Source organism: Equus caballus, chromosome 4 (assembly GCF_041296265.1).
Source record: "Equus caballus isolate H_3958 breed thoroughbred chromosome 4, TB-T2T, whole genome shotgun sequence".
Classification (NCBI taxonomy): Eukaryota; Metazoa; Chordata; class Mammalia; order Perissodactyla; family Equidae; genus Equus; species Equus caballus.
In genome coordinates this window covers 76,845,823-76,917,911 of record NC_091687.1, presented here as the reverse complement: position 1 = coordinate 76,917,911, position 72,089 = coordinate 76,845,823, and positions in this window count along the sequence as shown.

Sequence of the window (72,089 nt, the reverse complement as noted above, 5' to 3'; positions counted from 1 at the left end):
TGAATAAAGAATGGGGTGCAAGAGTGGAAGCAGGGAGCACTGTGAAGAGGCTATTGCAAATGAAGAGAAGAGATGGCATCTTAGACCAGGAATTAGTGCTGAGAGAGCCGAAGTGAACATTCGTGCCGGGATTATTTGTGTCCAAAGGTCACTTGTCATCATGGAAAGTCTAGGAAATTCCACTATGCAGCTGGGGATGCTTTATACCGTCTCCCTACTCTGTAATTCCGAAATAGTGGCAGCTTACTATGCAATTTGCTTACTTTCTTTAGCAACAAACATGTTTGTGTCAGATATCATTTAGTGGTAGTAGGTGAGCTCAGTCTGTTAGTTATCACCAAATGAGAAAGCCACAAATGACTGACGCTAGGACTCACAGCTGTGAAGTGGCAAAATCTGACATGAGCAAATAAAACGTTTCCAAATTTTACTGCTTATTTCAAAGATGCATGTGATTTGATCACAGCAAAAACTGTATTAAATGTAATGGATAATATATTAAAGGAGGTTTTTTTAAGGAGTTCTCATTTATTCCAAAGTTGAGTGTAACTGTTTCTTCCTTCTGATAGACAGGGTGGGAGTGAAGAGTCACAGTAAAATCTGAAATTTTGGAAAAACACATCTCTATACTGTTCTCTTCTTGTTGATAGATAGATAAGAGTTGGAGAAATGGTAAGAGTCAGAGAGGAAAGCCTATTGTTTAGAAAGGTTTATGAAATCAACTTTGAATGTTCAAAGGAAGAAATAGAGCTGCGTGTATCAGGCATGACTAAGTTACTTTGCCTAAGAAAGTATGAGGAATAGGTTTTGAAATTACTGAAAGCAAAGGAGTAAAGAGGAGCAGGGAGAGACTGGGAAGGCTAAAGTCAGTTGGAGAAAAGCTATTTAAAGAATATATATATATATTTTTTTTTTTGGTGAAGAAGGTTGGCCCTGAGCTAACATCTGTGCCAATCTTCCTCTATTTTATGTGGGATGCCACCACTGTGTGGCTTGACAGCAGTGCTAGGTACCCACCCGGGATCTGGGCCTGTGAACCCTGGGCCACCAAAGTGGAACACGTGAACCTAACCACTACACCACTGGGCCGCCCCATAAAGAAATTTTTAAAAGAGATATGACATAATTTGTTCAATTCCAAATTATTTTCCTTGTCTGATGCGAATCTCCCTCCACTTTGCTTAATTTCTTGTGAAGTCCACATTGCAAGTTTAATGCCTTCTCCAAGTGGTGATGGTGTCGATGTGTGTAAATAAACAAAAAGCTCTGGGATCCACACATGAGACAGTGAAGAGGTGAATAAGTGGAAAGATTATACAGAATCGGGAATTTAGAGCCATTGGTGACCAGGTAAATGTTAGACATCTGGCTCCTGCCGTCTCCAAAGAGATTTGGGGACACGTGGATCTCACTGCACACGTACTGGATTTTGAGCTCCTCTGATTCAGATCTCAAGAAACATTTTGAGTTAATGCCTCTGCTGGGCCTTGATGATTGTATATTGGGGATAGTTAATCAAGGGATAAGTGAATCACTCTTATAGTATTTAGACAGGTCAGCTGTCAGCCTCAGGGGCTTTTCAGAGCCTCCAATTCTGTGGTTCTCCAACTTGACTGAACATTAAAATCACCTTGGTGGCTTTGAAGAAATGCCTATGTTTGAACTCCATCCAAAATCAATTAAATAAGAATTTTATATTCAGTCAAGTTTAAGAACCACAGTGGGTATCAAATAGCAGTAGAACAATTCACCCTAGAACATCCTAGCCTGTGATGCCTGTTTTTTACGAACCAATCAATCATTAATCAGTGTGTGTGTGTGTTGGGGGGGTGGGGTGGCGGGAGCCATATAAGGATCTTCAGCTATGTAGAGCTCAATTTATTAAAAATAGTAAAGGTGGAATACTGATGTATGAGGCACGGTTCTACCACTAAAAAATTTACAATGAAATCAAAGGAATTAGGTTTATACATGATAAATAACTTTCAACATTGCTCTGTGATTTCAGATATGAGAATAGCAATATAGGGCTGGGTTATCAGGAATTACTTTAGGGAGGAAAGTATACCTGGGTTACTCAGTAACTACTATTTCTTGCTTTAGGAGGACTGCAGTAGACAGCTATGATAGATGCATAGGGTTGATTACTTTTCAAACCTCTGGAAATACCGTTATTATTGAAACAATGCCCCAGATTCTAGAAATTGTGTTGTAACTAGGTGGACATGATGAAAGAGTTGCAAACTATAAAGACTGAATTTTCATGAATAGAGTTTTATGTTGTTAATCAAATAAATCTCATGGCAAAATTAATTAGTATCCGTAATTGTCATTATTTATAGTAATTAAGGAGAAATAATCATTGGTTTACATAAATGATAACAATTACTATTGTTTTATGCAATTAAAAACATTTCGCCTTTCTCTTCATTGTCCAATTTGTATAACCCACAGCATAGTGATTCAGAACCACAGCCCATGAGCTAAAGCTCCTGGGTTAGGATCCTGGATCCTGGATCCTCTGCCTCCTTTGTGACCTTGAACAGCATAAGTAACCTCCATCTCCTGTTTCCTCATGTATAAAAATGGGGTAATAATACTATTTTTTAAAAGAAATTGCCATGGGGATTGAATTAGATAATAAATGAAAAGCACCTAAAATAAATGAAAAGCGTCTGTCATATAGTCTGTCCTCAATAAACGTTAGCTGTTAGTATTATCTCTAAGTTTCTTTGAAATCATACATTAATTAGTGATCATCACTATCATCCATAAACACAAGAGAAACTGAAAAATACAGAGTTGCTTTATTTAAGTTTTTTTTTTAATTAAAATATTTTTTAAATTTAAATTAATAACCAGGGTCTTCGGTCTATACTGAAATAGTCAAGTCATACAAGCTGTAACCTTTGGCAAGTTAATTCATCTCTTCTGTGCCTCAGTTTCTCACCTGTACAATGGGGATAATCATACTACATACCTCAAAGGATTGTTGCAAAGATTAAATAACGTATGCAAAGCACTAAAAACAATGCCTGGCACAAATTAAGCACTATGCGTTGGCTATCATTCTTATGATTATCATTATTTTTATGACTGTGCTCCATTCATGATCTTCCACGCTGCTATTCCCACTGTTCTCCAGCCCCCTGAGGGGTCCTTCGGTGGATCCCCTCTACCCATGTTAATTTCCCTGGTTGCTTGTGAGCTTAAGGCAGCTGAAAATGACTACCAGCTAGTTAATAGCATTTTGACTGAAACTCATTTTTATAGAACGTCCTGGGAATTTACATTTTAAGCCTTTCATCACTAATAGTCTCCTGTTGAAGGATGTTCTCTAAGTGTGGGTAACAAAGAGCCAAATCTCATCCTCCCTGCCTTCGAGTGCTGTGAACATTGAAGGTGTAGGAATAGAGTGGGGATGGAGGGGAGACCCTTTTCTTGAACTTGGCTCCATTCTGTATCTAAGGTCAGTCCAAAGGAAGTGTTTCTCTTTCCTTTAGAAGAAGGGAGAATGGCTTTCAGCTCTTTGACACGTAAAATCTGGTGTGGGAAAAACTGAAGATGACAAAGGTGAACTTGACTGACTCAATTTTTCCAGAGGTTGGCGCTATTTCTATTTCTCTTTCTTAGGCAAATAGAAGCCGTGGCAATGGCACTGTATATCTTGTGGCCATGCACAGAGGTATTTTAGGAAAATTATGATGATGACAGCAATTCTTGGAAAATATACCATCAGAACAGGTTTTCCAGCACAAGAAGAACTCATCTTCTGAGCATTTTAGTACTAAGAATATTCTGATAGGACTAAATGGGTAAATCATAGCATTCCATTCTCAAAAGAAGGAACTCAGGCAGCATTTCTGCAGTAAATTTAAATCTAATCTGCATTATTAAATAAAAAATGATAGTGTTCTATTTTGTTTTCCCTGCATTTGAGAATAGATCGCTTTCCTCTAATGGAAGAGATGAAAAGAACAGGCATAGTATTTCAAAAACAGCACCCTAAGGATTTTTAAAAACCAGAAAATTAAAATAACTTTATAAAGATGGCATTATATCCTTTTTAGAATTTTTAAAAAGCTTCTTTCCTTAAAAACCTCCCCCAAACTGCATTCTTTATAAAAGAAATTACTCTACTCATTTTTATTAGTTTAGCGTTAATGTCAGTACTCAGGTTTATAAGTGCAGTATTAGAAAAACAATGGATTAATAATAGATGTCATATGATGCTTTTATATCTCATATTATGTTTGATTCCTCATTGCTTTTCTCTGTTGCTTTAATTCCTAATCACTCTCCCCCAAACAGAGAGCATCTGCCAATTTCATTATATGGGAACTTAATAATACTTAATTAAAATACAAAGCTCTCATTGCTGTCGACGGTTTAATTGAATGTGATTTAAGTAAAACAATAATAGAAAGTATCAGAGAGTTCATGTATATTTCCGTTTGAAAAAGGATAATATCTTGACTTTTCAAAGTAACCATAGGTTTTGTAATTTTATCTATATTATAAAAAGAAACTGCAAAATATTATTGGGTTTTTTCTCCTTCTAGCACTTAAAACTACATCTCACTGTAGCTTTTTAAATATTAACTTTCTTTGGACATTCAAAGCAATGGCATTACATTTTTATGTATCTTAAAAATTTATTCTAGATATAAGTTTGTAATGATTTCAAAATGTTCATCTACAAGGCCTAAGATTAAAATGCCTTTACTAATTATTTTCTGCTTGCAAATTTTGATGAAAATTGTAACTATGTGACAATCTGTTAAAAAATATCTTTAGGCAGAAGTGATAATTATCAATTAGTTACTAGTTATCCTACAAAAGTAAAGAAAGAGTAGTAATAATCTTGGCAGAAGAATCCAGATGCCACAAACTGTTGTGTACTTCCTTTTTTTCCCTTTATATCCAATAGTAATTTTTGTAAAACAAATGGACAAGTATAGAAATATGAATCACAGGAGAAAAAGGTTGAAACAGGCATTGTGTTTAGAAAGACATATTTTATTAAAAAATTGGAAAGTGATATTCAGTATATGTCCTTTCATTTATCATATTTGTTTCAGAAGATTTTTTAAAATAATACATTTCAAACTCGGTTGAAGTCTCTTTTGCGCCCTTTCCCTGTCTAATTCTCCACCATCATTGTCTATTAACATGAAGTTGCTATCTAGTTTAGCTGTCCACAGTTTTATACTTTGATAACATAATTATAAAACAAATACCTAGGAATAGTTCACTGTGATTTCTTGGTATTTTAAAAATGGATGTACGTATTCTAGTTCATTTTAATTCCTGTCTGGTATTACATTGTATCAGCGGCAAACCACAGTGGGGGTGGAGGGGGAAGCAGGTGGTGGGTAGGAACTGTGTGCAGGTAGGTAGTCGTATTTTATCACTGACTTTATTTAGAATTGACAACTTATTGTTGGTTTCATTGCTGTTTTTAAATTTTTTGCAATGTTGCCCCTGAGTGCTTGCACTCAGGAAGAACACCTCAACTATCCTTCCCCACAAATATGCCACTGCAGAGTATGAATATGCTATAATTTCAAAATTCCTTCTTTTGTTAAGATCGTGTGAGTCAGTGCTACTCAAAGTACATGGTCTGCAAACTGCTTACACCCGGTTGGGATGAGATAAGGAGCTTGCCTCACAAACTGATCTAATGTACATTGATCTAATGTTTTCTTCATCCAGAAAATCATGTCAAAAAACAAAACTCGCTGTGTAAATGAGGCAGTCTAGCTGAACCAGGGTATGTGTAATGATTTGCCTTCTTCTCTAGAAAGCTCTCTAGGCAGGATGGTGACAAACTTCACAGAGCAGTACTAGGCAATACTAAGCACTTTGAATAGCGCTGATTTGGGATGGTTGCAATTTTTCTTACATATTACTCATAATTCAGAGAATATGCTTATGTGTGCTTCCTGGTGTACGAATGCAAGAGTTTCTCTGAGCTTGTTCCTAGACAAGACTTGCTGAGAACTGGACGAGATTCATAGTCAGTTTTACAACCTATCAGTAAATTGCTCTCCAAAGCGGTTGTTCCAGCTTACCCTCTGACCAGCATGCTGCAAATTTAAATTTTCCCCCAAACCTTACTGATAGTTAGGAATGTCAGTTATCTTTTCCAGTTGAATGGGTATAGAATGGCTTCTTTTTGTTGTTTTTCCTTGTGTTTCCATAACTGCTAGAATAGTTGTTCATCTTCTCGTGTTAGTCTTTCAACTTTACTCTTGAATTACATGTTTTTTTCCTTATTGATTTGGAGGATTAATAAACATTATATTTCAAATAAATATCTTTTGTTAACTGTAAAGATCTTCTCTCAAACTCTTGTTGTATACTTATTCTATTTATATATATGTAGTTTTTATGTCTTACTAAAAGTTTTGTTTTATTTTGATGTAATCAAACTCATCCGTCTTTTCCTTTATGATTTAAAAGCGTTTTCCGTCTTTTTCAACATCTCCTTCTCTATTCCAAGGTTATAGATTCTCCATACGGCCACCTATGTTTAAAAGTTTTAAAATTTTCATATTTAAGATTTTAATCTACCTTCTTTCTGTTTGGAGTGAGGTCATGATCTAATTTTATTTTATCTTTCCATATGGATAGAAATATGTGTTGTGATGCTATTTAAAACATTAACACATACTCAACTCATGAATTTATAATACTGACTCCTGCGTATACATTAAATTTGAATATCTGTGCATTATGTCCTGTTATTTTCACAATATTCTGGCCATTGTGAATTTTTCTGATCTTGCACCTATAACATGCTGTTTTATTTACCTCCTATCTGATAAGGTAGGACCCTCAGTCCTCTGGATTTTCTGCAAAATTATCTTGTTTTTTCTTATATCTTTTCATTTTCATATGTATTTTAGAATTAGTTTACATAATTCAACAAATTCTATTGGGATATTTCTTGCATTTACTTTATAAATTAATTGGAGTAAAATTGACATATTTACAATTTTTAGTTTTTCTATCCATGCCATATCTCTCTATGAAATCAAATCTTCTTCCGTGCCCTTAATAGCTTTAAAATTTTTTACACTTAAATGTTTTACATCTCTTTCCTTAGAATTATTACTCAGTGTTTTTGGTTTCCTGTTGCTATTGTGAAATTCTTGTTTTACTACTACATTTTACATTTGGATGTGCTTCTATATAGGATTAGCTTATGTTTATTTTATACCCAGTTAACACACTGAATTATCTTATTAGCTTTAAGAATTTAAAATACATTGACTTGGATTTTATAGATAGACAACTGTGTTGTCTATAAATTGCAACAATTGTGTCTTTCATTTCCAATTTTTTTCCCTCTTACTTTACCTGTCATATTGCATTGACCAAGATCATCAGTATATTGTTATCTTTTTCTTAGGTTTAAAGGGAATATTTCTAATTTTTTCACTATTAAATATGATATTTATTGCAGAGTTTTGGCATATATCCTTTGTGGCAGCCATGAGAATGCACCCTACAGACTTATTATTATATGGAATGGTGGATAATTGACCAAGGGACCCAGCTGCTGTGCTCTGAAATGCATTACTGTGTTTTCTCTGAGGCCATGCTTACTGTGGGCTGCTTCTAGCCAATGACTCAGTGTGGAAGGATACTAAATTAGGTCCATTCCTAGGAGACGTGAGGCTCTACTGATGGCCAACTTTGGCTTCAGGGTGCCCTGAAAATCTTGCTGAATATTCCTTAAACTGTCCAACAATCGAGGATGTTCCTAATGAACCTCTCAATCTCAGGTCCATGTCTGATGCACAGTAAGCCAATCACTGAGACACCAGTGCTTGGAGATAGAGAAATGTTTATTTGAATTGGCCAAAATGAGAAAGCATGAGAAAAGCTTCTCTCAGATTCACCTTAACAAAGAAGGAAGCAGGAGATCTTTATGGGGCTGAAGGGCTTGTGAGGAGGAGCTTCAGGGAAACAAAGGGGAAGTCTATGTTTCTTTCACTTCAGATAAGTCCTTGAGCAACCAGACTTCCTGGCATCAGTGGCAGCTAGGGGCTGGTTACCTGATGGTCATAACTTCTTTAAAGGCATTCTTTTTCCTCTGCAAAACAAGTTTATAAACCTTTGTTATCCTTGAGTCACCTCTTTGGTTAGACAAGAAAACAGCAAGTTAGCAAGCTATAATTATGCGCAGGACGTGAAGCAAGGATTTGGGTTTAACAAATACAACTAACGAGAACTAAGGTTATTTGTTAACTTCTTTTCATCTGTGTCTGTGTTGGGAACAAGCTCAGAGGGTAACCATGTCCTTATGGATATTTACAGTAGTCCTCAGTTAGCCAGCCTCAATACTACCACACAATCTTTCCTCATTCTCTCCTTTACTCGTCAGATTTGCCTCATGATCTGACAGCTCTCCCAGCCTCCTGGCTCCCTTCCCATCTTCTCTCATGCAGGCATTTAATAAAATCCTTGCACATTTAATCCTATCCTAGTGTCTCCTTCTCAGAAAACCCCAAGTAACATAATATTTGTTTTCCTTTCATTCCTACCACTGTAGGAGTTTTTAACTCTCATTTCCTTCTAGTAGGTGAATTCAATAATTTGGCTCATGTAATCAGTTCTTCTTTTTAGAGGAGTGCATCAACTAGAACTTTGATTCTCCCTACACTTCATCTGCCCTCTCTCAAGGACTCATTTTTTTTTTTCTATTTGTATAATTGCTCGTTTAAAGTTGCAGAGACTAATAAGTGCTGATTTATTATCCATAATTTTCTCTCTATCTTTTTTCCATCCAGTAAGAATGGTGAGACCTGACAACTTTTCTGTTTTTTTCAAGTTAATGGCAAGTGTTTTCTCCTGGACTCCCTACCCATGCCTCTCACTCTGATTCCCTTCAAGTTGTTTGTAGGGTATCAATATATATTTTCAAGGTAGTGTTAACTCATTGTCCTCCCACATAGCTTCTAGAGTGGAAGAGTAGCTGTGTGGATTTTTGATATCTCCCTCTCTATAACTGCATTGCTCATCTCACAATTTCTGATATGCACTTGCATCCTATCTTATTATGAATGCTGCTGTATGCTTTTTCACTTGTTTACCTAAATTTTTGTTACTCTTCTTAAATATAGAGAAAGAATCTTTTGTAGTCTTCCTTCTAGACTTCTGTTGTCCTTCAAAGTTACTTCAGTACCATTTCAACAGGCAATAAAAATGAAAACAATGAAATTATGTTAATTCCAAATGAAGAATCAACTTTGAAGTAAATGATTTTTTTCTGATTGGACATTCTCATTGGTTACATCAGAAATACCATCCAAGCCAGCACCTTCAAGTACAAAGTTTGTGAATGACATTAATTGCTTGTAGACGTAGAATTCTAAGGTACATGCTTACCAACTGTTAGTAAATTTACTCAGTACAAATGTGTTTTCAAAATATTACATTGAAATATGTTTAGGAAAGGAGAGGGAATCCCCAAAAGACCTTCATACAGATATACACTTCAATAACCTCATACTATGAGTGAGTCAAAATCAAGAGAGAATGAATATATGCATTAAATGGATGTCTATGTGAAGAATTATTAGATCAGGATGTCAAGGGCTGGGAGTACTAATTTAGAACATCTGGGCTGACTGGCCATCATGGTGAGCAGAAGGCAGAGGATAAATTCCCAGCCTAGGATACACATAGTCCACGAGATGGAGAAATAAAATAACACTTTAGTCAAATTAGTAAAGTGAACTGACATGATAAACTCCTCTATATCAAACCCATATTAGCAATCCATAAAATATAATAAGTTAATATTTTCTTAACACATTTTCACAGTATGAAAGAACAATTCTTGAGTGCTATAAATAAAGAAGAACTGAAAATTCAGATTGATAGAGGAGTTTAGGGGCCAGCTCTGTGACTGAGTGGTTAAGTTCATGTACTCCACTTCAGTGGCCTGGGATTTGTCAGTTTGGATCCTGGGCACAGACCTACGCACCACTCATCAAATCATGCTGTGGTGGCATCCCACATAGAAGAACTAGAATTACCTACAACTAGGATATACAACTATGTACTGGGGCTTTGGGGGGAAAAAAAGAGGAAGATTGGCAACAGATGTTAGCTCAGGGCCAATCTTCCTCAGCAAAAAAAGAAGAATTTAATTGAATGTTCTATGAAGCCATAGGAACTAGGTACACACCTTGTACCAGGAGAGAGTTTTAATGCCTTTGCTGGAGACAGTATTTCATGATATATTTCTCTTGAAATAACTCAATTCCATATTTAATATGATTGAATTTTTGGACCCTTTTTCTTATATTGTAGTAGGATTTTATTATAACAGCAAGTCTGAGAATGAATTAATATACTCATTGAAATTAAAAATTCAAGAAATGGTTTACATTCATTATTTATGTCTCTGTTCTACACTTTGTACACAAAATGTCAAATGTGAGATAGTCCATTTTCTGATGACCTCTTATTTCCTTAGACTAAGCCGATTCTATCCCTTTCCTCTTCCCCTCCTAAGTTGTTTTTGTCACATCTTATTCCATTTTGTGTTGTGAATTTATGGTTAAAATGGTAAGATTATCTTTGTTTTTGGTCTTTTCCTTCCCTTTATCTTTAACGTTTTACTTGAGTATTCGTTAACCTGTTCTTATGGATAGCTACAATTTTCTGATTTTGTCTACTTGTTTATCTCCTTACTCAGGGCTTTGTAACCCTTTCTTCTTTTTTTCTTCAGGTATGAGGGCCTTCTTGAGGATTTCTTGTAGGGGGTGTCTTGTGGCAATGAACTCTCTTAGCTTTTGCTTATCTTGGAAAGTTTTTATTTCTCCATCATATCTGAAGGATATTTTTGCCAGATAGTGTATTCTTGACTTAAAGTTTTTTCTTTCAAAGATTTGAATATATCATTCCACTCTCTCCTAGCCTGTAAAGTTTCTGCTGAGAAATCTGCTGAAAGCCTGATAGGGGTTGCTTTGTAAGTTATTTTCTTCTGCCTTGCTGCCCTTACTACTTTTTCTTTGTCATTGACTATTGCCAGCTTCACTACTATGTGCCTTGCAGTAGGTCTTTTTACATTGATATAGCTAGGAGATCTGTTGACTTCTTTCACTTGCATTTCAAGCTCTGTCCCCAGGTTTGGGGAGTTCTCCATTATTATTTCTTTGAACAAGCTTTCTGCTCCATTCTCCTTCTCTTCTCCTTCTGGAATACCTATAATCCTTATGTTGCATTTCCTGATTGACTCGGAGATTTTCTTCATTTCTTTTTAGTATTAATTCTCTCTCCTCCTCCATCTGAAACATTCCTCTGTTTCTATCCTCAATGTTGCTGACTCATTCCTCCATGATATCAACTCTATTGTTCAGGGAATCCATATTCTGCTTTGTGTCATCCATTATGTTTTTCATCTCCAATATTTCTGATTGGTTCTTCTTTATAGTTTCAATCTCTTTTGTGAAGTAGCTCATGAAATTGTTTAATCGTCTATCTGCATTCTCCTTTAACTTGAGTTTTTCAATGATAGCTATTTTGAATTCTCTGTCATTTAGGTTATAGATTTCTGTGTCTTCAGGATTGACTTTTGGGTATGTGTTGTTTTCCTTCTGGTCTGGAGATTTAACATATTTTTTCACACAGCTAGATGGTGTGGATTTGTGTTTCCACATTGCGGTAGTATTTGATCACTGCTTCCGCCTGACAACACTGGGTGGGGGTCAAGAGCTGCATATTCTGAGCCTGCTACAATCTGCAGGACAACTCCCAGGTGCTGGTGTGGGGTGCCAGGTTGGGGGGAGTGGCACTTTCTTTCTCCTGCACAATCTCAAGGGCTCACTATCTGCTCTCCTGGGAGGTTGGCTTGATGAAGACACCCCTGTGATAGCTGGTCACCTCTGTGAGGGGCTTTCCCCAGGGCTGTGAGGGACCCTGGAGATCTGTGGTGTTCCTATGGAGGGCTGCCACTCCCTCCCCCCTTTGCTCTCGGAAGCTGCACACAATCCCTGAGTTGCTGCCCTTTGGGGAAGAAGAGAAGCTTTCTCTTACTTTGTTCCATTTCCTAGGGGAGCAGCCCCCAGCACCTCCACTTTCTGATGTATGGCTATGAGGGTTTCTCAGACATCTTTTGTGTTGTATGGATGTCCTCTGTTGGAATATGAATGTCCTTTTCATTGTATTTTAGACAGGGAGAGAGTACAGGCAGAGCTCACTCCACCATGATGCTGACATCATTCAGAACACATATTTTTAAGATATGCTATTTCAAATAATGCAAAATTTCATTTTCTGCCTTGTTGTCACTTGCCATCTGTACTGTTACTGCAGTCTATGGTCACTTCACTGCAAATGTAAAGATATCATCTTAGCTACAACTTTCTCTTCCTTCTTCAACAAATGGTTTATAAAAAGAGAATAAGCTAATTGGAAGATGAGTTTGGTGTATGGAGGAGACCAAAAATATTGGTGAACAAAAGATAAAGAAATAGAAAATAAACATGAGTTTTAAAGACTCAGAGAATAAATGATTAAAAAGTTCAATACACATTGAATAGGAGTTCCAGAGGAATGAACAAGGAGACTAGGAAAGAGACAATAGCTGATAGAGTAGTAGTTGAGAGTTTCTCAGAATTGAATAAAAGCAGTAGTCATCTGATTGAAAAAGCATAGCTTTATATGACTGAGTTTATAATAGAAAAATTAAAGGAGTGATTAGTTATGCACTGAAGCAACTATAAAACATAGTACTTATTTGCATTTATTCCTAAATATGTAATTACTAAGCATTTTCAACCATGCCATTATGCTCTTAAGAAACATACACAAGAAACAGGATCACAAGCAGTAGAGGGGAAGTAATCCTCTGAAAGATGGAGGCCAAACAAGCAAGCATATAGGTAAGTAGGTAAAGAATATTATGACTATGAGCCTAGAGAGGAAGAAGATGCATCTCTACCTCAAAAAGTCAGGAAGTTCATAAAATGAGATGGTGCTTGAGCTCAGTTTTGCGGACAGACCAGTAAAAAACATAAGGGAGATTACTGCTTTAGCAAAGTGAGATAAATAATTCTAGACAATATATCTTATGTGTAATCACGTGGGGGCCCATAACATTTTCTGGGACCTGCAAATAGTCTGATACAGCAGAGAGTGGGATGAGCCTCAGGCAGTGTGTAGTGATGGAAGCTAAAGCAAAGAAGAAGACACAGCTTGGGTTTCCACTGAAAGGAACTGATCCTTTGTCTAAGAGAACAGTCATGCTCAAAGTGTGGTTTCTGAACTGAGACAAGCCTGCAGACTCTCTTACTGGTCCACAATGAGATAAGTAGAAAAAGTGAGAGTGGGAATTTAGAAACTTTTATAGCAATTTGGCATTACCAGGAAATCCAGGTGCATGACTTTGCACTTCATGAAAATATCTGTCTGAGAGAGATTATAAATTAAAAACAAACAAAGAACAATGAGAACAGTAAAAAGTGGACCTGCTCCGTAGACAGTTTGACAGGGCTAAAAACTAGTCGTTCTCCATAGACAGCTTGAGAGGATTTCCAAAGGATTCTAAGTTGGGGAGGAGCTGTTACAATAGGCAAACCATCACAATTTTGTATATGAGAAAAATGGGCTCAAAGTAGTAAGGCAAGTTGCTTAAGTTCAGATATCAAGTAGGTGAGGCACACTTCTCTTTGAGTTCAATGATATTGAATGTTTATACCTTATATGAATTTAAATTATTCTATGTTCTTCCAGGAAATTTTTAAAATAAATCATTCCCTATAAAGTAACATATTTGGAGCACACTCTATAGCCTCCCCTACCTTCCTTAAATCCATAAAAATGAGAGAAAATGTATATTTCCAAAATTCATAGTTTTTTGAAAACAAAGAGACTCCATGGTAGACTAGAAATTGTGAAGAATTTTGACAGATTGAAAGCAGACAGTATCTAATTAAAAAAGGAAATCATAGCTCAAGATTTATGAAGGATGACACTATAGCAAAAGTTGTAGTGATAGCAAACATGCTTCTTGCCCAGAGATGGTGGATACCTGGAGGAAGAAAAGAAGGCACAGAGGAAAACAGCAGAGAGATTAGTTGAGTTGTCACAGCCTGAGCAGCCAGAAATCTCTTGGACATCTTGAGACAAACAGCCACAATGGAATGGCTGGGTTTCCTCCAAGTAGGGCAGTGGAAATGGGACTTCGAATCAAAGAATGAGACCCAGGTAGAGTGCAACACTTGGAAGAAGTGAAGAGCTTATGCAAGTCCCAAGGCTGGTCGCAGCTAGTGGACATGCTCCAGAACTACTCTTACTAAAACATACCAAAACAAAAGCCTTGATATGTCCTGCCTCTCCCCTAAGCAGACTATGCGAGCAGAGTCTAGAAAAGCATCTGAACTCCAAAAAAAGTGCTCAAAAAAGCTAAAAGAAAAATCAAGGAAAGACAACATCATGAATGAATGATGATCAACTAAAAAAATAACACATCTGAGTAAGCGGAGTTAATAAATGTAAGCTGTAGAGGGCTTTAAAATAAATTGTAATAATATTCTGAGAAAAGTGAAAGAAGTAGAAGGAGTTATTGAAATGGACATTTTAATTATTGGCACAAAATAAACCTTCAATTGTTGGAATGAATAACAGAATAGATTTGTCACCATACATATCCCTGGCGCACTGACATGCACTTCTAACAGAAGAACTTACCTTTGGCCCACATGTAACATCTCCCTTTGAGATGTTTTTCAGCTGAGCTGGGCTTCTGCCTCAGAGAAATCACAACTGCAAACCTCTCTAAATCAGGTCTAAGCCAATTGCTAGAGCAGTGCCTGTGCACGGGGACTTGGAGGTGACCTGAAGCTACCTCTGCTTCATTACCATACAAAAATCTGCCTCCTCCCCCCCCCCCAGCCCCACCCCTGCCCACTGCATACGTTGCTAGGCACATTTGGTGCCATGTGTAAAGGAGTTCAGAGGACTGCACACACCAACTGTTCCTGGAAATCTCCACCCCTTTCCTGGAACCTTGATGATGCCATGACCCCTTGGCCTTTAAAAGTCCCCTATTTCTCTGTCTTTGGGGAGAAGGTGTTTTGAGCAGGAGCTCTCCCTCCTCCATTCCTTGATCAATGAATAAAGGTTCTGCTCTGCTGTTCTGAACCCAGTCTCATTCTACTGGCACTAGTGACTCTAGGCAAAAGGACTCAATTGTGGGTCACTGGTCCCTAAGGGCTCAGTAACAGATTTATGTGAGGGAAAATTAGTTTATTGGTTGAATGAGATAAGAAGTATTCTCAGAATGCAGGATAAAATGTCAAGATAATACAACATTCGAAGAAAAGCCTCATGCAGGAAGGGTTGAGAATTCGCCAAATCAATTCAGTAGCAGTTTGAGAAAGAAAAAATAGGTACAATGGAGAGAAAGCAAGTAGAACATCATAAAACTGAAGAGAGATGCAAGTTCTCAGATTGAAGGAAACCGTTAGGTACTCAACAGAAATAAATTTCAAAAAAACTCACAAAAATGAATACTGTGAGTTTAGAATAACAGCAAGTAAGAGAAGATCTAAAAAGGGAACAGTAGAACTTATCCAGTACGAGAGAGAAGGAAAGACATCTACACTATCCACAAACGTAGGAGAGCCAAATTGCCATCAGAGTCCCATCAGCTACACTGAATATAAGAAGAATGGGCAGGATGGGTTGGGAGGAAATTTTAACTAGTGTTTTAAACCCAGCCAAATGACTACTCAGTGAGATTGAAATAAAGACATTTTCAGACACACAGAGACTCAGCTGACCACCACAGATTTCTCAGGGAAGACTCCAACAAGTGAAATATATTTGTAGTGGATAAAATAGGGATGTAAATAACATTAATGAACAAAGTAATAAATGAAACTTAGGTTTACATAAGTTATGATTAAAAACTAATTAGATAATATTTCTACGGGAATGTATAAAGAAACTAGTCTGTGTACATAGGAAAATTTAGTATTTTATAACAATGGCCTGTCAATCAGTGGGTAAAGGAATAGATTATATAACAAATGATATTGGGAAAATTGTTTACCCACATGGAATTATGTACAAATTTAAATCTAATAAAGCATATATAGAATGGACAAAGATCTTTTTGAAAACCTGTAAATTCTTAGAAAATAATATAGGAAGCTATGTTTTGAACTTGGAGTGGTAAGTCTTCCTGTATAAACAAAAGCCATGAAGAAAAATGTGTGCATATATGACCTTACTCTAAATAAAAATATCATACAAGTAGTAGACTAGGCAAAATATTTGGAACATAAGGAACAAATAAAGCAATCAACATTCAAATGATATAAAAAACTCCTACTAATGACAAGAAAAAAGACAAAAAATATAGTTAAGAAGAGAAAGGATGTGAACAGAGTATTTTCAGAAGAGAGAACATACTTGATTGATAAATATTAAAAAAGTATTCAACCTCACTAGTAATCAAAAAAATACAAATTAGAGCACCATAGATATTTTTTGAATGTCAGGTTGGTGAAAAAGTCTAATAATACTAAGTGTTAGCCAAGGGTAGAGGAAATAAGAACTTTGAAACAATATGGTGGAAATATAAAGTGGAATATTTTGGATGATGATTTGTGGGTATTGTTGATATTTGGTTCCAATTCTGGGCATATTCTCTAGAGGAACACACAATGTCTCTATAAGAAAACACAAACAGGATGTTCACAGTAGCACTTTTGATGACATGGTAAATATTTTAAATTTCAAATTGTTTACTTTGATTGACTCACAATATTCAATAGCTCCAAGGAGCATGAAGCAGAGCCCAGACTTCAGGTAAGGAAAAAAACCTCTACGTCTCCAGACGGCAGTTTCATCTTTTATTTACTGGAACAGTTTTATAAACAAACTTAAAGAAGATTAGTAGCTACACTAAGAAATTAAGAAAACAAGAGTATATTTTATTCCAAGCTATATTATCATGGACAAGTAATTCAAATTTCCCATCATTTACTTCTTCAGCTCAGAGATTTTACCTGACTTCTAATCCTAATTACTTGGAAACTCAAAGCATTATCTGATTTGATTTCTGGCTTTTTGATATCCATCTGTGTTGTTGAAAGTATTATGGTATTTCTCTAAAGTATATTTCTTCTTTGTTGATTTCTTTTTGTTATTCCTTTCCATTAGTTCTTATTTTAACTTGGTTGGTATATTCCATCTGCACAGGGCTGCCAAACATGATAGGAAAAAAATGTGTGAGGAAAACAAATATCAGTTACAATACTGTAGAAACCTGAAATAGCCATGAGACTTAAGACAAAACATTGAAACCCAGAAAATAAGAGAACTCGTGTCTAAGGCAATATATTTTTATATCATTGGAATGATTCAAAATGATAAAATCTTGTGAAGATGAAGATAAAAATACTTTCTGGGCCAGCCTCAGTGGCCTAGTGTTTCAGTTCACTGCCTTCCACTTCAGCAGCCCAGGTGTGCCAGGTGTGGTTCTGGGTGCAGACCTACACCATTTTGTTAGCAGCCATGCTGTACTGGCAGCCCACATACTAAAAAATAAAGGAAGATTGGCACCAATGTTAGCTCAGGGCAAATCTTTCTCAGCAAAAAAAAGACCAAAAAAACTTTAATCCATAAGTTTTATCAATCACTGTAATACTTCCAAATTGGTAATAAAACCTTCAACTAGTCATGATTTGTATATTTCCTTATGTAGTTAACAACTCTTGACTAAACTCATGTCATGAACAAAAGGCCATGCCAGGCATGGTAGATTTCTCTCTTTATGGTGGGTAAGGGGAATAGGGAAAAGAGTAGTAACTTTCGTCAACAGTTAATTTATTCCATAAAATATTTTGGAGGATCTCTTATGTGCCAGATTCTACTCTGGGAGTTGTGAGCACAGCAGTGAATAAAACAGACAAACAATTTTGCCTCATAGTGGTTATATTCTAGTGCATCAAGATATTTTAGTGCATCAAGAAATTATATCAACCATTAAAATGTTTGAATTTATATTTCTCATATGACTAGCATTGGGATCACATTATTTTACATATCACCAAATTTTATAATAATGGTTATTTTTTTGTTTATTTTTTTCCTCAATATTTTATCTTCTCGAAGACAGTAACTTTCCCCCCAGCCAAGTAAAGTACCTGTCACATAGTAGGAATTAAATAAAGTTTGGTAAAAAAGCAAAGTATTCAACCTCTATGCCCCTCAATATCTTCAACTACGGTAGTCCTCCCTTATCTGCAATTTCACTTTCTACAGTTTCAGTTACCTGTGGTCAACCGCAGTCTGAAAATATTAAATGGAAAATTCCAGAAATGAACAATTCATAAGTTTTAAATTCCATGCTGCTCTGAGCAGTGTGATGAAGTCTCATGCCACCCCACTCCATCCCTCCCGTGAATCATCCCTTTGTCCGGCACATCCATGCTATATAGCTACCTGCCTATTAGTCACTTAGTAGCCTTCTCAGTTATCACATCAACTGTTGTGGTATGGCAGTGCTTGTGTTTAGGTAACCCTTATTTTACTTAATAATGGCCCCAAAGCACAAGAGTAGTGAGGCTGGCAATTCGGATACGCCAAAGAGAAGCTGTAAAGTGCTTCCCTTAAGTGAAAATGTGAAAGTTCTTGATTTCATAAAGAAAGAAAAATAATTGTACGCTGGGGTTGCCAAGATTTACAGTAGCTCTTATTACAGTATATTGTTATAATTGCTCTATTTTATTTTTAGTTTTGTTGTTAATTTCTTACTGTGCCTGATTTATGAATTAAGCTTTATCATAGCTATGTATGTATAGGAAAAAACAATATATCCAGGATTCGGTATTATCTGTGGTTTCAGATGTCTACTGGGGATGTTGGAACATATCCCCCTCAGATAAGGGGGGGGCTACTGTATATAAACAGGGATAATAATGATAATAATAATAAAATATTACCAATATTTATATGGTTGTGAAGAATAATGTATACTGTCTTTGGAAATCTTCATAAGATGCTAGGCATAGGAAACTCAATTTGTCAATCTCATTTAAACATATACTTTAAAAGATTATTATAAATGAAAACTTTGTGATGATGAACTGTAAGAAAAGGAAAATGTACTTTTGGCATATCTTTTCAACTATCTCTTACACATACTCCAGAGAGGGAAAAATACTGTGCCCACACACCCCCATTATTTTATTTTATTTTTTTAAAGATTTTATTTTTTCCTTTTCCTCCCCAAAGCCCCCTGGTACATAGTTGTATATTCTTCGTTGTGGGTCCTTCTAGTTGTGGCATGTGGGACGCCGCCTCAGCGTGGTTTGATGAGCAGTGTCATGTCCGCGCCCAGGATTGGAATCAACGAAACACTGGGCCGCCTACAGCTGAGCGCGCAGACTTAACCACTCGGCCACGGGGCCAGCCCCACACCCCCATCATTTTTAAAAATAAAATGTTGCTTTATTCCTGATGGTCATGTTTCAGTGTTCATACTTCCTTCCTTCTATGAATAAATATGTCTATATAATTTGTCCTAAATACTTTTCTGTATAATGGTTAATTGTTTTAAATGCTAATAACCATGCCAGGTATAATTTTTCCTTAATTAAAAATTTTTCTACTATACAGTGGTGAAATTCTTTAGCTATTCTCTTCTTTTTAAAAACAAACCACATTTCGGGGGGAAAAAATGTTACACTCAGAATTCATACACGATAAGAAATTCATTCCACAAGTGGAGTCAGACCTTTAAAAGACCTTTATCTACCTCACAGAATAAATTTGATATGCCTTACAGACCATTATGTGAACTCTCCCTCACTGTGCATGCAGATGGAACCATCTCCTGAAAGCGCTAACACTATAATTTCCATTCAGATGATGAAATTGTAATAAAAACAGTTTATTATGCTACATTTGCGTATGATTACATATTAGATTGTACAAAGTTAACGTTTATTTTTCTTCTACTAATAATCATTTTTTCAAGATCTAATAAATCCAAGAAGCTTAAAAACATGTTTAAACCAAAAGATCTTTTCCACAGGCCAGGATGCACTGCTGGTGGCGCAGCTGAAGCTGTTTAGGAGCTAAGCTAAATCCTTGTTTCTCAACCTGCCATTTTTACAAATTTCCTAGATATTTTCCATAGTAGAAGAATTGTTTATTTATCACTAACGATATTTGCATACAGATCTTAATTTACTTAAAATTCTATGTGAGTCTAATTTACCCATTTTCTTATTCAATTTGGTCTTTATAACAAAAATATTTTCAAGGCTTTAATAAATAAGAAAGAAATATAAGATTAACCCAAGTAGAATTCATATCTATTAATGCCTATTAATATAAGCAATTTGACAAAAGCTATGAGATACTTGAATTTGGCAAAATCAGACCTCTGATTAAGTAATATGGCTCTTTCTATGATGGTATTTACAACAACAACTTGTTAAATCATTATATTTTAGAGCTAAAAAGGGAACCTAACATCTTGTTTAATATATTGATTTTTAGAGATGAGGAAACCAACACATTTAAGTAACACATCTGAAATATTTGACATAGTTAGGGGCTGACTGAAAATTTGGAACCCAGATGACCTTCCTCTATTTGAAATGGTCTTTATGCTGTTCTTCACCTGATCAAATTTTCCTATCTTTAATTGAGTAACATATAACTTGTTAGAAAATATTTATGTGCCAAACATCTGACAGAATCGGGCATCCAAAAAGCTGTTAAATTGAGAAAAATTACATAAGCTCACAGTCAGAGGAACATGTTACATTGCATTGTGTGTGCATTAATATCAATGAGAATTGAATACCGAGATCAAATGTTCAATACACTGTCTGTCACATTTTTAATAATTCTTCAGTGTCTAATTAAGCCTAAAAAAGCTGCACTTATGAGTGCGTCATTGTAATTTCATATTAAGTACACTATAATGAACTGGTATAAATAGGATGACAGTGAAGAGCCAATGACTTAAGCTGATTGTCTGAAAGCAGGTTTCATGCTACCACAACCTTTTAATATCAACTTAAGCTTCCATGTAAAGCAGAAAGAAAAGAGAAATGCTACACTTGGTGCCACACCAAGTGGAGCTGGATATTTATGGGCCTTAAGTGATCAATATCTTTATCAGATTTGTGTAAGTGTTGTGGGCAAGTACAATTAAAGAGCAGATCCCTGGATCAGCTCGCTGAGCTAAATTTCAGCTCCAGAAGCAGATGCTTTCACTGGAGGACACTTGTTAAGAAACATGGGAAATGACTAGATGACAGATGTTTTAAAGACGGCATTTAGATTAATAATGGAGATGCTGGAGTCGGAGCAACCGGGTTCAAAACTCTGTCCCGACGTTGTCTGGTTGTATGATCTCGTACAAGTCACTCAGCCTCTCTGGACACCAGTTTTCCCATCTGTTAAAGAGAATATTTCCTTCATAGGGCTATTATGAGTACTAAAATAAAACCTACATGTAAGAAACCTAGACGAGTATCTGGCTTGTAGTAAGCATTGGATAAACATTAATAATGTTTATTCATGGATGTTTCCAAGTAGCATTTAGGCAAGGAAATTCTTCTTCAAAACCACAAAGATTTTGTGGAAAAGATGTGCATTCACATTAGAAGGAAGTTCCATAGAAATCACATCAACTGATATTTCTAATTTGCACAGATCCATGGAATATCAACTATAAACAGAAGTAGAAAAAACAAGAACAGTTGAAACACAAATGTAAAATTCTCTTTGAGGGGAAAAAGTCTCAACTTATACTCTCTGAATGGAGCCATGACCAGCTGAAGACGGAGTGGATGTGTGTACTTTGTAACTTATCAGCAATGATTTTAGAAAACAACCAGATGATTGTGAAACAGAGAGGAGATCAGTAAAGGTGGACAGCATAAAACAAGCAGATTGAAAGGAGATCCAGACCAGGACCAGAGAAGCAGCACTGGCCATTTCTGGTGAAAGGATCACCACTGCTCAGTGAGGAGAGGCTTGAAGCCCCAGAACCATACGCATATACTTATCGTTTTCCATACAGCATCTACGGAGACATTAACTGTTAGTAACCACATGTAATTTATTTTACAGTACAAAAATAATTCTTCTCGGTTGACTGTCTTTCTAAAAGACCAATTGAAAGAACCTCTTCAGATATCGAAAACAGAAGCTTTCTTAATATTTCCTTCCCAAGGAATGCAGTCACTCTATCGGTATCCCAACTGGAGAGGTTCTCGGAGGCATCGTCGCAGAATACTTCCTGGAAAAGATCAGTCCTGCTTGGATTAATCAGTCCTTGCAATCATTTCTGACTAACTCCTACAGGAATTTGTTGTAGAAAAAACTTTGTGACCTGAAACCACAGAAATACCCAAACTGCAAAGCTATAGTTGAAAACCTATACATTATGGGGCATTTCTTAAAATGTTTCCCATGCTTTAAAATGTAGTTAGGCTCATAGTTACCAAGTGTAAATATATCTCCTAGAAGAAACCAGATTACGATGAAAGGTGAAAGCTTATAGGAGGATAGTAAGTTTTTATAAAACTTCTGATACTATACCTGTTTTGACAATACATTGTTCCAATATGCGGTAATTCTCGGTTTAAAGCAGAGTGAAAATATCTACTCATGAGAGAGCTTCTGCTTTGTTTTTTGTTTTTTCACCAGATGGAAGAGACTCCCAGGCCCTCTCTAGGCACAGCTTCTGTCACAATGACAGCAGACAACACTTTTCTGTCTTGTGACTGAGTGATCGTGATAACTGAGATACCAGTAAATCAATGAAAATTCCGCAATAATGCTTACATCATATTCCAGTTATCGTCCCTTATATTCGCAAAATGTTTCACATTTCCCAAAGTTAAATATAAGCACATTCTTACTGAAATATCAATTTTACTGAGTGCCAAATCCATGTGTTTGAGCTGACTAACTCCAACTGATGAGTAAATGAAACTTGATTTCCCTTCCATGGGCATCTTTTTCAGAGCTGTTGCTCAAAGATATTCCCAGACTTAGGAAGACCGTTCTTTGGTCAAGGATATTTCAGTAGCTGAGACACAGTTTGGAATAGCTAACCCTTCACACAAGCTTCTAGATTTGCTAAGAGTTTTTATCATGAGGAGCATCTCCAAACAGAAATAGTCAGAGTTGACTAAATTACGTCATTTACTGACATTTATGCAACTGGGCTTCCAATATCCTAACTGAAATTCTACGGTAGAGTCTTTTCCTTCCAGTTACATATTGTAACAACAGCCACAGATTCTTTAGGTAACTCAGAAATTTGGGCAATAGACAACACAGTAAATGAGATTGACTGGACCCTGGAATGAAATCTGTATAGCTTCACAGTAAATTATATACAACTTATATATATTGTGTGTCTGTGTTTGGGTCTATATATAAAATACACATATACACATACATAAAAACTAGGGAAATACATTTTATTTCTGATATAGTGTGGATTCCTTATCTTTCAAATTCACCTAATTCTCCCTATATCATGTTCGTATTCCATCAATACATCAAGGGCTATTTTCTTTATTCACAGTCCTTAATATTTGTAAATTATCTCAGTCCCTTTTGTGGTCATTGTCCAGTTTACGTCCAGCACCCCTTCTTTTATAAGCTGATTTCTAGGGAGTTTACTGCTTCCCATTTATACTGGATTATGTCTTCTGTATTAATTTAATGCTTCAGGAGTGGTGTTTCTTTTTTTCTCCAGTCAGGAGAAAAGGTATTCTGTTATATGTCTGTATTCCATCTCTCAAACACAGTGTTCTCTCTGCCACACTGAGGCATGGGGAGGATTATTTTGTACTCTCTTGGGCTGAAAAGTAACTTTCTTTTGAGGTTGAAGTTGAAAACTGATTCCTCCTTTATGCAGCACTATGACAGTCCTGTGTGATGCTGTTAAACACTCTCGCCGGTTGTGGTAGCTCAGAGGACAGCCTTTTGACCATTCCATGCCTACTATTGGGTAGAATAGACATTCACAGACATTACCCCATTTTATCCCCACAAGAGGTGTGCACAGCAAGAAACACATTCAGCTAGATTAAATCAATTGCCTGAGGTCACATATCTAGTAAATTGCAGAGCCAGGACTCAAACAAAGGTCTTTTGACTTGAAATCTCTTGGTCCTTCCATTAAACCACATTGCTCTCTATTGAGTTAGTAATTGATCATGATACATGCATTGTAGTAGAAATAAAATGCAGCTGAATAATTGTTTACATGTTTTGTTTTTGGAAGGCAAGATGTCCTACTTTGATGCTTATTAAAAACTGACAAAATCTTACAAATTATAGACACTCGGCTGCTTAGCTCCTTCTGATCAATGCCTTCATATAGTAGAGTAGAATAATTTGTATAATTTAAATATTCCTTTCTTGAACAAACAGAATTAATTAAACTATATAGCAAGGTAATAGTATTGGGAGTGGGGTGGGATTGAAAGTGTTCATGTTTTAAAAAATTCTTTAACTATGGATTTAAAAAATTACTTTCAAAATAAAAATAGAATTACAAATTTATAATTTATAGTTCAGTAAATTTTGAAAATTTATTTTATTGAATTTAAATACCCTTCTATACTTTCCTTGTATATAATAAAGTCCTCTGAATAAAATTTTACTCATAAAGAAAATCAGCTATTATTTGAACCAAAGACTGTTTTTCTGCTTAATAGAAAACACCATTGCTTCTGAAACGGCAAATGAACCCTGACTCTTACTTCCTTTTTTTTTTTTTTTTTTATTAATGTTATGATAGATTACAACCTTGTGAGATTTCAGTTGTACATTTTTGTTAGTCATGTTGTGGGTACACCACTTCCCCCTCCGTACCCTCCCCCCACCCCCCCTTTTCCCTGGTAACCACCGATCAGATCTCCTTCTCAATATACTAATTTCCACCTATGAGTGGAGTCATATAGAGTTCGTCTTTCTCTGACTGACTTATTTCGCTTAACATAATGCCCTCGAGGTCCATCCACGTTGTTGTGAATGGGCCAATTTCGTCTTTTTTTATGGCTGAGTAGTATTCCATTGTGTATATATACCACATCTTCTTTATGCAATCATCAGTTTCTGAGCATGCCAATCTAACGGGGGTAAGGTGATATCTTAGTGTAGTTTTGATTTGCATTTCCCTGATGATTAGCGATGATGAACATCTTTTCATGTGTCTCTTGGCCATATTCATATCTTCTTTTGAGAAATGTCTGTTCATGTCCTCTGCCCATTTTTTGATCAGGTTGTTTGTTTTTTTGTTGTTAAGCAGTGTGAGTTCTTTGTATATTATGGAGATTAACCCTTTGTCGGATAAGTGGCTTGTAAATATTTTTTCCCAATTAGTGAGCTGTTTTTTTGTTTCAATCCTGTTTTCCCTTGCCTTGAAGAAGCTCTTTAGTCTGATGAAGTCCCATTTGTTTATTCTTTCTATTGTTTCCCTCAACTGAGGAGTTACAGTGTCCGAAAAGATTCTTTTGAAACTGATGTCAAAGAGTGTACTGCCTATATTCTCTTCCAAAAGACTTATTGTCTCAGGCCTAATCTTTAGGTCTTTGATCCATTTTGAGTTTATTTTGGTGTGTGCTGAAAAAGAATGGTCAATTTTCAATCTTTTGCATGTGGCTGTCCAGTTTTCCCAGCACCATTTGTTGAAGAGACTTTCTTTTCTCCATTGTAGGCCCTCTGCTCCTTTGTCGAAGATTAGCTGTCCATAGATGTGTGGTTTTATCTCTGGGCTTTCAATTCTGTTCCATTGATCTGTGGACCTGTTTTTGTACCAGTACCATGCTGTTTTGATCACTGTAGCTTTGTAGTATGTTTTGAAATCGGGGATTGTGATTCCGCCGGCTTTGTTTTTCTTGCTCAGGATTGCTTTAGCAATTCGCGGTCTTTTGTTCCCCCATATGAATTTTAGGATTGTTTGTTCAATTTCTGTGAAGAATGTTCTTGGGATTCTGATTGGGATAGCATTGAATCTGTATATTGCTTTAGGTAGTATGGACATTTTAACTATGTTTATTCTTCCAATCCATGTGCAAGGAATGTTTTTCCATCTCTTTATGTCATCGCCTATTTCTTTCAAGAAAGTCTTGTAGTTTTCATTGTATAGATCCTTCACTTCCTTGGTTAAGTTTATCCCAAGGTATTTTATTCTTTTCGTTGCGATTGTGAATGGGATAGAGTTCTTGAGTTCTTTTTCTGTTAGTTTATTGTCAGTGTATAGAAATGCTACTGATTTACGCACGTTAATTTTATACCCTGCTACTTTGCTGTAGTTGTTGATTATTTCTAATAGTTTTTCTGTGGATTCTTTGGGGTTTTCTATATATAAGATCATGTCGTCTGCAAACAACGAGAGTTTTACTTCTTCGTTACCTATTTGGATTCCTTTTATTTCTTTTTCCTGCCGAATTGCTCTGGCCAGCACCTCCAGTACTATGTTGAATAGGAGTGGTGAAAGTGGGCACCCTTGTCTTGTTCCTGTCCTCAGAGGGATGGCTTTCAGCTTTTGTCCATTAAGTATGATGTTGGCTGTGGGTCTATCATATATGGCCTTTATTATGTGGAGGTACTTTCCTTCTATACCCATTTTACTGAGGGTTTTTATCATAAATGGGTGTTGGATCTTGTTGAATGCTTTCTCTGCATCTATTGAGATGATCATGTGGTTTTTGTTTTTCATTTTGTTGATGTAGTGTATCACGTTGATTGACTTGCGGATGTTGAACCATCCCTGTGTCCCTGGTATAAATCCCACTTGATCATGGTGTATAATCTTTTTGATGTATTGCTGTAATCGGTTTGCCAAAATTTTGTTGAGGATTTTTGCATCTATGTTCATCAGTGATATCGGCCTGTAGTTCTCCTTCTTTGTGTTGTCCTTGTCAGGTTTGGGGATCAGAGTGATGTTGGCTTCATAGAATGTGTTAGGGAGTTCTCCATCTTTCTCAATTTTCTGGAACAGTTTGAGGAGAATAGGTATTAAGTCTTCTTTGAATGTTTGGTAGAATTCTCCAGAGAAGCCGTCTGGTCCTGGACTCTTGTTTTTGGGGAGGTTTTTGATTACTGTTTCTATTTCCTTACTTGTGATTGGTCTATTCAGATTCTCCATTTCTTCCTGATTCAGTTTGGGGAGATTGTAGGAGTCTAGGAATTTGTCCATTTCTTCCAGGTTGTTCAGTTTGTTGGCATATAGTTTTTCATAGTATTCTCTTATGATCTCTTGTATTTCATTGGTATCTGTTGTGATTTCTCCTCTGTCATTCCTGATTTTATTAATTTGCGATTTCTCTCTTCTTTTCTTGGTGAGTCTGGCTAGGGGTTTGTCAATTTTGTTAATTCTTTCGAAGAACCAACTCTTTGTTTCATTGATCCTTTCTATTGTCTTTTTTGTTTCAATATCGTTTATTTCTGCTCTTATTTTTATTATTTCCCTCCTTCTACTGACTCTGGGCTTTGTTTGTTCTTCTTTTTCTAGTTCTGTTAGGTGTCGTTTGAGGTTGCTTACGTGAGCTTTTTCTTGTTTAGTGAGGTGAGCCTGTATTGCGATGAATTTCCCTCTTAGGATTGCTTTTGCTGCATCCCAAATGATTTGGTATGTCGTGTTCTCATTTTCATTTGTCTCCAGATAATATTTGATTTCTTCTTTAATTTCTTCAATGATCCATTGTTTGTTGAGAAGCGTGTTGTTTAGTCTCCACATTTTTGCACCTTTCTCTGCTTTTTTCTTGTAGTTGATTTCTAGTTTAATAGCGTTATGATCAGAAAAGATGCTTGATATTATTTCAACTCTCTTGTATTTATTGATGTTTGCTTTGGTTCCCAAAATATGGTCAATCCTTGAGAATGTTCCATGTGCACTTGAGAAGAATGTGTAACCTGCTGTTTTTGGATGAAGTGTTCTATATATATCTATTAAGTCCATCTGGTCTAATTTTTCATTTAATTCTATTATTTCCTTGTTGATTTTCTGTCTGGATGTTCTGTCCATTGGTGTTAATGGTGTGTTGACGTCCCCTACTATTATTGTATTGTTGTTGATGTCTTCTTTTAGTTCTATTAAGAGTTGCTTTACAAATTTTGGTGCTCCTGTGTTGGGTGTGTATATATTTATAAGTGTTATGTCTTCTTGGTGGAGAGTCCCTTTTATCATTATATACTGTCCCTCTTTATCTTTCTTTATCTGTTTTGCTTTGAAATCTACCTTGTCTGATATTAGTATAGCGACACCTGCTTTCTTTTGTTCATTATTAGCTTGGAGTATTGTTCTCCATCCCTTCACTCTGAGTCTGTGTTTGTCTTTGGGGCTGAGGTGTGTTTCCTGGAGGCAGCATATTGTTGGATCTTGTTCTTTGATCCATCCTGCCACTCTGTGTCTTTTGATTGGGGAGTTCAATCCATTTACATTTAGAGTCATTATTGAGACGTGGGGGCCTACCACTACCATTTTGTGTCTTGTTTTCTGGTTTTCTTCAGTTTCCTTTGTTTCTCGTCCCATGGTTTAATCTGTTCTGATGTAGAGCTGCTACTCTCTGTTGTTGTCCTTCTACTTATCTCCTCTGCTCTTGGTTTTGTAGCCCCTTTCCTTTTTTGGATTTTTCAGGAATGAGGGTTTTCCTGAGGATTTCCTGAGGAGGAGGTTTTGTGGCAATGAACTCCCTTAATTTTTGTTTATCTGGGAAAGTTTTTATTTCTCCATCGTATTTGAAGGATATTTTCGCTGGGTAGATAATTCTTGGCTGTAGATTTTTGTCCTTCAGATTTTTGAATATATCATTCCACTCTCTTCTAGCCTGTAAAGTTTCTGCTGAGAAATCTGCTGATAGCCTGATGGGGGTTCCTTTGTAGGTTAGTTTCTTTTGCCTGGCTGTCCTTAATATTTTCTCCTTGTCGTTGACTTTTGCTAGCTTCACTACTATATGCCGTGGAGTTGGTCTTCTTGCATTGATAAAGTTTGGAGATCTATTGGCTTCTGTCACCTGAAGATCCATCTCCCTCACCAGATTTGGGAAGTTCTCAGCCATTATTTCTTTGAATAGGCTTTCTGCCCCTTTCTCCTTCTCTTCTCCCTCTGGTATACCTATAATCCTTACGTTGCATCTCCTAATTGTGTCTGATAATTCTCGGAGAGTTTCTTCATTTCTTTTAAGTCTTGCTTCTCTCTCCTCTGCCTGCAACAATTCTATATTGCCATCTTCCAAATTGCTAATTCTTTCCTCCATATTATCGGCCCTACTGTTCAGAGCATCTAGATTTTTCTTAATCTCCTCTATTGTGTTCTTCATTTGCAATATTTCTGTTTAGTTCTTCTTTATCGTATCAAACTCTTTTGTGACATAGCTCCTGAACTCGTTGAGTTGACGGTCAGAATTCTCTCTTAACTCATTGAGAATCTTAATGATGGCTGTTTTGAAGTCATCATCATTTAGGTTATATATCTCATTTTCTTTGGGATTGTTTTCTGTGTATTTGTTACTTTCTTTCTGTTCTGGAGATTTAATGTATTTTTTCATATTGCTTGATGTTGTTGATTTGTGCCTCCGCATGGAGATAGAGTTTAGTTGCTCCTTTCACTTGTTTCAGCTGCTGAGGTGGGGGGAGCAGCTGTTTATACTTCACCAACCAGAAACCCTGTCCGTAGTTGCTAACTGGGCCTGGGCCCCACTTCGTAGCCACAGTGGCCCTTTGGATTCCCTCCTCTGCCGTGGGGGCCATCACAGGGGGGCTTCAGGCTGCAGGTGCCTACTGTTGCAGCCCACCTAGATGTGCTCTCTCCTTGGGGTCTGCAACGGTGTTATGGGCTTTTCCAGAGGCCAGGGGTGGGATCACTTACATTTGTCGCTCCGTTGCTGTCGGCACACACCGAATCTCACTTGTCCTCTATGGGTCGCAGGAGAGCTATTGGCATCTTCTACAGTCTGTGGTTAGTACACCTAGCTATGCTGCTTTTGCCCTGGGGTCTTCCAGCCTTGTGGCTGGCGGCTGGGTGCCTTCTACTGGTGCTGTGCAGAGGCTTTCCCTAAGGCTGCTGTGAGCCTGTAGGGTTTCCCCCTAGGCTACTAAGCTGGGTCTCTGGAACTCTCTCCAGCCCCAGTCCTCTCCGAGATCTCCTGCAATCCCTAGTCTCACAGGGCGGGCAACGGCAGCTGGGGGTCGCCCCGCCCTCTGGGCTTCTCTCTGGGCCTCTCCCGGGAGCCCTGAATGCTGGGCGTGGCCCCTCTGCTAATGGCAGACAGAGAGTTTTGTCTGCTGCCTGGCGGAACTCCGGCGCTTCCCCTCCGGGTCGCAGAACCGGCCTTTGAAAGTTCCCCCCGCCCCGGTCCTCTCCGAGATCTCTGGCAATCCCTAGCCCCACGGGGCGGGCAACGGCAGCTGGGGGTCGCCCCGCCCTCTGGGATTCTCTCCGGGCCTCTCCCGGAGCCGTGAATGCTCAGCGTGGCCCCTCTGCTAATGGCAGACAGAGAGTTTTGTCTGCTGCCCGGGCGGAGCTCCGGCGCTTCCCCTCCGGGTCGCAGAACCGGCCTTTGAAATTTCCCCCAGCCCCGGTCCTCTCCGAGATCTCCGGCAATCCCTAGTCCCACGGGGCGGGCAACGGCAGCTGGGAGACCTCCGTACCCTCCGTGACTCTCTCTGGGACCCTCCGGGCGCCCCGAGCACCAGGCTGGGTCTCCCCGCCAATGGCGGGGAGAGACTCTCCCCACGGGCTCAGGTGTGCAACTCCAAAGTTTCCCTCTGCGTTTAGGAGTAATTGCGGGGGGTTTAGGTAGCGTTCTGGTCACCTGTTTCCACCGTCACTCCTCTGTTGTGTTCTCGCTCCTGCCCTAGTTGTGTGTGGTTCCTCTGGGGGCGTCCGTTGGAAGAAAGCCGCTTGTGGGTACTAGGCTGCCCGTCGGGGTCGGAGAGTTTTCACCTATTTCCACATCCTCCCGGAGGAAAGTCCGTCCGCCTTCCGATGTATAGTCGCGTGGGTGTCTCAGACGTCCTGAGATGCTGTCTGGATATCCTTTGTCAAGCGATAAGTGTCCAAATAATTGTAGACTCGAAGGGCGAGAGACAAAGAGGACTACTCACGGCGCCATCTTGGATCTTGTCCCCTGACTCTTACTTCTAATTAAATTTTCTGTCTTTGTTATAGCTAGTATTTGTATTGAAACAATGTATATGATCAAGTAGGGGACCCCGATAGACTATTTTAGCTCTTTGAATGATTAATTATAATCATTATCCAAAACGCAGAATTCCTTCCTCTTCCTAAATAAAGCCATTTTTTCTTCTCTTCCCCTTCTCCTTCCGTCTCCCCTTCTCTCTCTCACCCCTCCCTTCCTCTCTCCTTCCTTCCATCTCACTTTTCTTCCTTCCTTCCTTTTTTTTTTTCACCCGGACTAGTATTTACTAGGGTCTATCAGCAACAAAACCACCTAGTTTTGCACATCCTCCCATCCACCACACACATTAGTGAGAACCTATATTTCTAGAGAGCTGGAATAATACGTTACCTCAGTGGGCCAGCTAAGCACTTTATAACTCTAGCACGGTGGGAAAATATTTCATACTTGAGCTGTGACTGAGGTTACCAAGTTAGTTTCGGTGCTGCTCGTCACCGTACCATGTACTGCCAAAGGCTCCTTGCTGAGTGCCCGTCTATGAAAGCCAATAGGATATCTTGGGGGAAATAGGCTTTCAGAGAGAATTTGCATTTCAGAATAATGTGATAAAGCCCTTTTTTCTCTTTGTGTAATTTCCAATTAGAAGCACCATGAGAAATTATGTTTCTTCTTTTATTTCCTATCTGTTCAAGTGTGTGTAAGGCCAAGAGAGCAGTGGCATGTAAAGAAAGACTCAGAGTTAAGAGTGACCAGCACAGCAGGTGAGAGAGAATCCCTTTCCTTTCTCCAGGTTGATTAAATTTTTCAAAATATTTGGATCCAATTTCAAATAAAGGCAAACACTGTGTCTTGGAAATATCATACTGACATCCCTGATAAAGCCATTTCAAGTCATCAGGAAATTCTGTGTTGTATTCTCTATTCACATTATGTTCAGAATTTCAAGCTTGAATGAGGATTAGGGAAAACTTTTTGCTCAGTACACTTTCTGGTTTGGTGTTCTTCATATTTCCGTTTTATCAAGAAAGATGATCCCTTTCAAGTCCCAAAAGCTCTATTCTTCTTTCTGCTGCATGTAAATGCCTGTTCACTGCAATGTTGCTTATAAAAGTCTTTTAGTTGAAAGCCCAGCCGATAGTGTAAATTTTACTTGTTTATGGAAAAATTGGTTCCTTTTTCTGTTTTCTCTGCTGGGCTATTTTAACAAGCAGACTCCGAATTGTCTTTCCCTTCTCCACGCCATGACTATGTCCCACTGGGCAGTGCCTCCATGCAGCCTTCGCCTCATATGCTCAAGTATCGTATGCTGGCACACATTTAAAAGCGCAACACATTGCAAAGAGCTCTATGGTTCACATTTGGCATTGCCATCTGAAACTTGGAGCATGCTGCCAATGAGATAGCACTTATAGCCTCCTGCTGGCCGACCAGTTCTGTGTGATTTCCTTGCAATTTGCTGCCAAGAAGTTGTATACTGATGGAGAATAAGATATATGATTGGAGCTAGGCCAATTGTTTCATTAGACATAGAAATGGCCACACTGAGATTTGGGACAGAGCTATATATTAGTCATTGTAACCATCACCAGCTTCAAGAAAAAAAGGCTTTTTTTTCTTATGTTGCAGTGTTAGGGTCCCCTTCATCTGAGATCCCAGAGTATTATTCAAACATTATTTCATTCATGATTATACTGTTTCCTCAAGGTCAAGGACAAGCATTGCCAACTTTATTTTACAAGTCATGGGTTCTTGGCAAGAAGGAGGTTTGGCAAACAGAGAGAAGATTATGCCAGGTCCTGTTAGAAACGTAGCTGGGGATGTCTCAATGCAGGAAACACTATTCTGTCGTTAAAACTTCTAACCAGAAAGGTATGCAGATTTTAATGACTGATGTGAATGGAGCTATGATTTTACATCAAATAAATAAATACAGACTCTTTGCCTCTTATGTACAGGTTCTGTACTAAGTCATGTTTGGAAGATTTTATTTCTAAGCATAGAAAGGATGGCATTGTACTGTTTGCGTTTTGCAGTTAAGCATTTTCTCTACATGGTTTCATTTGGGCAATAATTTTATAGCTTATGTTTTTCCTCCCTTTGGGATCATTGACAGTATTCCATTTATGTTTCTTAAACAAAAATTGTATTTTAAAGGAAATATTATGCTTTTTTTGTACATAATGAAGCTATTCATATCTTATTTGTTTTCAATTTTCTTTCAATAACTGAAAATAGATGATGACTATTAGGATCCAAGTAAAACATAAATCATGAGACAATCTTCCCCTAACAGTTTTTTAAAAAAACATTTTATTTTGGATTAATTTTATATTAAAAAGAGTTGTGAACATAGTATAGAGAGTTCCTGTATACGGATCATCTGACTTCCCCTCATGTTGACATCTTACATAACCATGGTGCATTTATCAAAACCAATATATTATCACAGGCACAGCCTATTAAGGCAATTGTAGACTTTATTTGGATTTCACTTGTTTTTCTTTTCCACGATCAAATCCAAGATACCACATTGCATTTGTCATGTCCCCTACTCTGCAACAATCTTTGACACTCTCTTCTTCCTTCCTTGTTTTTCATGACTATGATATTTTTGAAGCATATACAGTCTTTATGAACCTAGAAAATAACATGGTTTATATCTAAGAGGTAAATGATGAAATATGGTTATTTATATAAAGAAATTTTTGTTTAACTCTTTTCCCCTCTCTTCAATTCTTATACTCATTCCAACTCTTATTTGGTTTACTTTTATTACAGTAGGTGCATAAGAAAAGTTGTAAGGCTAAAAGGAATGCCAAAATTGGACTTAATCATAGAATTTTTATACTAGAAGAGACTTTAGCTTTCAAGACCCCCCCTTTAAAAGAGGAAATGGAGCCAAGAGAAAGTGACTTACCCAAGTTGCCATGGGTAGTTAGTGACAGAACAAGACCAGTTATGACACCATCTATGTTAATACATTACTTCACAGCTGACAAATTGCTCACACAGACATGATTTCCTTTGGTTTTCATAAAAATTCTTTGTTCCTGGAACATAGTAGGCACGTTTCTACCTCAGGATTTTCTCCAGCTGTTTCCTCTATCTAGAATGTTCTTCCAACAGGTATCTCTTAGTTAATTCATCACCATTTTCAAATATTTGGTTCAATTTCAGGTTCTCCTTGACACTTACCCTGATGACCTACTTAGTGTTCAACCTGTGGAGCCCCCACCCATAACACTCCAAACCTCTATTTCCCTGATTGAATTTTTATGAGGATATCTTACCGTCTAACATGCTATATGGTTTTCTTCTTATTCAGTTTGGTATTATATTGTCTATTTACCTTTCTAGACAAGTTTCAAGAGAGCAGAATTCTTTGTGCATTGATGAATCTGAGGCAACCAGTGCAGTGTCAGACATGGAAGGGATGCTTAATAAATGTTTGCTATGTAAACAAGTGAAAACACGGTGCAAGAATAATTTCTGTATTACAAATGAAGTCCAGAGAATGCAGAGCTTTGCCCACAGTCACACAGCCAGTAAGTGGTGTATTTTGGACGAGAATCATTCTTATCACTTCAAAATACAGAACTTAGACTGGTCAATGTCTATAGAACCTAAGAGAAATCAGCAGGTGTTAGCATAGCTGCTCTCTAGGGAAACAAATTGGGACCAAGGGAAGCATATTATTTCCTTTTCTAAAATCCATGAATATTGCTCCTACCTTTCTTAAGTGAATGCTGATATGTCAGTATCTACCCTCTGCTTCCTTCTGTGTACTTATATTTTCTCTTTAAAGAGAAAATGCATATTTAAATGCACACACACACAGTCAGATACTTTTAAAAGACCATTTGAGTGAACATATTCCATAAACATTTCTGTAAAGTGAAAAAAGTTTGGAAGAAATAAAAACAGAAGCAATCATTTCTTGAATATCTAGAATTAATGAGATCATATTAGACATTTTACTTATATTATCTATTATCTATTATATCGATGTGTCTGATAGTCCATAAATATGATCAGATAAATACCCTGCTGCTTACAGAGGGTAAATAGTTTATCCAAGTTCACCCAGGAAGTGACAGAGCCAAGAGTCAACCACTAGTCTACCAGGGTGAGAAGCCCACTTTGGAGACTTTGAATTTATCTGTTATAGCCTGCTCTTCTCTCTTCTGTTTATGCTTATTTATCCTTCAAAGGAATCAAACCAATAACAAAACCAGTGATAATCTCTGTACAGGAGATCTCGTCAAGATGGCGCTCTGAGCAGACGTTGAACTCACCTCCTCTCATGTACACAACCAGGTTACAACAATTTTGGGAAGAATCACCCTGGATTGAAAACTGAAAACTGGATAAAAAGAACCCCCACGACAAGGGACAGTCCTGATGAAAGCAGAAGAGGCAGTAACTCCGGCCGGAGAGGAAAAAAGCCACCTTTGGGAGCAGCGGAGCTTCTCAGCTGGTCAGGCGGGAGCCACTCTAAGGTACGAGCCCTCCCTGGAGGAGTGAGGTCCGCAGCGGGGGCAATACTGCTATAACCATCCTTCGGACTCAGCCCAACTGAGAGGGGGGTCTTACTATCTGGCTTTGCTGGCTATTAACTGCAGCGAGGACACCCCAGAAAAGCTATCGGCCAAAAGCCGAAAAGCTCCAGGTCTTAAAGGGCCCACGCACAAACTCACTCACTGCAGCAACCTAAAATCACCAGAGAAAAGGCTGACTGTTCTTTGGTGAAACGAGACTCACCTGGTGGGCTCTGGGGGCATCTTGGTGAGAGGAGGGGGCCATTGTTCTGAGCTGGTCCTGGCGTGCTGATATGGACACCGGTGGGGGCCATTGAGGTGCATCGCTTGGGCTGTTAGCCCAGGGGTCTGCCACACCCACTAGAGCACAGATTTAATCCAGTTCAGCCAGAGCAGGCAACCCACCCTAGGGACTGGCCCCACCTAGCAGCAAGCCCTCAGGCTACTTTTCAGCCTGCATTGAGTGAGTGCCTTGATCCTCTACAGGCAGGCAAGGGTGTCTGCCTCTGTGGGACAGGGCTTGTGTGAGGACCAGGTGAACTGTGGGGGGCATTGGGGCAGAGGTGGGGGCCTCTGCAGTGTCGTTTGGGGTATGCTCCAGAGGGTTGAGAAGTGTGCATGGACCAGACTGTGTTGACAGTGTATGTGGTCCAGTGGGAGGTGAGGCTTATCAGCGGCAGAAGACTTGTGCTTCACAAATAGCCATAAAAAGGATCAGCCCCACCTTCCAAAGCCTGAAACAACTGAGTGCCCCCATGCCAAGGGCTAGCCCCACTCAGCTGCACTCCTAAGAGAACTGACAACAGCCTTGTTGGCCTCAGGCCTATCACAACTGTACACCCCTGAGCCTAGCAACCAGCTACACTAGGTACCAACCCAATTAAGAGGACACTTGCAATAAGAGTGTGCTAATAGACTTTGTAGACAACAGTGCTGAGGCCCCTCCAAACCGGATTTGCAAACAGCTGGCCAGGGAAGGAAAGATCAGACTCCCTGGGTACCTGCAGTAGGAGCAACCCTGCCACAGCAGAAGAACACAAGTAGCCCACAAAGGGCTCACTCCTGGTTCTTATGGTCTGGTGACAAGAGGGAAGCACACTGTTGGGCCTCATAAGGCATCTCATACATAGGGCCACTTCTCCAAGATCAGGAGACATAGCCGACTCACCTAGTACAAAGAAAATAGCACAGAGAAAGAGGCATAATGAGGAGGCAAAGGAATACTTTCCAAGCAAGGGAACACTACAAAACACCAGAGGAAGAACTAAGTGAAACAGAAACTAGCAACCTCCTTGACAAAGTATTCAAACAAAATATAATAAGGATACTCACAGATATGCAGAGAAGAATGGATGAACACAGTGAGCACATCAGCAGAGAATTGGAAGATATAAAAAAGAACCAATCAGAAATGAAGACTACAATACTCAAAATGAGAAATTCACTAGAGGGACTCAATAGCAGAGTAGAGGAAGCAGAAGAATGGATCAGCAAGCTAGACAAAAGATTAGAGGAAATCACCCAAGCAGAACAGAAAAGAGAAAAAAGAATTAGACAGAATGAGAACAGTGTAAGAGAACTCTGGGACAATATGAAGGGTGCTATCATTCGGATTATAGGGGTCCCAGAAGGAGAAGAGAGAAACAAAGGGGCAGACAATTTATTTGTCAAAATAATACAGGAAAATTTTCCTCACCTGAGGAAGGAAACAGACATCCAAGTTCAGGAAGCACAGAGAGCTCCAAACAAGAGAAGCACAAAGAGGCCCACCTCAAGACATATTGTAATCAAAATGTCTAAAACTAAAGACAAAGAGAGAATCCTAAAAGCAGCAAGAGAAAGGAGACAAGTGACATATAAAGGGAAGCCCATCAGGCTGTCAGCAGACTTCTCAGTCGAGACCCTACAGGCGAGAAGAGAATGGCACAACATGTTTGAAGTGCTAAAAGGAAAAAACCTACAACCAAGAATACTCTATCCATCAAGACTGTCATTCAGAATGGAAGAAGAGATAAAGAGCTTCCCAGACAGCCAAAAATTAAAGGAGTTTATCATGAAGAAACGAGTTCTACAAGAAATGCTGAAGGGACTTATTTAAGTGGGAAAGCAAGGACCACAAATAGAGATAAAAGAAAAAAAAACTATCAAAAAAACCCAAAACAACAAGAAAAAACAGGCAATAAAATCACTTGTAAGGTAAAAGTATAGTAAAGGCAGCAGATCAACTACCTGTGAAGATAACATGAAGGTTAAAAGACAAATGTACTAAAATTACCTATTTCAATGATAAGAGGGTAATGGATAGACACACACTAAACAAAAGACTATATATGATGTGAAAAACATGTAATGTGGGAGGAGGGGAGTGGAAAAGTAGAGCTTTTAGAAAGAGGTCAAGCTAAAGAGTCTATCTACTCAATATAGACTGTTATATGCATAGTATATTAAATAGGATCCTCATGGTAACCACAAACCAGAAACCTGTAACAAGCAGGAAAAAAAGTAAGACAAAAGAAATCAAACGTATTACTAAAGATAGCCATCAAACCACAAGTGAAGAGAGCAAGAGAAAAAGAAAGGAACAGAGAACTACTAAAACACCCCAAAAAAAGAAAAAGTGACAAAATGGCAATAAATACATATTTATCAATAGCTACTTTAAATGTCAATGGACTAAATGCTCCAATCAAATGCCATAGGGTGGCCAACTGGATAAAAAAACAAGATCCATGTATATGCTGCATACAAGAGGCACACTTCAGACCTACAGACACTCAAACTGAAAGTGAAAGGATGGAAAAAGATATTCCATGCAAATGGCAAAGAAAAGAAAGTGAGGGTAGCAATACTTATATCAGACAAAATAGACTTTAAATCAAAAACTGTAATAAGAGACAAAGACGGGCACTACATAATGATAAAGGGAACAATCCAACAAGAAGATATAACACTTGTAAATATCTATTCACCCAACATAGGAGCTCTTAAATATATAAAGCAATTATTAACAGAAATAAGAGGAGAAATAGACAGTAACACAATAATAGTAGGGGACTTTATCACTCCACTTACACCAATGGATAGATCATCCAAACAGAAGATCAATAAGGAAACACTCGCCTTAAAGGACACATTAGACCAGATGGACTTAGCAGATATATACAGAACGTTCCATCCAAAAACCACAGAATACACATTCTTTTCAAATGCCCATGGAACATCTCCAGGATTGGTCACATATTAGACCACAAAACAAGTCTCAATAAATTTAAGAAGATCAAAATAATGCCATGCATCTTTTCTGACCACAAAGGTATGAAACCGGAAATCAACTACAGAAAGAAAACCAGAAAAGCCACAAAAATGTGGAGATTGAACAAAATGCTACTGAACAATGATTGGGTCAATGAAGAAATCAAAGAAGAAATAAAAAAATGCCTGGAGACAAATGAAAATGAAAACACGACATGCCAAAATCTGTGGGATACAGCAAAAGTGGTTCTAAGAGGGAAGTTTATAGCAATTCAGGCCTACCTCAACAAAGAAGAAAAATCCCAAATAGACAATCTAACAGTGCATCTAAATGTACTGGAAAAAGAACAACAAACAAAGCCCAAAATCAACAGAAGGAAGGAAATAATAAAAATCGAGCAGAAATAAACAAAATAGAGACTAAAAAACCAATAGAAAAAATTAATGAAACCAAGAGCTGGTTCTTCAAAAAGATAAACAAAATTGACAAACCCTTAGCTAGACTCACCAGAAAAAAAGAGAGAAGGCTCAAATAAATAAAATCAGAAATGAAAGAGGAGAGATTACAACGGACACCTCAGAAACACAAAAGATAATAAGAGAATACTATGAAAAGCTATACGCCAACAAATTGGATAATCTAGAAGAAATGGATAAATTCTTAGAAACATACAACCTTCCAAAACTGGACCAAGAAGATGTAGAAAATTTGAATAGACCGATCACCAGTAAGGAGATCGAAACAGCAATCAAAAACCTCCCAGAAGGGGCCGGCTCCATGGCCGAGTGGTTAAGTTCGCGCACTCTGCTGCGGCGGCCCAGGGTTCGGATCCTGGGCACGGACATGGCACCACTCGTCAGGCCACGTTAGGTGGCGTCCCACATCCCACAACTAGAAGGATGTGCAACTAAGATATACAACTGTGTACGAGGTGATTTAGGGAGGTAAAGCAGAAAAAAAAAAAAAAAAAGATTGGCAACAGTTGTTAGCCCAGGTGCCAATCTGTGGGGGAAAAAAAAAAAAACTTCCCAAAAAATAAAAGTCCAGGGCCAGATGACTTCCCTGGTGAATTCTACCAAACATTCAAAGAAGACTTAATACCTATCCTTCTCAAACTCTTCCAAAAATAGAAGAGGACAGGAGGCTTCCTAACTCCTTCTACAAAGCAAACATTATCCTGATACCAAAACCAGACAGGGACAACACAAAAAAAGAAAATTACAGGCCAGTATCACTGATGAACATCAATGCAAAAATCCTCAACAAAGTACTAGCAAATCGAATACAACAATACATTAAAAAGATCATACATCATGATCGAGTCGGTTTCATTCCGGGGATGCAGGGATGGTTCAACATCTGCAAATCTATCAACGTGATACACCACATTAACAAAATGAAGAATACAAATCACATGATCATCTCAATAGATTCAGAGAAAGCATTTGACAAGATACAGCATCCATTTACGATGAAAACTCTAAATAAAATGGGTATAGAAGGAAAATACCTCAACGTAATAAAGGCCATATATGACAAACCCACAGCAAATATCATTCTCAATGGAGAAAAACTGAAAGCTATCCCTTTAAGAACAGGAACCAGACAAGGATGCCCACTGTCACCACTCTTATTTAACACAGTATTGGAAATCCTAGCCAGAGCAATCAGGCAAGAAAAAGAAATAAAAGGGATCCATATTGGAAAAGAAGAAGTGAAACTGTCACTCTTTGCAGACGACATGATTTTATATCTAGAAAACCCTAAAGAGTCCACTAAAAAACTTTTAGAAATAATAAAGGAATACAGTCAAGTTGCGGGATACAAAATCAATGTACAAAAATTGGTTGCGTTTCTATACACCAACAACGAAGTAGCAGAAAGAGAAATTAAGAATACAATCCCATTTACAATTGCAACAAAAAGAATAAAATACCTAGGAATAAACTTAATGAAAGAGGTGAAAGATCTGTACACCGAAAACTATAAAATGTTGTTGAAAGAAATCGAAGACACAAAGAAATGCAAAGATATTCTGTGCTCTTGGATTGGAAGAATTAACATTGTTAAAATGTCCATACTTCCTAAAGCAATCTATAGATTCAAAGCAATCCCTATCAAAGTTCCAACAACATTTTTTACAGAAATAGAACAAAGAATCCTAAAATTTATATGGAACAACAAAAGACCCCGAATAGCCAAAGTATTCCTGAGAAAAAAGAACAAAGCTGGAGGTATCATACTCCCCGATTTCAAATTATACTACAAAGCCATAGTAACCAAAACAGCATGGTACTGGCACAAAAACAGACACACAGATCAATGGAACAAAATTGAGAGCCCAGAAGTAAACCTGCACGTTTATGGACAGCTAATATTCGACAAGGGAGCCAAGAGCATACGATGGAGAAAGGAGAGTCTCTTCAATAAACAGTGTTGGGAAAACTGGACAGCCACATGCAAAAGAATGAAAGTAGACCATTCCCTTACACTATGCACAAAAATCCACTCAAAATGGATTTTAATGTAAGACCCAAAACCATGCGACTTCTAGAAGAAAACATAGGCAGTACGCTCTATGACATTGGTCTGAGCAACATATTTTCAAGTCCCATGTCTGACCGGGCAAGGGAAACAAAAGAAAAAATGAACAAATGGGACTACACCAAACTAAAAAGTTTCTGCACAGCAAAGGAAACCATCAACAAAGTGAAAAGACAACCTAACAATTGGGAGAAGATATTTGCAAACCACATGTCAGATAAGGGGTTAATATCCAAAATATACAAAGAACTCATACAGCTCAACAACAGAAAAACCAACAATCCAATTAGAAAATGGGCAAAAGATCTGAACAGATATTTCTCCAAAGAAGATATACAGATGGCCAACAGGCATATGAAAAGATGCTCAACATCATTAGCTATCAGGGAAATGCAAATCAAAACTACAGAGAGGTATCACCTCACTCCGGTCAGAATGGCTATAATTAACAAGACAGGAAACAACAAATGCTGGAGAGGGTGTGGAGAGAAGGGAACCCTTGTTCACTGCTGGTGGCAGTGCAAACTGGTGCAGCCACTATGGAGAGCAGTTTGGAGTATCCTCAGAAAATTAAGGATAGATCTACCATATGATCCAGCTATTCCACTGCTGGGTATTTATCCAAAGAACTTGAAAACACAGAGGCATAAAGATACTTGCACCCCTATGTTCATTGCGGCATTACACACAATAGCCAACACTTGGAATCAACCTAGGTGCCTATCAAGGGACGAATGGATAAAGAAGATGTGATATTTATACACGATGGACTACTACTCAGCCATTAGAAATGACGAAATCCGGCCATTTGCGACAACATGCATGGACCTTGAGGGTATTATGCTGAGTGAAATAAGTCAGAGGGAGAAAGCCAAATACCATATGATCTCACTCATAAGTAGAAGATAAAAACGACAAAAAAAAAAAAAACCCAAACACATAGCATTGGAGATTGGACTGGTGGTTACCATTGGGGAAGGAGGGCAAAAGGGGTGATTAGGGTCACATGTGAGGGCATGCACTATAATTAGTGTTTGGGTGGTGAACATGATGTAATGTATACAGAATTCGAAATATGATGTACATCCGAAAAAAATAAAAATAAAAAAAAATAATCTCTGTACAACATTTGAACGTATTCAAAGGGCTTCTCATGTTACTATTCAATTTAATTGATTGAAAATCCTAGATTGCACATATACAATCACAGTTTATGGGTTAAAAAAATATCATCAAAGAGGTTGAGTTGATAATTTATTCAACAAAGTTTTTTTGGGTCCTTGCTATATGATAGATATTGTAACAATTTTAGCCCACAGACTTTTTCAGGAAGTGTCCTAGGTCCTGGAGATACAGCAAGGAACAAAAGACAAGATCCCCCTTATGGAATAAAGATTTCTCAAGGTTTACTCTCATGGAGTAAATGCAAAGGAAGACAATAAACCAGAGAACAAATAAAAAAGATAATTTCATTGATTAATAAGTGCTAATAAAGCAATGAAACAGGTTAATGAGATAGAGGATGGTCAGGATACTATATGGGTCAAGAGTGGCCTCTCCAAGTGTGCTCTTCATTTCACACACCGAGACTTACAGTTCAAGTGTCCTGAGGCTTAATTTAGTATAAATAATTTGGCTCACGGATTTATTTTCTCACTACAGTTTTTTTTTTTCCTGAGGAAGATTCTCACTACAGTTTTAGTTCACTAGGTTCTACTTTTTCTTCTCTTCTTATACATGTCATATTAAGAGAGAAGAGTCCATTCTAATTCAACTAATTGGATATCTGACACATTGGGGAAATAATGATCTTTGCTAAACCAACACATCATTGCCCGGATGTGACACATTTTGACTCTGCCTACATTCAGAAAAGACAGAGACTTCCAGGGATTTTCTTAATAGTTCACACCCTTCTTGAATGGGAGGATAACTAGACAGGTCTCAGTGGGCTCCTCTAGGCTTATTTGAATTATCTAGTTCTTGTCAAGACTTTCTGCGTAGGGGCCGGCCTTGCCTGAGAGGTTAAGTTTGTGCATTCTGCTTTGGCGGCCTAAGGTTTTGCCAGTTTGAATCCTGGGTGCAGACACTGCACTGCTCAGCAGGCCATGCTGAGGCAATGTCCCGTATAGCAGAGCCGGAGGTACTCACAATTAGAATATACAACCATGTACGGCGGCTTTGGGGAAAAGAAGGAAAAAAAAAAACATTGGCAACAGATGTTAGCTCAGTTGTCAATCTTTAAAAAAAAAAAGACTTTCTCAGTAGACTTGGCTGTCATAGCACTCAAAATTTGTTTTCTAAACCTTGTTGAATTACAAAGATAGAGATCCTAAATGACAATCAGAACTTGAGTGAATGGGAGGGCTATGATATCAGACTAAGTTATGACATTTAGGTATTAGGCTGGACTCTTAACCTCTGAGGGACTAAAATACCTACTTGAGGCCCTTTATTTTGTAATCTGATATTGCTTTTAAAGAAAGTAATAAGAAACTTCAAAATAAATGTGTTTTTAATCATGGTTGAGGAAGTCAGGTGATTGTTGAATGGGGTAAATACAAATTAATGTAACATCTGAGAGATTTACACTCAATAAAATATTTGTATAAAATAATTCATAACTAAAATGAACCTCTATTAATAGAGAAATAGCGTAAGAAACAAGAACTAAGTAAATAATAACCTATGCACTTTTGGCTACTTTATGACCTATAAACATGCTGGCTAGCTGTACGTCCATTTCAGATTCTACTGAACACTTATTCAGCACCTACTATGTGATAGGCTCTGTGGTAAGTGCTGGAGATACAAAGATACATTAAGACATGATAACTGAACAATGAAGTCTGATAGTAGAGATATGTATAAACATAAAATCTCTGCAACGTGGTGGGAAGTAGAATAAAAATATGTACGGGGAGCAAATAAACTGGGAGGTTATGGAAGATTTTCTGGGTGGAATTATTTGAGTTAACTATTTAAGACACTCTCCCATTTCCCCTGCCTCTGTCTTTCCCAGTTCCTCACAGCTGGATCCACTGATGCTCTACCTATTTCAATTATCTCTGAGTTATTGGTATTGTAGTAACTCTGCTTGGTTAGGAGTACTTAAGTTGTTCCAGCTTATACCCTGGCGTGCTCTTTAAGGCTAAAGCCAATGCAGTGGAGTTTAAGATTATGTCTTCATCCATGTAGACTACACGAGCAAGGAACCTGTGGCTCCCTTTTGTATCGAGATAAAGTGTCTACATCCTAAATCCTGAATTCTTGCATTGCAATGCCTCCATTTGGATAACTGAAAGTCATAACCCATTTCTTGACTCTCAGAGCCCTTGATGTAGCCTGGTTTATGGAAGGTAAATAGTGAAAAGGGAAGGAGAATCAGATTTAGGTTGCAGCAAATATGGGTGTGAATTCTGTCTTAACTATTGACTAACTGTCATTCTTTCATCCAGAGATAATTTGTTGAGAGCCCAGTAAATTCCAGTCACATTGCCAGGCACAGGGAATATTACTGTGAATAAGAAAAAGTCCCTGCATCTGGGAGTATATTTTCTAGAAGTGGGGCAGTAGAAAATAAGTCAATGACAATGACAATGTCTTAGTTTGCCAGGGCTGCCATAACAAAATACCACAGACTGGGTGGCTGAAATAGCAGAAATGTATTTCCTCACAGTTTTGGAGGCTAGAAGTCTAGGATGAGGCTGTGGGCCGGGTTGGTGGGTTGGTGTCTTCTAGAGGCCTCTCTTCTTGGCTTGTAGACGCCCGTCTTCTTAAGGTGTCTTCTCATGGTTTCACTCTTGTGTGTGTCTGTGTCCTAATCATCTTTTTTTCTAAGAACACCAATCATATTGACTAGGCGCCACCCATATGACCTCATTTTACTTTAAAAGCCCTATCTCGAATATAGTCACAGTCTGAGCTATTGAGAGTTAGGACCTCAACATGTGAATTTGGGGCGGGGGGATGGGGCATAATTCAGCCCATAATGGAGAGTAAGAGATGACTCTGGAGGCATTATTCAGTGATATTGTAAAGAAACAGAGTGGGCTCGTGGGCTGATTCAAACAGCACGGTCAAAGGAATCCTCTTTGAGGAGATGAGAGTTGAGATAAGACCTTAAAGCTAGGGACGAACCTGTTGTATTAACCAAGGGAAGGATACACCAAGCAGAAAAAGATACAAAGCCCATGAGAGAGCACTTAAAGTGTTTGGGGAACTGAGAGTGGTAGTCAGGGTGTTAGAAACATGTTGAATCAGGAAAAGAATCCCATACAAATGGGGTCTATAACTTGGGTAAGTTTCTAAATTTTTCTCTTTGAGTTTCCATAGCTATAAAGTACATACACTAGAAATTGCTGAAAAGTTAAACCATGTAATAATGGACAGTTCTAGCATCTAATTGATGCTTCATTTAAAAAAAAAAAAGTCTTGAGAAAAGAAGAAGCAGTATTTTCTTTTTTTCACACATCATTCATTACATTTGAAATTACACTCCAGGACATTCATTACTGTAACTAATTCTGACCTAACTAGCAAAATGGAGGTGGCGTATTCACACGTCTTCTATCACCTGACCAGCCTCAATCATTTTACAGCTGCCATCAAAATCTGACAAGCCCATGATCACTGTTCTAAAAAACCTTCATTAAAAATATCCTTATCAAATATATTGTCAAAAAATCAAAATTTGATTTGCTGTGTAGTTAACCTCCAATTAGTTTTGGAAAAGAAAGTACATTATAATCACTCTTCAACTATTAAAACAATTTCAAATTTGGTAAATTTCTACTTGTAATTATATAAAACAATGGCAAGTGTCTTTTTAGATAATTACATCTAATCAATTGTAATATAATTTATTTTAAATCCACTGAGATATCTCAAAATACCAAATATGCTATCCACTCACTTATATGTATTAGGATGTAAAGTACAAGGTGTAACATTTTCTGCAAATTGAAACTTTATTAACAAGGGTGATAAATTAATGATGTTTTAGAAGATGTAATTTTTGTTTCAAAAGAGAGGGTAGACAGGTTAAACTGGATTCAGATATTTTTTTCTCACAAACTGTGGCACCTCAAATACCCTTCATTTCATTCAATTATGTCGCTTTTTTGTTCTAGTAGGTTCTTTACTTTCTGAAGCAGCCTTTAACAGAACATTCTACACCACACTCGATTGTCAGCATCGCTCCTGGGTTGTTCAGATGAGACTGAGATGCTGAAACATGTTTGGGACTTACCACGCAAATATAAAGCATCTGCAGTGTTGTCCACAGTGATCTTGAAGTTCTCTGGAAGTATTTGTATATCCAGTTCTCTGGAAGCATTATATATACAACATTTCTGAAGGCATATCTCTCTTTTCTTCCTTTCTGTGAAATGATTATTCAGGATTCCGAAAAACTTCCTTCCAAGAAATCTATTGATGATTTCGTTATATTTTTAAACTCACAGTGGCTTGTACAAAATAGAGCGTCAATAAATTTTGTTAGATTAATAAATAAGCCCAAGAATGTCCCACAGGGTGCTTTGCAGTGTTATTGTAAGAACAATTTTGTAACTAATCCTGATTTATTTGCTGATGAAAGAATTCTGGAGATTCAGTAATAAAGCAGGACAGGCAGTTATAGTAACTGACTGAAATTTAACTTTTAAATTTGTTTTGTGAGTTTTATATGCACATTCTTCATCCAGAATTTTGTTTTTCAAGACTCTAGGCTAAAACTAGACCTGGGCCGGAGAAGGTCAATGAGGCTTTTGTCCTGAGTACTGTGTCAATCAGTGGGTAGCGCCTGCCTGAAGCACGAAGATTTGAGGAACTCCCAGATCACGCCCAAGCTCCTTAGGGTTACAATGATTAGTGATGCTCACCACGGAGGCTGGAAGGGAGTGTTAACATGGCATCTGCTGTCCCTAGTTTGGGGAATATTTTGTAGCAGATTAAATTTTATATTCTACCATTGTTTTGTCCTTTAATGGCATCCCTTCTCTATCATCCAGTACTCTCATATTCACACTATTTTCAAATTCTTCTCTCAGAAAGGAATAAAAAATTCACTAGTAAAACCAATAACAACAATAATTCTCTTTTTGAACCCATATTTTGTGCCAGGCAGTGTGCTAGATGCTTTATAAGGATTTATGTAATACCCAGTAAAATGATTGTGGAGTAGGGATTATCCCTAATTTACAGGGAAAGCTCGGATAGTTGCAGCATCTCAGAGCTAATAAGCACCCAGTTCAGAATTCAAGCCCAGGTTTTCTGACTCCAAAGCCTGTGGTCATAATCACTACATTTACCAAGAGAGTTTAAATGACATTGAACCTCAGGACATATGAATATCAATATGGATCAAGGCTATCGGTAGAGAGGTCAGTGCTAATGGTGAGATCTCACTTATTTTCCAGTAAGTGAATGGTTATGTTTTGTATAGTTTTTGGCATTTTTCCAGATCAAAGCCCACTCATACAGAGCAGCAGTGCTTGGGCTAATAGAATTAAAGGGCTATGGCACATGGAGAGACCTTATGTTCATCCTTCTCCACATCCTCATTTTTTAGAAGAAGCGCTAGGGCTCGGAGAGGGACACAGTGACTTTCCCTGGTTCACGAGGGCAGTTAACGGTAGAAATAAGACTAGTACCTGGGTAATCTGACTAGATCCTGAATTCTTTCTATCACCTCCACCTACTTTTCCTGAGCACATGCCAAGTAATGCCAGAAAAGAATGATTGGGGCAGAAGAATGAAGCTAGTATTAAAATTATGTCACAGGTTAAAGAAAGAAAAGAAAAGGAAAGGATAAGACAAAACTAGGTAGTAGCTCAAAAAGAGAAAAACAACCTGATTGTAGTCTTAGCAAATAAACAAAATTCTTACAGTATCCATCATCTAAAATAACAGTTATCTTTATTATATAGGATTTTATTACTCACTGACCAGATGATAACATTTAATGAAAGAAACATTTTAAAGAAATAATTCCATAAATTATAATCCCTCTTCTCGAGAATACACCTAATAGAACTTGCTTCGGGTGGCTCTTCACTCCATAGCAGATATCCTAAAAGCTCCCTGCCGTGCAGTTTGAGATCACCAGACGTGTGGTGCAGAAATAATCTCAACAAAGCCAGACAGGAGTCACCTTGACCAATGGAAGTCCTGGGAGTGTGACAACAATACTCCTGGTGCTGTTGGAGAAATCTGCCTGGAGTCCTGAGATGTTATGGCAGTTCCTGCATCGTGAATTAGGGACTTACGTTATAGGTGCTGGATCAACATCCAGGACCCCAAGGTGCCTGGCGACATCTGAGGGAATCTGATTCTTAGGATTCAAATGTAATGACTAAATGGACTTCCCATCCTGAAGACAAATTGCCAAACCACTCTCTTGCTAGTCTAGAGAAAAGAGTGCCCCAACATATCACCAAACTCCATTGGTTTACAAAGCATTATAAATAGCCTGTTTTAATGTCACCCTTAATACTGGGTTATAAAAATTCATTAAAATATAATTTTTTCATTTATCTTCTTCTCTGTTTTAAATCTACTACCTATAGGTGCGCAACCTAGTCCTTGGAAATGACTGACCACAGGCCTCCAGCTTTTTATTCAAGATATTGTGCGTGTGTGTGTGTGTGTGTGTGTGTTGGGGAGGTGTGCTTTTACTGGCTAAAGGTAACAGGCACTCATATAATTCAATTGTCGTCAGTTAGGAGAGACTAAAACCAATCATAGATCCTTAGTTTTCAGATTTCTTTTTTAGTCAGAAACTGTAAACTGTGAGAAAATTTTCACTTCTCACACAATCATAGAATCAGGATTTTTCTCTTGGAGTTAACAAAACAATTACTTCCAGTTTTAGTCAAGAACTATAAATCTTAAGAGGTGAAGTGTCAAGTTAGTGAGAAAAGGCATCCCCTCAGGTGGAAAATTCTCTACATTAACTTAATGTTCAGTGATATTTAGGTACCCATTTTGGCAAACCTAGAGAGGCTGCTTCTCACTGAGAAATTGTTATGTGAATAGAAGACAACACTTATAAATACAATTGAGCATTTTTTTCAGAAGATTCAACAAATTTAACATGTTTAGCAGTATTTATGTAACATGGTAACGTTAAAGCATATTATATCATGATTTGTCCATGTGTCAGTATTTAGAAATGTATCATAACTTGCAAATAAACTCACAAATAAATGAATTTTCAAAAGAAGGTTAAAGATCAGTTTGGAAATCAGAAACATTATGTCTTTCTATGGAGTCTTGTTAATCTCAGCTTCTGAAAGGCAAAATATCTAGTTTACCCTATTTTTCACGTAGTTTTGAAGCTTTCCATATAAATTTTAACAGTAATATTTTGGTAAAGTTTTAAAAATTAACATACTAACTAGTTGTAGGTTTATAGACTAAACATTTCCTTGCCATGAGATCCTGATTTGATACTGAAATAGGTGAATTCATGTAGTTTCTAAATAAGGTCAAGTACTACATAAGTATTTTCGCTTCAGGCTTTTTCATATGTAAAATATTTTCATAAACAGCATATAAGCAGCAAATAGCAACGTAAGAGACAGAAAAGTTTTGATAGCTTAGAAGAAGCGTTCTTGGACCCGACCAGTTCGCTATTTCTCCAGGACTCTCTCTCTTACGTATCCAGGAAAGCTTTACAGAGATCTTAAGCCACATGTGGGTAGATTAGACTTGATTTTGTTTTGGTTTTTTTTGATCATTCGTAATGAAGGAAGTCTTACCTTGTTGATGGCTATTCATTGGCATATTTAAAAGACGAAAATCGATCTTGTAAGCTTTTCCTCCATTCAAATAAGAATGAAGAACTTTCTTTACTAGAATTCTATATTTATCAAATGCCTTGAATGCACAATGGTGTGATTTCATTGAATCATTCTGAGGACAATCTATTATGCCTTCTTTGCCATAATCAATATAGATTTCCTCTCTCAACCTTATGCCCAAATGACGCTCATTTATCACAATAGGACTTGTACACACATCTAATAACTAAGCCTCTATATGGTACAAAGAATTTAATTCAGGTGTAAAAGTCTAACAGCAAATAGCAGAAGCTTCTTAAGGGATTTAAGACATGGTTAAGAAGTGAGGAAATGGTATTGGGATTTTGTTAACTGATAGGAAAAGAAATCTTTCAGCTATCACAAGTGATGTCAGAAGGATATTTCTGTGAACAGGGAACACAGCAGGATTTACTTACAGGTTGTCAGGGGCAGGGGTGGTTGAAGCTCTTCCCTGTGGTATTCATTCATTTCTTGAGTGCTATTACAATTATTTGCTGCAGCCAACATGATCTGAAATGCATACAAAAAAGCATATAAGTATTCGAATTTTCAATGAAAATCTCAATCCTAATTAACTATAAATCAGTAAAGCTGGATAGCCTGAGGTAGGTTAAAATGAGAACTTTGTACATGAAAGGCTGTGTATGCCCCTAAATCTAAGAATTTCCTAGTTGCAAACCTCCAAATCACTACATGCAACTTCCTTGACTTCAATTACCTTCCTAAGGGAAGGGAAAGCAGGTTAACCAAGCCAAATAGGAGTCCATGTCATCAGAGAATAAGTCTTTTTTTTTTTTGTCCGTGTAGCAAAAGCCATAGATCTCAATGGGAGTAGACTTCTGGGCCTGTCATCTGAGAATGTGGAATGGAACAAAGTTAGAATTTATGCCTCCTGATTAACTGAATTACACTCCTGGGGCCTTAGGCCTGGAAGGACTGGTGTCCTTAGCACTTCTTGTGCCACTCTTAACAGACTTAGCACATATTGCTTCAACTCACTAGTTTGCTTCTATTATCTTCCTTTGCAAGACTTAAAGTTCTTTAAGGACAATAGCCATGACTTATGCTTCCTTATAGGTATATTTACAGTATTGCCAATTACTGGACATTGCAAATAGCGTATGCTCGAAAATATACAATTACTTTGGGGAAAAAAAGAGACTAGTTATGCAACCAATTAAGAGATAAGAGGAAAGAGTTCTCAAACACTTTAACAGGATAGACTATTTCAAACATTCACAAAGATTCCTGGCTTGCTCCTCGTGTCCTAAATGCACTTTCTATTAGATTCACTGGTTTCGTTTGTTTTCATTTCTGTTCATCTCAAGTCAGAGGTGAGTTGACATTTGCAAATGAATAATCATGCATACATTTCCACCGCGAAGCATAACACCTGGCTATCCAAAGTTACATTCACCTTTCTTCAACTTAGAAGATAGTCATCAAGGCCTTAATACAAATATCAGCTCCCCAAACAGGATTGTGTGCACATTCAGGAAAACCATGGAATTCAGAAGGCAGTTGGCCAGACCTCGGCCTCCCCAACTCATTTGCTGTGACAATTAAATTTTTTAACTGAGCCAGATGCTGTATCTGAACATTTTCCTGTTTTCAATTATTTTATTTAATCCTACATAGGAGTTTGAATAAGGTCTCATAATCCATATTATAATGTTTATATAAAAACTGAGGAGTTAGCTAAAACCGCTGAGTATGCTTTGGCTCTGTACAATTTTAATATGAAAACTCCTTTTCTCAAAATGGAAAGTTCTTTTGGTATTTGATGAACACCAGACATAACAGTACATTGTTCATTTGCCCTTCTTTGAAACCTAGCTCGTTGAAGAGAAGATTGACCATTTAGGATCTTTCTTTTTCTTTCTCTGTGTCTCTCTCCAGTGAATTGACTGTGTTGAGTTTGAACCAAAACTACACACTACATACGGGCAATGATGAAGCCTGCAAGTCTTCACTTTCTGACATCTTTTTGAGAGAAAACTACAATCCTGATTTTCTCCCTTTACATTACAATGTTACTGGTAGTTTCTGCTCTTTCAACTACTGGACCCTAACACCACATTAGTAAAGGTATTTACTAGGATATTTACAATATTGTCTTCACTGCCTACTTGTTCAGAGAGTGGATTGGGGTATGTGGTTTACTCTTTAGCTTATTAAATGATAATGTAGATATCAATCATAGTTCAGATAAGATATGACTGGGGGATTAGAGTAGATTTAACCTGGGGTTAGTGTATTTACGCAGGGCAGACTCAATCATATTTCTCCATAGTTATTCTCGCTTGTATATTCTATGAGTAAAAATACATTATTTTTTTAGCTTGTTTGGTGCCTTTTGGTGACAGGATAGTACAGAGAAATTGATGTTATACTTAGTAAAGTGTTAGTTTCTTCAGAAATTACTTGTCTTAATTATTCTATACTGTTTCATCTCGTCTATAAAATCATCTTATTTTCTTGGAGTTAATCTTTAATTTGCTTTTCACTTTTAACAAAATATTTTAATGAACTATTGTAATAAATTTGCCTGTCTTTTATTCATGAAATACTTTCTGAAGACTATATATCAGAATGTTGCCAATTTTTTTTGTCAATGTATATTAAGTGAACAAGGTTTGTTCAAGACAGCTATGGTGTCACCTGCCTTAGTCTGCTCAGGCTGCCAGAACAAGTACCATAGGCTGGGTGATTTAAACCACAAAAATTTATTTCTCACAGTGCTGGAGCCCAGAGGTCCATGCTCAGGGACCAGCCTGGATGATTTCCAATCAGGACTTTCTTCCTGGCTTGCTCATGGCCGTCTTATTGCTATGTGCTCACATGGCCTTTTCTCAGTGTGTGTGCATGGAGAGAGAGATCTGTCTCTTTCTTCCTCTTCTTATAAGGCCACCAATCCTATCAACTTAGGACCCCACCCTTATGACCTCATTTAACTTCAATTACTTCCTAAAAGCATGATGCCCAAATACCCCCCACTGGGAGTTAGGGCTTCAACATATGAATTGCTTATGGGGGTTGGGGGCGTGGCAGGCACAATAGCATTCTGATTTCTATACATTTCTAATTTGTGTGTACTAATGACAAGGGTTTTCATTACTGGTTGATTGATTGATCAGTTGAGTAATCTATGCATGCATCAGAAACTTGTAGACAACTTCTTACATGTTAGGCAATATACTAGTGCTGGAGTTATGAAGATTAAAAGCCATTATTCTTACCCGCTGTGGGTCCAAGTGTAGTGGGGAAATCAGTCAGGTACGAAGAATTAACGTATGGTATGGTTAATTGCTATAATTAGGAGACTTGATCAGCAGTAGAATTTAGTTAAAGGAAAAAATGGAAGAAGGGAAAGAGCTAACAAATCCATAAGGATGTAGAAGGCTAACAACCAACTTGAGATAATCGACATTTATAGAACACTCCAACCAACAATAGCAGAATGCACACTCTTTTTTTTTTTTTTTTACAGACGATTAGCTCTGAGCTAACTATTGCCAATCCTCCTCTTATTGCTGAGGAAGACTGACCCTGAGCTAACATCCATGCCCATCTTCCTCTACTTCATATGCGGGACACCTGCCACAGCATGGCTTGATGAGCAGTGCCATGTCTGCACCTGGGATCCGAACCAGCGAACCCGGGGCCGCCAAGAAGCAGAACATGGGCACTTAACCGCTGCACCACCAGGCAGGCCCCAGAATGCACATTCTTTATAAGCTCATATGTAGCATTCTCTAAGATATATTATATGCTGGGCTAAAAAGAAAGTCTGAATGAATTTAAAAGAATTGGAAATCATAAAGATTATTTCTGTGAGAAACAGAAATAAATTAGGAGTCTGTAGCAGAAAAATACCTAGAAACCTCCAAATATTTGGAAATTAAATTACGCATTTCTAACTAATTTGTAAGTCAAAGAAGAAATCATAATGGGTATTACAAATATTTGACCCAAATAAAAAAGTTTTTAAATATATCAGAATTGTTTCATACAGCTAAAGCAGTAATTAGCCTCAGTGTCTTTCCTCAGGGGTTGTGTCAGTTAAAATCCTTGGATGGTTAAGGGTTGGGGAGAAGCTGAGAACTCGTTCTGGTTTTGAGAGGGCCATTTTGATCAGAAGCATCTTGATCAATACAGTATATTAGAAGCAATTTTGAGGGATAGGATAAAATGTAAGGTGAGTGAGTATTATTATTTCAACTACTTTGAGACATAATTTTCATACAATAAAAGTGTACCCATTTTAAACGTAAAGTTGGATGAGCTTTTGCAAATGAATAGGGTAGTGAAACCACTGTTACATCAAGGTATGGAACATTTCCATCACCCCCAAAATCCCTCCTGGCACTTTGAATTTGATCTCCTCCCCTGACTCCCAGCCCCAGGCACCCACTGAGCTGCATTCTGTCCCTGTCGTTTTGCCTTCTCTAGGATTTCTTACAGATAGAATCATGTACTACGTAGTCTTTGTGTCTGGCTGTTTTTACTTAGCATAACATAGATTTTCATCCGTGTTCTATATGTTCATATTTTGCCCTTTTTATTCCTGAACGATATTTATTTTTAATGATATACACAGTTTGTTTTGCTTGTTGTTAGACATTTGAATGGATTCAGTTTGGGGCTCTTATGAATAAAGCTCCAATGTACGTTTGTTTGCAAGTCTGTGTAGACATAAGTTTTCGTGTCTTTTGAGTGGGTTACTGGGCCAGATGGTAAGTGTAAATTTCCCAGTTTCTTTTCCAGCCCTGAGTTCTACCCTTGGACACCTCAAGCCAGGAAGGCATTCGCTTTCTGCTTCCAGAGCTGTGAGTGGGTTGAGAAATGCACTCAGTCAAAAGTGAGCATACTTGCAAATCTCCCCAGAGACTGGTTTCTCTTTCAAAGGTGGATCTCCTTTTAGTTTTCACTCACTTTTTTACAGACTCCCTGTGGGTTCCTACGTTCATGTAGAGTTTACAGACGACCAGGATTTTGAGCGAAATTTATACTTAGATTTTTAAGTCTCAGTCCTTCTGTGGTTATTTTACTTCCAGGATTTCCCCCTTAAATATCCAGTTGGTCTGCTGCCTTGTACTTTATTGTCTGCCACCTTGAGCCACTAAGACTGGTTCTCCACCTGGTTTGAGAAGGTGGGGTGGCTCGTGAAGTACCTGAGGCAAGAACACCACAAGCTCACCGTACATACCCAACACAGCAGTTGTCTTTGAAAGTAGACTCTTCTCAAGATTTTGCATGACTTTTGTAATTTCCAGTTCCTTCAAATAGTTATTTTTAGTAATTCTGTCCAGATTTTATAATAGTTATCCATAGGGAGGATTCTTCATCATTACCAAAAAGAAATTGTTATTATTATTATTTGTAGTACTTAAAAGAATGTCTAGAAAGATAGTCACTGAAGGGTAAGTAGTAGTTATTTTACGGTGAAGAAATTTCAGATAATTTTTCTTTTTTATTCTTTCCACGTTTCTTGATTTTCAATTATTTTATCTTCATAATCAGAAAAAAAGAAACTTTTCATTTTATTATGCTCATTTTGTAAAGTTTGCAAGAACAAGAATGCTGGAAGTTGGAGCTGAGATGTAATGTTAGAGACTGTTCAAGTGCTTTAACAAACAGAGGAGAATTATTTTGTAATTAGTATAGTTTTTCGTCTAATGCAAAACCTCTCTTAAGGTGGTACTTCAAAAGCTTTCTTGGGCTTTTACTCTTAATAGTTTAAAATTTTGTCTTATTTATGCTATCAATTTGCATTAGCATAACACACTTTTTAATAATACAAGATAGGGTAGATTCATGTCGGATTAATTTTAGTCGTAATTAATATAATTTAGCTGCTTTTGTAAGGGTTACATTATTATTTCTTTTGGGAGCATCTCTTGCCCCAAGGAAAAATACAGGTAAATAATAATAGCTATTATTCATTGAGAATTGACCAAAAACCAGCCACTACTCTAAACATTTTACACATTCTTAAGCCATTTGATCCTCTTCACATCCCTATCAAGTGGGTTCAAATATGATCCTCTTTTTATAGATTAGGAAACTGGGATTTAGAAAGATTGAGTATTTCTTTAGGGTCACTAAGTCGGTAAATGGCACAGCTGGAGTGCCCCGGATTTGGACCCAGGCAGACCGGTTCTCCTCCCATCATCTTTACCAACACACTACACTACACTATGGAGAAATGAAGATTTGGTGGTAAGGAAGGGGGTCTCATGGCCCTTCTCTCTCAAAATTAAATCGTAGAAAATATTGCCAAAAGAAGGCAGAGATCTCCTTCTTCAGAGATCTCAGAAAGCTAAACTGGGCTAACATGTTCCCAGGATACTTTAGATATGATCCAAAATAAAGGCAAGGTGATGTCTGAAAATTTCTTCCAGATCTATAATTCATTATCTTGATTCAAGCAATTCTGGCCTAAGGAAAAATTTAGAAAAATAATCTCACACCCCATACCCTAGAAGCTACTTTAAAACCAAACAAAACAAAACAAAAACCTTGGCACTCAATTCTCCCTTAATTTAGACTTTTTAAAAGTCAGACTGTTCTTTCTTTAGGTCAGTTTAGTGGAAAGAGCATTGTGGTTGTGTACAGAAGTCTCTCGTTTTTCTCCGTTAACCATTCTCTTCTTTCTTACTAATAAAAACCTCTTGAGTTTTAACTGCATAAATGGCTTCCTGGCCAGAATACATTTCCTTGCCTTTCTTTTAGTTAGATGTGGCAATATGACTAACTTCTGACCAAAATAATGTCAACTTAAGTGAAATATTCAATTGAAATCGTATCTTTCAAAAGGAAGGTGCTTATTTTCCCCTTCCTTTTTTTTTTCTTTTTCTGTTAGCTGGAAAAATGGATATAAGTGGTACAGCTGCCTTGTATCTAGAGATCAAAACCACGTATTGAGAATGGCAGGGTCAACCTATCTGCCCTGGATCACTTTCTTCTGTACAGCGAAATGAGAGAAAACATGTCCTTCTGTGTCATTTAAATGATGTATTTTAAATCTATATTATTTAAATTATGTATTTCAAAATCCGTATTTCTTAAATCATGTATTTTAAATCTATATTATTTATATCATGTATTTTTTTATCTCTTTGTTACAATGTAGCCAGTATTCTAATGTAAAAATGATATCTGGAAGTGGGGCATTGCCACAATAAAAGCCAAAATATGCGGTACTGGCTTTGCCATCAGGTGGTGGGAGGCAAGGGGACACATATTACAGTCTGGAAAGCTGATGACTCTTGTTATACTGGGCCAAAACATCTAGTAAAACGGTTGCCTGTCACAATTTTAGAGGTAGGCCACATCTTTACTGGAACTGTAGCTCCAGGATAAGTGGTCAGGAAAAGTCAAAATGTTGGTGTACTTTAGCAGATCCTTTCTACATTTAGTAACTAACTAGAAAAGAAATGGATTTAGTCAATTATTAGCAAATTCGCAAGCAAAAATGGAAAGGGACAAACCCCTTCTAATGGAGCACTTTCTGCCCCTTTAATCAAAATAAGCTCTGATCTTAAAATGTAAAAATATGATATTTTTTCACAGGAAGGTTATTAAAACCAATGTCAGGAGTCACTAAAGAGCCCACAATAATAATCTTTCAAAGTCAAGATTTCATCTGGAGTGGAAATAGAGACAGCATCTCAAATTGAGAGAACAGACTGCTCGCAAGCTTAATTTTTGTTCACTCTTATCACCTGCCAGCTTTTTGGGTAATTTGATTGTCAAAGAGTGAATTTGTCAAAAAGAAAAGGGGGAAACTTCAAATTGGCTTAAAAAAAGAAGAAATGTTAACGTCTGTTGTAGGACAAATCAGTGTTAAAGCACTAAGATTGTAACCAAAACAAATGTCTTATGTTACAAAAATATCAGTCTAAATTGATGACGAGTTCAGTAATTTGGACCTTAGAAGGTTAGGAAAGCCAAGTATATCTGAACCTCAAACAGCACAAGAGAGGATGGTTACTGACAGCCTTTCTAGAAATTACCGTATTAAATGTTCTTCTTTGTTAAATTGGAGCAACGTGGCATCCAAGGTCAGTATAAGATATTGTCCTCCCATCTAAGCTACAGTTTCAGATGGCCTCGAGATAATTGCCATTAAATTGTGCTGAGTGGGGAGTGGTAAATGAGAGCCCGAAGTGGTAAAAGCCAGAACCAGAGAAGATTGTTTCTTTTTGGTCACTTCAAATTGAGCTGAGCAGACTCAAAGTGATGAAGAGAAATCGTTGTTAACCACAAGTCTGGCCTACACAAATCTAATCTGTGGATGGTGAGCCTCCAAAACCACCTCTGTTTTCCAAAGTCTACACCAGCAGTTTAAGCCTGCAAGGACGTATTCTTCAGCCCCATTTTCCTTTGCAACCACAGAAAGAAAATTAAGAAGGCAAAGGAGGGACTACAGAGGACACTGGAGATGTTTCCAGAACCCCTGGCAAACAGTGGGCTAACCAAGGAAATCAAACAGCATGAAGCCTTCAAAATTCACAATCAGCAGGATTTGATGACTTCTTTCTCCTTCTTTTGAATCTGAGTTTTTGTTGTAGTTAGATTGATCCTACCCCACTCTTGTATGCTGAGTGCGTATGTGGAGGGCATGGGTCTTTTAGTTTATAAGTCACAAGATCACAGGTAGCCACCTTTTGTTCAGGAAAGTAATGAGCTTCACCCAGATCGATGGATGTTTTGTTGGCTGTAACTGGATTCTCTCCTTTGGGGAAGACATGGGAATGTTTTATGTGCACAATATGTGTTGATATGTGCGTGGCCAGATGGTGACCGTATGGAAGTGACTGCTAGCTGTCTTCGGCATCCTTTCTACTCTCCTTTTTTATTTAATAGAATCTTTACTGATAGAACATGAATGGTCAGGTAGAGACTAAATTTCCCAACCATCCTTAAAAGTGAGTGAGAGCGTGTAATTAAGATCCAGCCAACGGAATGTGAATAGATATGATATATGCAACTTCTGGTCACAGCTGGTAGATGGAAGTTGCTTATTATTCTCTTTTCCTGCTCTGCCTGTCAGCTGTGTGGGGCATGAAGTCAAGTGGATTTTGAACAAGCAAAGCTTTGTCACAAGTGAAGCTCTCTTATAGCAGCTTAGTCTGTACATGAAACATTAGTAACTTGTGCCCATAGTTTATTTTAATTGGACACATGACATGTGGGCAAACCTTCCTGAGACTCAGTGTCTTCATCTCCAAAAGGAAGTATCTTCCCTTTCTGTTCACCTGATTGTGTGTGTGGTTCCTATGTGAAAAAATACATTCTGAGAACGCTAAAAACATTTTACCATATACAAATTGAACATCATTTTTTTCTTCTTCTTTTGCTGAGGAAGATTTGCCCTGAGCTAATATCTGTTGCCAATCTTCCTCCTTTTGTATGTGAGCCCCCATCACAGCACAGCCACTGACGAACCCAGACGGCCGAAGTGGAGTGCACCAAACTTAACCACTAGGCTACTGGGGCTGGCCCAACATCATTTTTAATGAATTACAATTTAACCACTTTAAAAATGATATAGAAACAAAAATTAGGACAACAGATACTCCTCACATTGAGCTGTTTTTTCCTGAGAACCAACCATACAACTTTTGGTGTCATTTCCTATGAATTATTCAAAAGAAATATGTTATATATATATATATGTATATATATGTATATACATATATATATATATATATACACACACACATACACCAAGACGTTCATAAAATGTTGCTCATATTCTTTAACATGGAAAAATATAAAAGCTCCATAATAGAAGAATAGTTAGGCAAACAATGATTTGCCATCTTTATAAAATATGATACAATCAAGTGGGGCTGAATATATTACTTTTGCCTTCCAGATCCTCCCTGCTCTGTGCCACAGGAGGCTGCCCTGCTTGGACTTGACCAGCAGCTTTCCTCTTCCCCTGGCCATGGCAATGAGAAATGCTGGCAGGAGACCAGAGAGAAGGAGGAGAGTGAGGCACGGGTGTATGTCTCCAGATTCCCTCACTGCAGAATCACTGCAAGCTGTATGGGCCCCTCAGTACAAAGTGAGACTCCTGCCACCCAGGCCTCTGCACAGAGCACTTTCCATCTCTGGGTTGAGGAAGCATTCTCAACCCTTATCTCTTCAGTCCTGGGGTGAGAGCAGCACCCTGGTTACTAGACCTAGAATACTATCTACACTACACCCAGCCTGCATCTTGTCCCTTTATTGAACTATCCTTAAACACTCTAATTTAAGTTTGCCATCCATATTCCCCTGGAGCCCTGGCTGATATACAGGTAGAAAATAAATATGGTCATTGTAATATAGAAGATAATATATAAGGTCAAAGATCAGAAAGAAAGAAACCAATGGAATGCTATGTTATTGGTGATAGGATTGAGGTGAAAATATTTTCTTCCTTAATTACAGTTACTGTTGGGTTAGAGTAATTTTAATAGTTAAAAAAATTAAAATTGTTGCTAGGATATTTTGTCAGGTGGGTTTTCTTAGCTTTGCTTTACTACCTCGATAAGAATGAATCATTAACATACTGAATTTATGTAAATCACCCTAATCATCTGCTTTCTCTCATTTTGCTCCTATGCCACAGAGAATTATTAGACAAAGTTTTAGAAATAGGCTGACTTGATTTTAGTCAGAGTGCTGCATTTCAAATGAAGGAAGCAGATTCTGGCTGATTCACTGGAGAAGTCCACTAAGTATATCGCAAGAACTCATAGATTTGTTGGGAAAAGAACAGGACTCAAGAACAAAGCTCAAGACTAAACTTCCAAGAACGTGATCTAAACTACAGAATGTCCTAATATGAAGACTCTTATTGAAGCTGTCACCGAACTCTAGATTCTATGGCTTACCTTGCTGATACCCAAGTATTTGACTTTGCTGCAAATTCAGCTATGGCCTGAACCGTGCTGTGTATGCTGCCCTGACTGTCACTGCCTGGTAAAGCCACATGGCTCTGCCACCATTCTCATTGCAAAGTGGACCCTGAGTGCACTTCATCTTCACATGGCTCCTTCAAACCAAAATCTCACTCCAGCTGGTATAATTGGTGGAGCCTTGTAACATGCTTGCATTTCAGCCTCAGGGGACAGTGGGAAATTGAATTCCAACCTCTTTTTTTGAGGAAACAGTACATGGGTAATTTTCTAATATAGAAGATGTATTAGTTTGCTACAGTGGCTAGTACTAAAGACTGGGTGGCTTAAACATTTATTTTTTTACAATTCTGGAGACTGGAAGTCCCAGATCAAAGTGTCGGCAGGGTTAGTTTCTTCTGAGGGCTTCTCTCCTGTCTTGAAGATGGCCATCTTCTCCCGGTGTCTTCACATGTCCTTTCTTCTGTGCATGTCTGTGTCCTAATCCCCTCTTCTTTTAAGCACACAGGTCATATTGGATTAAGGCCCACCCCAATAACCTTATTTTAACTTAATTACTACTTTAGATGTCCTATCTCCAAATTCAGCCATATTCTGAGGTATTGGGGGTTAACACCTCAACATGAATTTTGAGGTGACACCATTCAGTCCATAGCAGAAGGGTGTTTGAAAAGCATAGCAACTAAATGCGATGCATGATCTTATAGCAGAGTTTGGATGAGAACAATGTTGCTATAAAGGACACAACTGGAACAATTAGAGAAATTTGAACATGGGCTGCATGTTGAATAATTAGGTTTTATCAATGTTAAATCTACTAAATTTGATCATTGTACTGTGATCATATAAGAGAAGGCTTTTACTTTTAAGAGACGTTTCCTGAAGTATTTAGAAGTAAATGGCCATGATGCTTGAGACTTACTCTCAAATAGTTCAAAGACAGAGAGAAAATACATGAGGTAAAAAATGTTATAGTATTTTTGTAGCTTAACTGAAGGCTCACATTTTTTAAAAACAACAGGTTATTTAATAAAGGTCCCAGGAAGTTTAAAAAATCTAGGAAAATACACTAATCAACCTTGACTGCCCATCATCAATATATACTGTTCTTCCCGTGCTTACATTTCTGAAATAAACAACTGCTAAATACAACACCATTATCACTCTTCTGAATAAATTCTGGAAGGATTAGAGGTTTATTCAGTGATAGAGAAATTCCAGATGATGACAAGATCCATGGAGATAGATGATGGAATTCCAGTGAAGGTGCAGGTCATTATTGTTGAGAAAGTCAAAAAAGTGTGAGGCTGGGGTATTAAAATGTCTTCTACACAGCTGTAGGATGCACGTCACAGGATAATAGAGTGGGTTTTGTTCACTGGCAAATAGTAAGACAGGCTTCAAAATACTGGAGGAATGTGAAGAAGTGACCGGGAAGTTAGTAGAACTGAGTGGTGCAAATATGTATAGAAGAGTGAGCTGGTTATGTGTTGTTTACTTCAAAAGATAGATGTGAAAATGGAAGGAAAATGCCAACAAAGCTGTCTTTGTAATATGCTGGGACATGAGAGAAAGCGGGGTCACTATTTCGAGAGCACTGCAAGGGAGACGATGGCCTGGAGGAAAGATCAGGGTTCAATGAAAACAAAAAAAAAAGAAAAAAAGGGAAGGGTGGACAGGTTATTTAAAGAACTTGTGAGCTGTAGACTTTGTTATTGATGGGTCAGAAACTGTAAATGATGTTAAATACAAATAAATGATGTATGCAAAGTGTCCTCATTATTATTTTTTTCTACAATTGTAGAAAATGTTCTACAATTGTCCAATGAGATATTCCAATTGTTTTCTAATCTTTAAAGCTAATATTTGAGACAGTGTTGTTGTATCATGCCTAAAGCTGCTCTTCAAAACAGTCAAAGAAATATCGGAATTTTCTTTTCATCGTTAGACAATCTGTGTCAAAATTGTAGCACTCAAGGGTTTTGTTTCTTTATAAAAATTATAACATTCTCATTTTAATGAATTTATTAAAAATTTGATGGAGAAAGAGCAAGATACAACACAATATAAATTTAAAAATATATGTAGATTCATTGGCAGAGGAGTATTTTTCTATCAGCAAAGAAGAGATCACGGAAGAGGATTTTAAGGAAAAGTTAAAGTGACCTTAAAGGAATTTGCACTCTTTGCTCTCCACGCATGCGCAGTTATCAGAGAGTTCCGTGACTCCAAGTGTTTATTCACATCTGTCAGCTAAATCATAGATCCAAATGCAAAACGTAACACTCAGGAACATTATGTGGATTTGTGACACTCCCTGGAGGACTTTGGGTCCATAAAGCAATGAATGGATTATAAGAAGACATAAATATGGTATTTTCATCTATGACAGATGCAATCTTGCTCCAATGTTATTTATATTATATAAAGGAAAACTGAACCTATTTTCCTCAGTCAAACTGAAAGGAGGCACCCTTAGGGATGAATAAATGAATAGCTCGCTATTAATTCCCAGTTCCTACGAATTCGTCTTTGAAAATGTCATGTTTGAGGGATTTTTTTAAATGGCTGATGTTTGTTTATTTATTTATTTTACATGTGTGTGTGAAAAAAATGGAACCAAAAGGAAAACGTGAGACCGAATTGCGATGATAGCAGAGTAATAAAATTCTCATTTTTTGTCATTATCTTGAATTATGCAAAACTTACCTGACTTTGGATTTTAGTGACCAATTGGACACCCAGACCAGGTTCCTATAAAACCTGCTCCTTTGAGTCTCCTAGCATTCTTTGCATCCTCATCCATAGCTTGTGTTAGGGAGGTGGAACATGTGGTGTTCTGGAAAGAGCGTGAGTCGTCCGCAGAGGAGCAATGCTCTGGTGGTAACTCCTCCTAGCCTCCATCTTTAGGAGCTTGAAGACCTAGGATTGAACTAGCGGATGCCTTAAGCTGCTCCAACTGCAAAATTTTGTACTTTGACCCAATCAAGATATTCCAGGTCTTGTGTGTTAGCCCTAAAATTTTGGAAAATAATCATCAGTGAAACGGTAGGAGTTTAGTCATTGTATAAATGCTATTTTCACAAAGCATAAAACTTGGGCTAGACATCGAAGAAACTGCTATGAGTTAGTTTTCTGTATTGAAGCTGTTTTCTTGTTCAAAATAGAAAAGAAGGGATAGATACTACAATTCATAGCTGTTACTGAAGATAAGTACAGGTTAGATTAGTATTTTAGCTTTATATCGACCAAGAGATGGATAAGAATATACTTTTTCATTTTTATGCTTGTGAATGGCAAAATGCTAATCAGGTTGAATTAGAGAACAGTTTAATGTTTTTATTTCAAAAGTTAGAATCATGATGTTTTGTGATATGAAATTGTTTGGTTTCAAATAATTCTCTAGGGACAGGTGACAGTCATATTCTAAATCCCTGAAACTTCGGTAAAAGCTGTGAAAAGGTACTTAATTAAATCAGGATTATAAAACCAAGATACTACTGTCCCTTTAATACCCACTCCCCTGCACTCACTTAAAAGTTCTATTTTGAAGAAAACTACCAGAATTTGTCCACCAAGGGGAAAAAAAGAGTCCTCAATTAAATTTAATTCAGCAAAGTTACTGGATCTCGTTCAGATTATTGCAGTAATATCCCTAAATAATTTCTTATGTCCTGTTGAGGAATTAAAACATAATGTATGCAGATAGGATAGGTTTTCATAAATAAATTTAGTATAACTAACTTGGGCTTTATAGTGAAAAAATTAAGCCAACTTTCAAAAATAAATTTCCCATGATCAATTTTGATTGGTAATTTTAGCCAATGAAGTGAACAGTGTGAAATGTTATGTTTTGATCACTGCAAAATCATGGAAACAGTATCGCACTGTTAAAACTTTAACAATGCTAGAATTCACATACTTTTGTGAAATGTTAAATGTGTTTATCTCTAGGTCTTATCTAATATACAAAAAATAATTTAATAAGTAAAATAAATGACTGGCTTTAACCTTAGTCCCAGGTTTCCATTTTACATAAAAACTAAGCTATTATTTATTTTGTGTATCTTTTTTTTTTGAGGAAGATTAGCCCAGAGCTAACATCTTCTGCCAATCCTCCTCTTTGTTGCTGAGAAAGACTGGCCCTGAGCTAATAACATCCATGCCCATCTTCCTCTGCTTTATATGTGGAATGCCTACCACAGCATGGCCTGCCAAGCAGTGCATAGGTCCACATCTGGGATCTGAACCAGTGAACCCCAGGCTGCTGAAGCAGAACATGCGAACTTAACCGCTGCGCCACTGGACTGGCCCCTATTTTGTATATCTTTAAAATTATTTTAAGCTTTCAAACCAGTATTTGTACCAATTTAAGGTTTAATTAACAAAGCAAATTTTAAGCTGCATATTTTTAGGTGGTCTAATTGTTTATCTTCCTACAAAATCTTCAATGTCCTTCCAATTGTATGTTAACTCTGAAATATCCTCCTGAAGCTGATAAAATTTATTAGGGAAAAAAATGATGTCCAAGACTGATAAATGTTTTAATTTATTGGCTATAATTGATTAAGATATAATGAATTTGTTTTGGTGGACAGCGTGGCGTAATAGAACAGTAGCTTATCAGTATATCTGAACTTCAATTTTATCTTCTGCAAAATACGGCTAAGGGTCCCAAATCTTCCTATGGACAGGAAATAATGCATATGGTGTAGAAAGTTACCACCCATTTAAAGTGTTGAATTGGTTTTCTTTTTAAGAGTATTTCTGATTGCTTTCCTATCATTTTATAATTTCTACATTATCCTAATTTCTATAAGAATATCTAATAAAGTCAAATAACTTGACACCTGGCTCTGTCATATTATCTGACCCTTATTTTCTTCTCTCTCTTTTTTCTTGCTTATTTAGAATTCAAGCTAAAAGACAGTGAGCTTTCTTCACTGTCTCTGTATTTTAATGTCATCGTCACAGTTTAACTCATTGAGTTATGACAAACTTTAACACTTTAGGGAGCCCTCTTGTTCTTAATATTCTATTGTATTATCATGCATTTCTGAATAATTCTGGAATAAAAATTTGGAATGTATTAAACCTACAAATACATTTTGAGAAAATTGATGTGTTTATTAGTATTCATTTTTTTCTACTCAGTAATATGGAATACCTCTTAATTGCTTTTTGGCATTTTTATGTTTTTTAAATGAGCTTCCTGATTTTCTTATAACACACACACACACACACACATCTCACGACTCTCTTGTTAAGTGCATGCTTAAATGCTTAATTTTGTTTACTGTTCTTATCAGAAGCACTTTTCATTAAGAGCGGCTGGCATAGTGGAATGTTTTAGATTTAAATATATGTGTGAAAGTTGTGTGTGTGAGTGTGTAAATGCTAGTTTATAGAGGTGTAGAAGGTAGTTCACAATCTCACAATTTCCCGAAGACATGGATTTCCCACAGACAGTTTCCTTTAGGATAAAGCTCAGTAGCTCTAGACAGTTGATATAGCTGCTGCTACTGTTTAGAGTGTTCTGTAAGATCCACGAAAACTGAAAATAAGCATAAACTGTGTTCCGGGGAGGCAAGAGAAAAACTCACTGAAAGAAAACGGAAGTATCAAAACTACATGAATTTGCTAGAAACTGACAGGCCACTCAGGTAGGAGTAGGACTTTGAAAGAATGAAGTGTTATCACAGGACGAATGACATCTGAGAGGATGCAGAATAAAGGGAGTTTCTTTGCAATAAGTCCGTGAATTTCTCTCTTATTTCTCATCAGTCGTGGCTGTCTATTTCCACTCTATTCCTTCTGTTTGGATGCCTCACTTCCTACCTAATGTGAAAAGTGCATCTTTCTGTCATTTACCTTCTTTACTGTGGGTCTGCTCAGCGTGTGCAGTGGGTTCAAGGACTAACTCTGGTGATGCCCTCAGTGAATAAGGAAGCCTGCCCCTGCAGTGCTGGCATCCTCCCACAGTCTACAAGACATCACTAATAAGCCTCAAGATCCTTTAAATAGTGTCATGTTTTTCAAATTGTGTTGCAGCTGCCTTGATATAGAAGTAGAATAGTGTCAACAAGCCTTCACTTGCAGTGATAATGTGCAATAGAGTATATGAGATTCAGTTCTTAGCATTTGATCTTTTTTGAGAGGCACTTCTCCCACATCACAGGTTTAAATGTTTCTATTGATTTTCATGTCTAGATTTATTGTGAACATGTAACCTCCAGTTAGCCTAAAGCAGCCTTTCTGATTTCTTAAGCAAAACAACAACCAGTTAGAGAGACTTAACGACAGCGCTCTAAATGTGCATGAGTGAGCTGTGAAAAATAATTGTATTTATGGTAGGGCATTTTATATTGGAAACTGTTGTCAACAGTTCAGTTTTCAGAATATATTATTATGATAAATGGCTTCTTCTGGATCAGGCAAGTTTGTGTTAACTTGAAATTTCTTAAAATGATCTGCAAATTATATATATATAGTTGCACTAGATATTTATATACGTATATCTATATCTCAAAAAAAATCATTTTGGTAGGTCTATTGCTTCCTAAAGCACAATCCTACAGTATATCTTTTCTATATGTTTATGCTTAATATTTTTAATTAATTAAAATAATTAATATTTTCAGATGTTTATTGTTAACATCTAATTCTATCTTCTTCATTTAATTCTACCTCAAGCAGGAAAATTAACTGTGGAATTTAGAAAATTCTATAATATCTCCCCTACAAATTCACACTTACTTTTTTGCGGGAGTATTGGACATCTTATCTGAACTCTATGTTGTTACTGTTGGCCTCTTCCTTGTTATCAGAAAACATTGACTTCGTTATTTGAAATACACTTCCTCTTTGTTTTGCCCTCTCTGTTCTGCTCAGGCCTGACCAGGATCTTATGATTGTATATGTCTAAAGCATTGGCCTCTGGGCCCAGCACGTAAAGGGTGCATAATAATTGATAGTTATTATTTTATTTTATTATTCTGAGGTAATCTTGCTTGAAAATTTTAAAAACTTAAAATGATGCTATATTTATTTGTTATGGCCTCGATATCTAAAATGTTTTGAAAAATAGCTTATATTCAGTAAACATTAACTTTTTCTCAAATGACACTCGTATAAACTATTTTCAGCAGTTTTCAAATGAATAGTTGAGGCTTAGAATAGGTAAATAATTCTATAGTCAGGAGTAAAAAGAGGGTTTATTTGTATATGTTGTACTTTGTTTTAAAGAGTTAAAGTGTCAACTTATAGAATTTTCTAAATAAGAATATTTATTCAGGGGCTGGCCCCATGGCCGAGTGGTTAAGTTCACGTGCTCTGCTTTGGACAGCCCAGGGTTTTGCAGGTTCGGCTCTTGGGCGTGGACATGACACCGCTCTTAGGCCACACTGAGATGGCATCCCACATGCCACAACTAGAGGGACCCACAACTAAAACTACACAACTATGTACCAGGGTGGCATTGGGAGAAAAAGGAAAAATGAAAATCTTTAAAAAAGAAAAAAAGAATATTTATTCAAACATTGCGGATGATTTAGTGCCTGCCTCATAGCACTGTTGTTTTACAAGAAATAGGGTAACAAAAATGGCCCCTGCCTTTTGGGAACCGATAAACTAATAGTGTCGATTATAATTAAAGACAAATAATTAAAATTCTAGAAAATACCTGACAAGCATATAAGAGGTAAAACCAAAGTATTCTAAGAGTTTAGAGGACATCAAAATCCATCCATCTGCCAAAAAGAGAGGAAGCTCTTTAGAAGAGGAAGCTATTAAATCTGACCTTCCTGTCGTTCAGTAAACAGAATGTATAATTACTTCCCTGCCGCAAGTTTGAGTCCCTACAAAATTCGTAGGTTGAAACCCAATCATCCATGTGTTGGTTTAGGAGGTGGGACTTAAGGAAGCGATTAGGTCATGAGGGTGGAGCCCTGATGAATGGGATTAGTGCCCTTATGAAAGAGACCCCTGAAAGCTCCCTCACCCCCCTCCCCATATGCGAATACAGCAAGAAGACGGTTTCTATGAACCCGGAAGCAGGCCCTTACCAGACACTGAAGCTTCAGGCGCTTTCCTCTTGTACATCCAGCCTCCGGAACTGTGAGAAAGAAATGTGTGTCATTTAAGTCACCCAGTCTATAGTATTTTTGTTATAGCAGCCCGAACAGACTAAGCTTCCTACTAAGTTTTGAAAAACAAAACAAAATTATCTCAAAAAAATTTACACATCCTATTCTATCTGAATTTAAATTTTCGGTAAATCAGAATAAATTGAGAGAGAGAGATCGGATCGTATATTCAGTAAATTTAGTAGCTGAATCATAATTATGTATATATATATAAAAAGATTATTCAAATTAGTAAGAAAATAATTGCTTCAATTATAAATGGACAAGTAATATGAAGAAAAGGTCCTCAACAACAAAAAGTGCAATTAACAAACAAATGTAAATGAAAAAATATACAGTCATGTGATTAAACAAAGAAATATAAAGCCATGTGAGAGGTTAGCAGATAGCTGCGTGTGCTAGATCAATATATTTGAGTTGTTAAATTAAAGCAACAACGAGCACCATTTCCTTTGATTATTTTTAGTTGCCTGTATTTACTGAAGATGACTATTATGACATTCCTCCCTTACGGATAAGGACACAGAGGCCAGCAATTTGTAAATTCAGAGGGATCTTTAGAGCTGGAGCTAACATTCAAATGCATAATTTATTACATTATTTTTAAAAATTAAATAGAAATAATACTGACAAAAGTGACAAAAGGGGCACAGTTATTTATTGCTGGTGGCAGGAAACATTGGTTAGACTCTTAGAAAATAATTTGGTGGTATAGAGCAAAAACTAGTATACTGCTGTGTCATATACATTTGTCTCCCTGGTGAAACTTCAAGTAATAATCCAAGCATAGGAAGTGTAGACGAAATTCTTTATTATTGTACTATTTACAGTTGCAAAATATTCAAAGTTTAACATCCCAATTAAAAGTAGGAACTGTGGAAAAATGCTGTCTGAATTTTGCCTGTCATGCTGGACGTCTTGTTTACCTCTTTGGGTCCAAACTCCACCCTTATCCGTCCCAGCACCCCACTGGCTGACTTGTGTGTACCACTTGAGAGGGCTCTTGTACCCTCTGGCTTCTGGCTGTGTTCAGTCAATACAAAACAAGCGCAGGAAATTGGAGAAAAAGAGAAGAGTGAGATTGGGATATTTTCCCCCAAATCCCTCCATGCTGATCGCTGTTGTTGGCTGTGTTCCTTCACAAATGTCCTAACTCCCATCAGATAACACCCTCTATGGAGCAGTCTCTCTAGGCTCTTGGCACTGCTCACTGCCTTTTTCTCTAAAAATCCTCTAATTAGTAAAGGCTCCCAAGGATATTAGCCCAGGGAGGTGCTAGAGCATTCTTGTTTTTCTTAAACAGCAATCTCTTTATTTAGCTCCTCTCAAGTCTCCCGTTTTAGTGTGCCATATATTTGTTTCATGCCAGGATTCTAACTGATACAGGGGCTGAGGTTTCCCTTTAGAAATTTTAATTTCTGTTAATAGTGACATGTTTTCAATACTGATAAGTTAAAAAGAAAGAGCAATTTTTAAAATTCAACGTCATTATCCCATTACTTTTATAGTTCCTTTATTTGTTCAAGAAATATTTCATGATTGCCTACTGTAGGCCAGGTATTTCCTTAGACACTTGAAAAACAAGATGTCCCATGAAACTGTAATGTGTGAAACATTATCACTGGTGGTAAGTGCAAAATGTAAATCTACCTTGTTTATGATGTAGCTGTGATTAATAAAGATACTATCAACCTCTTTTTCAAAGATTATTTGACAAGAATGAGACATTTATGTCTTTAAGATTTTAATAATCTTCTATTTAATATTGCTAGAAGTTATTGTATAACTTCATAGTAAGTTATATTAGTAGGTTTGTTTTTACACATTAGAATAATTATAAAAGTCTACATACACCTTCAAAAAAGATTATGAAAAATATGAAAGCACACTTGAATCACGAACTTTCCAGTAAAGCATTAGGATTTTTCTTACAAATGGAGCTTCAAACATCTGAAATTTGAATCCAGATTGCAAGGACTCATCAAACTACTTACAGAGATTTTTGTTTGTTTTTTCTGTCATTGACACATAGAGGAGCTATATAAAAAAAGAGTTTTTGACAGAATTTGCCTCTGTAGGTTATAGGCCATAATACATATGAATAGATCAATTTGCTATTTTGGCCCAGCTTGACTCTGGGGTCAAATTATCATCATTCAAATTCCCACGTGTAATAGCTGTGTGACCTTTTGCAAAGTAATAATAGTATTTAACTTGTAAGTCTATTGTGAAGTTTAAATGAGATTATATACTTGTAAAATGATAAAAACAATATGGGGATGTAATAAGCATCACTAAATGTTAGCTATTTTTTCCTTACGGCCACTAGTATTGTGGAAGTGGGGTCATCAAATATTTCTAAACCCACTGACACAATATCAAAACCACCATCATCTTGCACAAAATATTGTCTTAACTGTGTCGTATATACTAGGAATACAGTTTTATGATACTAACTTTTCTAGTACTTTGGTTTTTGGTTTTATTTTATTTTATTTTTTTGATGAGGAAGATTGCCACTGAGCTAACATCTGTTCCAGTCTTCCTCTACTTTGTATGTGGGACGCCACCACAGCATGGTTGGATGAGTGGTGTGTATGTCTGCACCCGGGATCTGAACCTGCCAACCCCAGGCCACCAAAGCAGAGAGCGCAAACTTAACCATTATGCCACTAGGCTGGCCTCTGGTTTTTCATTTTAGAC